This window comes from Eleutherodactylus coqui, chromosome 6 (genome assembly GCF_035609145.1).
Source record: "Eleutherodactylus coqui strain aEleCoq1 chromosome 6, aEleCoq1.hap1, whole genome shotgun sequence".
In the NCBI taxonomy this organism is placed as follows: Eukaryota; Metazoa; Chordata; class Amphibia; order Anura; family Eleutherodactylidae; genus Eleutherodactylus; species Eleutherodactylus coqui.
In genome coordinates, this window is record NC_089842.1 from 95,310,283 (window position 1) to 95,370,044 (window position 59,762).

General features: G+C 43.4%; 1 protein-coding gene across 1 annotated transcript; it reads left to right on the forward strand.

Annotated features, from left to right (window-relative positions):
* The first annotated feature begins 25,450 nt into the window (after positions 1–25,450).
* PRRG2 (proline rich and Gla domain 2) lies at positions 25,451–50,620 on the forward strand. Its single transcript, XM_066607195.1, has 7 exons — positions 25,451–25,469; positions 26,687–26,798; positions 29,155–29,318; positions 39,560–39,608; positions 43,009–43,141; positions 47,070–47,225; positions 48,806–50,620. The coding sequence occupies exons 2-7, from the start codon at positions 26,696–26,698 to the stop codon at positions 48,834–48,836; spliced, it is 636 nt and encodes a 211-aa protein (XP_066463292.1). The 5' UTR covers positions 25,451–25,469; positions 26,687–26,695; the 3' UTR covers positions 48,837–50,620.
* Positions 50,621–59,762: the final 9,142 nt, after the last annotated feature.

The window sequence follows — 59,762 nt, forward strand, 5'->3', positions numbered from 1 at the left end:
TTTTTGTTTTTCGAAGGTGCAATTAATTTGTTGCTGACAAGCTGTACTCCAGCTGTTTTACTTCCAGGGTGTGATTCATCACCGGCCAAAATCCACAAGTGGTAAGTAAAGTACATTTTATGTAGCAGTCAAGCAGATGGTTAAGTATATTGTACTATATTGTTATTGCTACATTTCACTTGTTACAGCAGTACATGGCTAATAAAGTAACACATTTGTTCCCCTTCAACACAACATGCACCCGCCCCATGTAGTAGGATTATTTCAGAAACCACTAATCCTGTAATTGTGCAAAGTCCTTGGAATTTAGTAAGTACTGTATGGGATTTATTTGATGTCGGCTCCTAAAAATGCCAAGTGTGTAGATGTTTATATATCATAATAAACATTATTTTACTGGAAGAGTAGTAGATGCTCGGGGAAAACTTCCGGTGGAAGTGGTTGGAAAGTTATAAGTAAGTGAATTTAAAGGGATTGTGGTATGTTTGCAAGTTAGCCCCTATCCACAAGGCGGTATTCACATGGGCATATGTGATTTGGTCAGTGACAAAACTGCATGCATTTTTTTATCTGCTCTGCACTTCCTGGTTCTTCTTTTTTTTGTGTGTGTGTGATCGCAATAGTACCTGTGTTAAAACCACATTGCACTCACATGAAGATCCCATGGCGTGCCAGTGTGATTTATCCCCCCCCCCCCCCTTTATAGAAAAAAAATGGTCAATTCTTGAAGAACAGGAAAAGCAGTAATTTTTATTTATTTCTTTATTTTTTTTTTTAAAACTCAGTCTGAGAAAAAAATCACTTGTCAGAATTAATCCATTCAAATGAATGGATTCTGCTCCTGCGTCAGTTCTCTTCATATCCGAATCAGAGAAAACTTGCATGGGAAAATCACTCATGTGAACAGAGCCTCACCAGAACCACATGAGTGTATGAACATTTCTGCATGCATTTGCGCTATGCGGTTTTTTTTTTTTTGCGCCTCTGTTTTATTTTTATTTTTTTTTAACTGTAGTATTTGCATGCACAGACATGCAACCACAGCCATTGAAATGCCCAATTAGGGTAATTAGCCCCATATGTTCCATTTCCCTGTGCTAATAGGGAAATAGAACATGCTGCCTAACTTTTTTTTTTTTTTTTCTGCGCAGTGGGACTGCACACGCAACATATGCGTTTGTTGATGAACCCCTTGAAACCTATGGGTTCTACTCGCTGTGCATTATGCACGTGCAAATATGGTCGTATGGATCCAGTTTGTGTGTGAAATGCACAGCTCTTTCATGAAAATGTGGTGACGCCTGCTTTTTGCTCTTTTTTGTACATTCATGGACGCAAAAAGGCCACATTGACTTAATGGGTAAATATGCATGTACCACGTGTATTCACTGCATATTTAGGCGGTCACATTGATTCTAAGGGTATGTTCACACTAGCTGAATTTTTGCTGCAAATTCTGCAGCTCATCAGCATTAAAAAACATGGCAAAATTTGCGCTTCCAAATCACCTGACCAGTGGTTTGGCGGTCACTAGAGGTTGTTTGGTGACGGAGTGCCGTATATTGGGAGGGGGTGAGTGGGAGCACTGCAGCTGGTGAAACTAGTTGCGGATCAGCAGCTGACTCCTGGGCAACATCCACACCGATTTGTTGCAAACTGTGATGCATTTTTTTAGGTGGCAATGCTACATAGTTTGTCGCAGAAATTTCTGCTGTGGAAATTCTGTCGTGTTTCCACTATGTGTGAACTTACCGTTATCACCTATCTTATGATGATTTGGGGCTTTTTTTTTCTCCACACTTGTCAAAAACGCATGTCTGAATACCACAATGCAAATGTTTCTGCTGTTTGTATTACACACGTAATACGGAGCGCAAATACGCCTTTGTAAATGAGTCCTTAATAGAACTCTCATGGCAAAAATAACACTTGAATAGGTTAAAAAAAAAAACTAATGTAAATCTGATGCAAAGCACATTCTTTTATCTAAAAATGTATTGTGCATGCAACTGAAAAACAGTCAGGTTTATCACTGACCTACATCGCAGTCGCCCATCTGAATACAACTTTAGGCTAGGCTCACACGCCTGTATGCGGAATCCTCTGCAGGCCTTCTGCAGCGCATTCCAGCTGTCAGCCTGGCCGTGACCCTTCATGCGGCCGCGTAATATACCGCACGTGACGGCATACTCACTGAGGCGGTCATGCGCAGTACACCTTTTTCCCCCCTGTTTATATTTCCCACGCTGTCACTTAGCGATGATACAGATACCCACAGCCCATACACAATGTAATTGCGTATGGGCTGTCTGTATATCTGCAACCATAGGGAACAATGGGCTTTGTTGTGGATATCCGCAGTAAAGTAGGACATGCTGCATTCTATTTTCCATAAGCGGATTACGCAATTCCGGCCCGCTGATGTGAGTTGATCTATGTAATCCAGTGCATTTGATCAATCCATGTATTACCGCGGATCAAATGCTCATGGAAACCACAATTGCTATACGGTCAAGTGAGACCGGCCTTACAGTTTGCTCACATGTAGCTGACTTGTTGCGGATTTTTGTGGACATCTGCTGCCAATTTTAGGCTTTCAACTGAATTCCAGTTGAAGGGGTAAAATCGGTGACAAATCTGCTACATGTGAATCGCCCTGAGGTTACATTCACACGGACGAGTGTGATATCGGGCTGATATATCATGCTTGCCAACGTATATTTCGCACGCACGTCAGAGAATCGCAAGCGTTCCATCCTCAATGGAAAATCCGCACCATCAATTGAAGGGGTGCAATCTGCCGCTGATCTGCATCAAAAACTGTTTTGATGTGAACTTTCTCCTGCAGGAAACCGGCACCATTTCCACTTTGTGTGAACATATATTTTAGGCTATGTATTTAAATACTGGCGGGCTGTAAAGTGGCTGTGGAATGGACACATTAGTGATGTTCAAACTGGAAGGGACGGATGTTAAAGTACATCCAGCAGCATTTTGGAATTTGTGCGTTCTAAAGTGAGACACGGAAAAACATGCATTTAAGGGCGCGTTCAGACGACCGTATATCGGCTGGGTTTTCACTCCCAGCCGATATACGGCATTTGTCTGCAGGGGGAGGAGGCTGGAAGATCCAGGAGCAGTGCTCTGAGCTCCCACCCCCTCTCTGCCTCCTCTCCACCCCCCTGCACTATTTTCAATGACAGGCGGGAGGGGGGCAGAGCTAATTCCCGGGATTTGGCCCCGCCCTCGTTCCGCCTCCTCTCATTGCAAATAGTGCAGGGGGGGTGGAGAGGGGGCAGGAGCTCAGAGCACTGCTCCCGTCTCTTCCAGCCTCCTCCCCCTGCAGAGAGAGACGCCGTATATCAGCTGGGCGTGAAAACCCAGCCGATATACGGTCGTCTGAATGCGCTCTAAGGCTGTTAACATGGACGAGATGCTCGAGAGACAACCTATTGAGGTACGGAGTCAGGTGAAAAGCTGTGCGTCGGCCTGAGATTCCTATTATTGGCGTGCACTCTACACATTCAGCTGCCTATAATGCTTGCTTGTATTGCCGTTAAAGTCACCCTCTGGGCCAATCCAGTGGTACAACCTCGGTCTCAATAGTGTCCATAAAGATATACGAAATAACGGTCTATCTTGTTGCTTCGTTCCCTTAGAATCCTTGGGTGTATTCCATCTAGGCGATTTTATCATTTTTTTTAAATTTTTTATTTTTTTTTTTAAATTCTCATTAACCGCTCTACTCATCCTCCTGTGTTAGGCATGCAGTATTTAGCGGGTGGTTGTTTTATTCTCCTGCATCTCATGACATTCCTTTTTCATTTGTGAATACACTTAAAACTATTTAATAGATTTGCCTTCCTCCCATCGCTTTCTATGGTTTCTCCTACATTATTTGTTAAAGGGCCAGTGCTCTCAGTGCAAATCCTTTTACTGTTTATATAGTTGAAAAATAATTTAGGGTTATTTTTGCTCTTTGGCACTCAGTCTTTCTGCCTCCTCCTTAGCTATTTTGATCTTTTCTTTACCTGATTTTTTTCCCTATATGATTTTAGCACTTCTTCGCTGCCTTCTTGTTTTAGTTCTTTGAATGCTGTCTTTTTCTTGTTTATTGCCCCCCTTACACTCTCTTGTCAAGCCACATTGGTTTCCTTCTACTTGTAGTTCTTTTATTTTTAAAGCGTATGAGCTGCTCACATGAGGTCATTAGGATGTCCCAATTAATGTTACCAATAGCAGTTCTGAGCTGATCAAACTTCGCTTTACTAAAGTTTAGTTTATTTGTTGCTCCCTGATAAGGTTTCTTATTGAATGACAGCTGGAAATTAATTATATTGTGGTGACTATTTCCCAAGTGTCACTCGACCTGCACCCCCATTTTTCTGTCTGGTTTGTAAGTTCATTATAAGTCCAGAGTGGCCCTCCCTCTAGTTGGCTCCTGCACAAGCTGACCCTTGTGAGATTTGCAGGTTTTGTCTTCCCATATTAAATCCGGATAATTAAAGTCTCCCATGATAATTACTTCATTGGGGTTTGGCACTTCTTCTATTTGCCTTAATAATAAGATTTCAGTTTCTTCTGTTGCTTTTGGTGGCCTATAGAAAACCCCTATTGGGATTTTTTTTTCTCCCTGTGTTTCCTCTTGTTCTGGAGAAGTCTATGGGAAATTCCTGTAAAAATACCAAATCTAGACTATGCTGCTTTGTAAAACTTAAGTGCATTGTAGTGCGTTTCATAATTCCTTATTACCTCCGTCTAACGTCTGGCTGTAGGGGTTTTTGCTGTAAAAGGTGCAGCATTCTTCCTAAACATTCTGTGTATGAAGCCAGCCTTCAAAGGGGTATTCCCATCTCAGACATGTATCCACAAGATATACCATAAAAGACCTGCATCTGTCTCCACAAGTGAACACCCCACTGTGTGGCCCCTCACACAGCGGTTTGTGAGGGCCAGGGGTGGTTGAGATTATGAAAATAGTCAAGCTGTTCCCATAACCCCACAGAAGTGAATTGGAGTTAGGTTGTCTGCACCCGGCAAGTAATCCCCGCGTCTCTGTCCGCAGTCTTCATAATCTATGCTGTGGATGTGCCAACCAGCGCAAATGTGCGGTAAAGATTATGCCGCACCGTCGCTAGGTGATGAGGTGGCTCCTGCAACCTTTCCGCAGTGATGACTACGGAAGGGCCGGGGACCGGCTCCCATTGACTTTAATGGAAGCCATCCAAACGGTTAATGGAAGCCATCCAAATGGAATCTGGCTCAAAATAGAGCATGCTGCGATTTTTAATTTTTAATTTTTTTTTCTTCCCCACCCCTCATCATGGGCGAAAAAAATCAGTTGCTTTCTGCTCGTGGGCAGGAAAAAATGCTTTTCCATAAAATTCTATGGACCGTATTTGCTGCGGAGTCCGGAGACAGATGCCCGCTCCGGATTACGCAATGCAAATCTGTCCGTGTGCAGCCGGCCTTACAGAAACAACAAAATAAGCTATTCTATTTGCACAGCCACCTGGTTACGGAAACCGCGTAGCTCGCTGCACAACACTGTTTCTGCAGCTCCTATTCACTTCTATGGGAGTTACAGAAACGGTGTACAACGCAGACAACGATCGTGGAATCTGCAATTGAAATCCAGTCTTGTGAGACCAGCCTTAATTAGAGATGAGCGAACGTGCTCGGCCACGTCCCTTTTTCGCCCGAATACCGCGAATTCCGAGTACTTCCGTACTCGGGCGAAAAAATTCGGGGGGCGCCGTGGCGGCACGGAGGGTAGCAGTGGGGAGTGGGGGGGAGAGGGAGAGAGAGAGGTCTCCCCCCCCCTGTTCCCCGCTGCTCCCCCCGCACTGCCACGCCTCTCCCACCCCCCGGCGCCCCCCGAATCTTTTCACCCGAGTACTGAAGTACTCGAAAATGGCGGTACTCGGGCGCGTAAGTACTCGAAACGAGTACGTTCGCTCATCTCTAGCCTTAATATAATAGCCAGTGTGATAAATAGAAACATTGCAATTTACGTTATTTACCAAAAGTGAAGTCTTTTGCATAAAAAATCACACCAAAGTGCTGTTGACTAATGATCTCCCTTACCTACTGCTTGTTATCAAGTGATGCCTGTCTGTAGTAACAGAGACAGCAGGAAGTGGGAGGGGGGCTTGGCTGCACAAGCCCGGTTTCACAAGGCCAAGGGTGATATCGGGCCATGAATCGCACCCTGGTATCGCCCTCACAATCCATGCGAAACCCCTAGACGCGAGGCAATTTCACATGGAAACGGCCTCGCATCCCTGCGGGACTGAAGGGGATCCCAGGGGAACAATGGGTGATATCGCAAAAAGATAAAACATGCTGCGACTTTTTTTTCTCTTTTTTTCTTTTTTTTTTTTTTTTTTTTTTTCCCTTCTCTCATTGCAAATGTGTATGACCCTATTCAAAAGTTGTCTCGTAACGCACAAATCTCGCAGAATTTACTCAGCTGTGTGAAACCGGCCTAAGAGAGTTTCGTGTATAAGGGTACTTTAACACTGAACGATTTATCATTTGAATGTGCGAATGATGAGCGAGTTCACCTGGGCAGCCTGTTTATACAAGCAGATACATGGTTGGCTCGTTCAAACAAGAAATCATTCAGGCCGGGCTCACCGGGTGCAGGCTGCGATATATATCCACGCGACATACAGCCAGTAGTCAATGACCTTGTGTACTGGTTGCGTGCCGCCCACAGCCGTGTACTATCTTGACATGTATGCTCATGTAATATGTGCCAAGATAGAACATTCTACGATTTTTCCTGCGCATGTATTTCGCGCAAATCATGTGAGCGACAACATGGTCGCCTACATGGTCATTCTACATGTGGAATGACCTTACAAGTCAGCTGCGCTATGACCTCCAGACAACGAGGGCATTGAAAAGCATGTAAATTCGCTTTTTTTGCTTATGGATATGAATATTGTATTCCGCGAGCAGAGAAAAAAATTGCAGCATGCTCTCTTATGCCTCGAATTCCGCTCAGATTAAGTCAATGGAGGTGTCCAACCCGGGGCCATCCGCATTGTAGTAAACTCAGGCACGCAGGGTCACTGGAATCCGTGCCGCCCGTGTGAGCCCGGCCTTAACATTATGTAGAATAAATTTACTTTGGGATGACCATAAACAAAATATTTCTTTAGTTGGCTTGTTTGCTTTTCTCATAAGGAAGTAAGTATGTGGTTTCGGGCCAAATGCTTTCACTTTTTACTTTAATCCTCCCCCAGCTGAGGGTTGCTGAGGATATATGTGTATGTGACAGTTTTTCTTAGCATTCTCTGTTTAGCACTGCGACAGGTATAAGGCAGCGTCCATGCTGCTATGTAGAATAAAATGCACCTTATTCCCCCAGGTCTTGACAAAGATCCCAGCAGAGATCAAAACGTTGCCATCATAGACCTGCGGGAATAAAGTCTATTTTATTCTACATAGCAGTGTGGCCGCTGCCTTCTTCCTACTTTTACTGAAGCTACGTGGCGAATCTGGGTCCGATCCCGGCTGGGCTGGCGTCGGGAACAAATATGTCTGCTCCACCAGTGGACTGGTTTATATGTGAGTACTGCTAGTTCTATTCTTCTTTGGCTAGCACTGAGAAAGTATTCGTACAGGATAAAGCCACACACAGTCACTATGGGTCCACGGTTTATGCTATTGTGAGTTACTGTGCTATCATATATAATGTGACCACACGTCCCGATTTAGGCAGGACAGTCCCGCTTTGGGACCCTGTGTCCTGCTTTCCGCCGGGACCCCAGCGGGACAGCCATTTGTCCCACTTTCAGGACACGGGTCACTATTATAGTGATTACCCTTCAGGGTGCCACAGCTCCCTGGCTGGTAATAACTCTGCAGCGCTGCGGCCAGATGCGCACACTGATGGAAATTTCCGTCAAATTCTGCATCTAAAAGGACTGTCAAAATCTGTACCATTGGTGTATCTGCAGCTGATTTCATACTATGCGTTGCTCCCCCTCACCGCCTCCCAAGGCTTACCGCTGTCAGCGCTCCTAGGCCGCCTGCAGACGAGCGGAAATCCCGCGGTGGGATTTCCGCCGCTCAAAGCCTGCATAGAATTGCGTTAACAAACGCAATCCTATGCAGACGGCCGCGCGAAATGTCGCGCGGCAAACAAACTGCGGCATGTGCTATTTCTGTGCGGGACTCGCAGAGCTTCGCACAGAAACGTCACTCACGCAGCTGGCGGCTCCGGTCTGCGCATGCGCCAGCTGCCCGGCAGCCGACACATGAAAGAGCCGGGGCCGCCAAGCGCGGGTGAGTACGCGCTTGTCCCTGCAGGCGCTGGGGTCGGGTCCCGCGGCGAGATTTCTCGCTGCCGGATCCGACCCGCCCATCTGCAGGCGGCCTTAGGCTCTCAGTGGCCTGGTCAGGTGCAGCACCACTGGTCGGGTAAGGCCACTGGGAACCGGAAGCGGGGAACACTGACAGTGGGAAGCCTACGGAGGAGGTGAGGGGGAACGCCGCATAGTATGAAATCAGCTACAGATACATGGCTGATTTCCAGTCAAAATACGTAGCAATAGTACAGATTGTGACTGTAAAAGCCACGCCCCCCTGACCACACCCCTTTGTCCCGCTTTGACCCTGGAAAAATCTGGTCACCTTATTATAGAGTAAGCGGAAATATCTGCATGCATGTGACGGAGAATGCCACAATCCGATCTCCTAGGGAATCCGTAAATGAAAACCTATATGTGTCTCTGTATGAAGTCAGAAGTACACGAAGATACCGTACGGGTCAGTAGCAGGTTATTTGCAGAGTGTAAATGGATCTCTGCAATGGGGAGGACTACATTATACATGGTAAATAATGGATGACCTCAATATTGATTTCACTAGACGCCTTGTCGTAGTATATCTTCTATGGAGCGCTACAGTAAATACTGTGGCCAGCTTCTGGGATGGGGATCAACAATGTGAATTACCGTTGCCCTGCACAACTGAAGACAGAAAGTATATAAAATGCTCTAAAATAAAAATAAATAAAATAAAACCGCACTAAATAAAGTAACAAGTGTTTTAGATTTTTAACAAAATCTACCGAAATCTCAACATGGCCCACCTCTCCAACCCATTGGCTTCAGCCCCTGTTTTTGTCCAAGATGGCTGCAGAAATGTTTTAACTACATTCTGTGCATTGCTCTTATTGGCCAGTAGTGATCACATGAGCAGCTCTGGAAAATCTGAGAGCAGGTACAGTGCATTGGTAGTCTAACATTACCAATTCACTTTGTGGATTAGGTAGTCTAGAGCAGTGTTCTCCAACTCCAGTTCTCAGGGACCACCAACAGGTCATGTTTTCAGGATTTCTCAAGTATTGCACAGGTGATGTAATTATCGTCAGTGCCTCAGACATTGCCACAGGTGTTCTTACCATAGGATATCCTGAAAAACATGACCTGTTGGTGGTCCCTAAGGAATGGAGTTGGAGACCCCTAGTCTAGAGATTGCATCAGTCATCTTGGATGGCCAAAAATAGGACTCGAAACTCACGGATCAGAGGGACAACAGGGAATGACTGACCCCTCCGTTTCCAGGTCAGAATTTTGTCCAAAACCCCAAGGGTCATTTTAACTTTTTTCATAGGCAATGGGCACTGCCAGGTGTCTAGAAACTACTTACATGTTTCTTTCAGTAGAGAAAGATGGATAAGCTCAGCCCATCCTCCGACAAGTGCATTTTTTATAGAATTGGACCGAGGGTTTATTCACATGTTGCCGTCACATCACTATTTTTTTTTTTTTTCAAAATAACACAAAAAATATTGTGTTTATGGAGGTCTCAAAAGTATCATAACCAACAGCCCATCCCCTCCTTCCTCCATTACACATGATAGGGCTGGAATATAGAAAAGGGTTGTCCTAGGAGATAAGTTCTATGATAGAAAAGGCCTTTACCATAGGATGTTATTTGTCTGGCATCATGTATCCCGATGTGTTCGCTTTCATACTTTGCATACTGCGAGATTAGTGGTAATTAAACTTTCTGCCCAGCAGCTAGGGCGCGATGCATAAAACCATTTCTTTCCCGCATTCTCAATGAGTGCCTTCCCTCCCCGTAATGCTCCATGTACTGAAACGTGTTATCAGTTATTTATTTGGCTGCTCATTCTTGCAGCTTAATGTGTGTTAAATTGCGCCGTCAGCTTCTGATTGAATACAAAGGATTTATCACTTCACAACTCATTACATAACTTGGTTGATGAAAAAGAGCATCTTGCTTTTATCAAGCTGTTGTAACAGTTAAGCATAAGCGCTCGTCAGCCGTTCAAGTGACTATGAGCGATAGTCATTCAAGTTAATGGTGGCGGAGCAGGACGGGGCATCATTCCTGCCTCCATTCACTGTAAACAGGAGTCACTCAAAGATAGAGTGACTCCTCTTTATACTCATCGAGAAGCCACTCGGCAGTCGTTTCTTTTCAGTGAGCTGGAACTAGTTATTGGACAAGGCAAAAATTGAGTATTAGCCGTGTAGTGCCCCAGAGTTGAGGTCCCCCAGCACTTTGTTAGCAACCGCGTGTGTGTGTGTGTCCATGAATTTGCCTTGTCTGGGCCCCTAAGATTTAATGTCTGGTATCTCTAACTTATGCATGACTTTGCAGTATTCTACCTAACCCACACTGTTACCTGTCAGTCATCCCTAGTTATCCCTGGAATTGGATAGTAGGTTTCTCTCTAGTCCAGGATTGGTTGGTGGGGGAATATAAAAGACAGAACTTGGGTGTGGTGAGAGGTTCTTTTCTGGGTTTCCTCAGTGTGGAGCCTATTCTAGTCTAGCATAGAAGGTAGTTAAGTCGGTCTGGAGGCTGCGGCCTGGAAGCCAGCCAGACGGAATGTGTAGTTGTGGAGGGGAGTACTAAAGGAGAGCCTAGTCTTTTTCATACCTGCTTAAGGAGTCCAACTCCGAGCAAAGCCCGCAAGATCGGGAAGAAAAACAGCCAATTCAATTGAGTTTACCATGTTCCTGTACATTCAGCAGTCAGTGTTTTCTACAGGAGCGCCTGAATTATTCCCTCCATTCCTCCCCCAATTACCTCCCAGTATGGCCACCAGATAACTTATCCTGGCAGCCCCTACCCTTCTTCAGAGGCGAAAATTAAGGAACAATGTCTTTTATGTAAGATCTAGTTGGAAAAGTTATTGATTACTGGAGAAGAGTGTGAACATTGTCATTTATTTGCAATCATTCAGTAAACTGTGTGCCTTCGGATTTACAGCATCCTATTGGAACTCGTCTCTTTATTTCAATAAGCTAGCTCCTTCAAAGGCACTGGCATCACATCAGTCAATACACAAACTACTAATAGCTGTTTCTAAGATCTCAGTTGCAATTTAGCTGCTGCACGAGCCACCATTACAGGCAGAGTAGCCACCACCGTAACAACATTAGAATTGGTGCAACCATTCGGGCTACCTTTCTGTCAACTTATGCTCATTACAGCTGCAACCTGGGAACATATCTAAAAGTACACAACAGCGTATTCGCTTAACTTCTCTGATATATAAACAGCGTATATATATGTGTTTCGTGGCTGCCAAGCCTATTCCTCAGTATCTGCTGGGGGCATATGGCAGTTGTGGGGGACTTTATCTTGACGTCAAGAGGAAGTTAAGTGCTTGAAGTTGTGACAGTCATTGAGGTTAGCTGCACCTACTATATAGGGAAAATGCTTTTTGCTTCCACTAATGGAACCTACACATCCCTACGAAGCATACAGTTCACAGGATCTCATTTTCTTGTTTTGGGTTGCTCCACTTCCTTTCCTGTACTGTCTAGTGAGCTGATACAGAATGACTAGCAACAACTGAGCGAATGGGTTGGTGTACACTACCCTGAGTGGGTGTACACAGACCAACAGTTGCCCATTTAGAAAAACTGAGCTGCGCTGTCAACCTGGGAGCCATCGCTAGTTGTTGTAACCCAGCTACTGTACCTCTCCTGCGGGGGAAGACAGACTGTACATGGAGTCTGGCTTTGCTTTTATTTCCCAGTCATTGTTACAAGGCTTGTATAAAGAGTCTAACTTTGACTTGAAGGAATGCTGCCTTCCAATAGGTGGCACTGTGGAGGTATTATTCCATCTCCCTTATCTGCATACTCAGAGGAGCATTAATGGCCTCTTGAGTCTCCTGACTCACCGTCTAGGTGCTCTCCCTAAGGAGAAAAGATAGCGTTCCTGACTCCCCCAACCCCCCCTTCCCTCTCTACTAATCAACACATGCAGGTTTGTGAGAGTCAACCAACAGCTTATCTTATTGGGCATGGTGAAATTACAGAACCACTCCTTTTTCTTGTACCATTCTGACTATATCTGGCTTCTTTGAAGCTGTACAACAGAAACCTGCATTCCATGTTCATAGTTTTTGAAATCTTCTATTGTTCGTTTTTTGTTTTTTTTTCTCTTCTTTGACATCTAGCACTTGGTATTTTGCTGGATGACTGACTGTCTGGTATCTGACCAAAAGAATTTGGCTTTTCCAACAGAGACAGGCTTTGGGATAGTTTACACAGGGCACTATTGGTGGCTACAAACCGTATGCGGTACACTTCATAATTTCCACGGCTATTTGCTCAGATTCTCCCTGTCAGATTAAGTAAATATAGAGGTTCAAGAATTATTGACTTTTGTGTAGGGGTAAGGAAAAGAAAAATGTTGTTTTCCATTGGGACAAGGATAGAAGTCCTTTATAAAATTATCTCAACCACCACGTTATTCAGGAAGGTGAGGTCATTTGTTTCAAAGAAAGAAATCTTGTCTTTACAATGTGGTCTTATTTGACCAAAATTATGGTTCTCTTCTGAATTCCCAGTATAACCCCTGCTGAAAACCGTGAATTGCCAGGGGCCATCGCCCTATTTTGGAACATACTCTGGTCAAATTGACACAGGGCATCTGTATGACATTTCTCAGGTGGAGCATGTAAAATCACACCAGCACGTATATTATGGGATTATGACTTCCCATTCATACAGCACTATTCTGGTTTTTTGAGTCCTTGCTATATTATGTTTGCAGCTTTACCCAGGACATTTTTGTGGTAATAGGAAAACCACATAACACAACGGCATTTGTGTATTTTTACAAGATGTACTTTTCAATAGGAAAAAGTTCTAGGAGTCTTATTGGAGAAAGAGTGGGCAAAACTGATACCGTAGTATTATACCTAATACAGCGCCAGAGTGGGTGGAGCATGACACGCAGATTGAAAGAACACCAAAGAGAGTTCCTATGCCATGCTTTACCTCTTTAGGGTTTGTACTAGGAATAACTTTTCAAGTTGTCCTGTGGATGAGTTAGCTTGGCTTCATTAGAAAATGTTGACTTCAGTAGAGTTTAATTACTGCTCTTCCCAAGCTTAACACAAACTTCAGTCACAGAACTCTTCCATACATCTAGAGAAAGGTCTGCTTCCTCTGCACATACGAAGTGCTTTCACTCGTTGTGATGGAATGCTAAAGAGTGTGGTTGTCCAACTGCAGGTTCGGACACGTTGATGCAAGACGTTCACAAACATCTGTTGAGTGTTGCCAAATCTACTATGTGGGAGAAGGAGAAAATACAAGCAGTCTTATTACTATTCAATCCGCCCTCCTATTTTCTTGGTTAATGACTTTCTCAGAACGTGTGGTGATTCTATTATTGTTTATTACCAGTATCTTATATCTTCAAAATGCCTTCTCACTCATCTGCTTTGCATATAAATTGGGTGAAAATTTGTTGGATCTATGACCATCGCAACAATCGCAGTAGCAAAAATAATACCAATGTGGCAAGAATGTGAAACATGGCAGTAGTGTTTAAACAAAGACTACGGAGCTGTTAAAGCATGTAATGAAGTGTTGAAAGCCAAAGAAAGTGTCATAAGATGAGATAGACGATGACCATTATTTCCCCCCCCCCCCCTCCCCCCCAGCTGCACCATAAACCTACACAGGTAGAGGAGAATAAGCGGCTCTCTGACTTCTTTGGGTTCTATCTTCCATATGAACAAAGGATCGGGCACTTTAAAATCCAACATGCCAATTATTTCACCCTGAGAAGAGGCGAGAGGCCTTCCATAGATCGGCAAGTTTGGTTAAGTGTTATTTAATAAGATCAGCTGAACTCTGGCCACTTGGATAAGTGTTGGGATTTTTATAGTATCTGTGGCCCTCCAGTATATCCATACACAGCTGACCATTATTATTGGTGTCACTGGAAATTTGCAATACTTTTATCCAGTTGCATGCCATCCTACTTTCTAATTTTCTGGACTTTAATTGGGCCGTGATAGTGGGATCCCCAGGTATGTGCACCAAGCCACATGGATTGAGAGTGCTGCTATGTAACTACTATATGGAGTGATGCCATCCGTTGTCTGCACAGTAGAGACAGTATAATGAGACAGGACCTGATTATGCACTAGCAAGGGTTTTCGGGGAATTCCTATAGTTGTGTTGAGCTTCTAATGGTGGAGACATTAAACTGAAAGTGAACGACGGATTAAGCAGTTGCTTTGTACCCTACTTTTTCATATAACACTTTACATACTAGACTCCTGACTTGGAGAACTAATGTTCATAGCTGAACTCAAACTAGAAAAGAGTGCTTTGATTTAATACGCAGAGTCACTAATTCATAGGCTCAACTTTTAGGTCGTATGTAGAGATGAGCGAGCGTACTCGCTAAGGCAAACTACTTGAGCGAGTAGTGCCTTATGCGAGTACCTGCGCGCTCGTCTCAAGATGCGGGGAGCGGCGAGGAACGGGGGGGGGGGGGATCACTCTTCCCCGCTCAATCCCGCAACTCACTGCTCTCCCCCGCCGGCACCCGAATCTTTTGAGACGAGCGGGCAGGTACTCTCATAAGGCACTACTCGCTTGAGTAGTTTGCCTTAGTGAGTATGCTCGCTCATCTCTAGTCATGAGTTGCCATCTCAGATAAAGGTATTTAAGTGCAGCTATACACATTTCAGTAGGTAATCCCTGTGTCATCCAGAAGTATGAGGAAAAACCAAATGGCACGTGTTTTCTTCATTGAGATGGGGAATCACATGATACCTTTTTATTGCGCTACCATACAATGATATTTTGTGTTACATGATCAGGTGCAGAAATCATAAGTTGAGAGATTGTGTTGACTAAAGGCGTGCACAAGTTTTATAGAATTAGAAGGTTGGTTTCAAATCTGCGATGGAATCTCCAACCGAAGGTTCAATCACAGATCTGGCTCAGAATACTCCAAAAAACTGGGCGGAAAGCAGTTGGACCCCATTTATAGTCAGTGGGGATCGACTAAACTGTTCAGCCACGGGAATTCCCCTTTCCTGCTGCCTGAACGCGCAATGCGATGGCTGTGATTGGTTTTTGAGCACTGCAGCAATGATGAACCAATCAGGGCAATCGCTTGCTGGAGGCGGGGCTTACAGACCCCATTACTAGCAAGCAATCATCTGTTGGCAGCTGTGAACTGCAATGAAGCCTGCCAAAACTGCAGAAACCAGCAGGAGGGACCTGGATGGCGCCTGCTAAATAAGTATGAGAAGACATCTCCCTGAATATATAATTTTTTTTTTATTAGCCATAAAATGGCTGTCCTGATAATTCAAAACAAGATCTGCTGCCCACCTCAACCCCCACTCTGATCCACCTAACAATAAAATCCTCCCTCCATCATAACTGCATCATACCAGTTAGCCCCTGCCTGCCCTGTCATGCTGCACTCCACCAGGCTCTGCTAAATTACATGCTCTCAAAATCTTGCTATGTAAGTAAAGAACCCAAGAGTCTGAGATTGTTCGGATGAAAGGAAATCAAAAGGTGGTAATCTCCCCTTCCCGAGTAAAGCTGATTGGTTGCGTTGTCCAGAGCAAGACCCACTGTTAGCACTTGATGGATTTTAAGAAGAGCATAACCCCTTTAAAGAGAGGTACTATATACAGTACCCTCCAGAAGTTCGGAAACTCCTTATGTTTCAAACAGCAATTCACTAGTCAGAAACCTCTTTGGGAGGTTCTTCACCACAAGTGGAAATGTGTCCCACCTGGGGGAAATGTGTCCCACCTGGGAAAAATGTAAAAAGTTGATTCACCGCATGCTGAGTATGCAGGGCTGTCATACAGACAAAGGGTGAAAGGTTTGAGGAGTCCAAAGTTTGAAGTTATTTCCGGATTCCACTAGCCAGGTGGAAGAATGAACGGCTTTTGTTTTGCTTGTTAACTTTAGTAAACACACGCATCCCAATACATTGATATAATTTCTCCCCAATGTAACATTTTTAAGGAGTGTTTCCAAAGTTCTGGAGGGCACTGTAGCTAGGATGTGGAATCTTGCAGTGATTTCAAATCTATTCTCAAATACTGTGTTAGAGCACTAGTTTAGGAACTGTATCGATTATCTAAAGAAGAGAGCATTTACATGCGCACCGATCTGGAGGACCCATCACATCAGGGAATTCCACAGAAGTGGATTGATTTCCATGAGTGCCATGAAATTAATTTGCGTTGTCACGGCGCTACAGGAGAATTGAACAATTGCTGATGGGTTCCTTTTGCAAATTACAGCTGACTTTTGGGGGCCCCTGTAATGTTTGTGGGGACCCATGTACAGGTCCTTTTACACAAGACGAACCATTGGACGTTTCGGCAGCTAACAGTCAACCCAGCAATAATAGCTTCTGTGCTTTCACACTAGTGAGGATCAGTCGGTGAATAAAGGCGAAGTGGGCCGGAGATCGCTTCCAGCATCCCACCTCCATTCACAGTAAACAGGCAGTCTTTTAATGGATGATCAACTACTCGTCATTTGATTTTTAAGCCAGCAGAAACTGAATGAAGAACAAATATATATATTTTTTGTTTAATACCAAATTCTCCGGCGTATAAGATGACTTTTTAACCCCGGAAAATCTTCTCAAAAGTTGAGGGTCAGCTTATAGGGTGGATGCTGAAATTTCCGAGCCGGAATCTGCGGTTGCCACATACGGTGGGGGGAGCTCAAAAAACGTCTGCGGCCGCATCGACTGTATGAAAGCAGCAAGGACAGCGCTGTGCAAGGGTGGCGCTTAGGCTCAGAGGGGAAGTCTATACTTACCTCCCGTGACGTGTCATCCTCCTGATGGTCTGCGGTGCTGCTGCAGGCTGTCGCTCCCTCCTCCACGCCGACACAGAATTGCTTTCTGGATGTGGAGCTTGAATGCATCAATGAATGGCTGTGATTGGTTAATGTAGCGCCAGCTTTTTATTGGCTGACGCCGGGCTGAGTTAGCCAATCAGAGCATTAGCTTTCTGGAGGCAGAGCATTCAAGCGTCGCCTCCAGAAAGCAATGCTCTGTCAGCGTGGAGGAGGAAGCGACAGCCTGCAGCAGCGCCGCAGATCATCGCAGAATGCCGCTGGAGGTGAGTACCGTTTTTTTTTCTATATTTTAACTGGAAAAGTTGGGGGTCCTCTTATACGCCGGAAAATACGGTAGTTGCTGTCCTGGCATTTAACATTTGAATCCAATATAAGATCCACATACTATTAGGGTGCTCTCACTCAAGCGTATGTCTTCATGTATTACGTGTGCAGTACCAATCTCGTATTGTCTTTCAATTGTGCCTCTCGCACACAGTATGCAAAATGGTCACGCCAAAAATATAGTAGTTTGCGCTATCTTGGTGCGTATCACGTGCGCGTATGCTCCAAGATACTGTATGGGGATTGTCAGCATCTCCCGCGCACTGCAAAGTACGCTTGTGTGAAAGAGCCCTTTCGTGTTCTGCAATGGAGAGGATTAAGGATTTATCTTAAATTCTATGCTGAGTAATAATCCTAACTAAACTATCTGAAGTTTGACAGGGTAGGACTGAGGCACCGCATGCCTCCGTGTAAGTGAAAGTGCACCTACCTGTGTTGAAAGGACAACCTGTTCACACCCTTCCTTATGTATTCATTTCATAATGAATGGAGCAAAATGCCCTCGGGGCACTACAGAAATGTAAACTGCCGTTAATGTCTGTGCAATGCCAATACTGGCTATGTGAAAGCTCTGCATATGTAATGAATGCTGTTATGTTGTATAATATGTTTGGTGGAGTACTGTGTCCATGTATTGTCATTTCTGGTACCCTTCAATACCTGGTATTTCAGTGTAACAGCTTAATTTGCAGATCTGATTCAAGATTATTTTACTGAAGAAGTAATGACTGATTAGAACAAACTTCCAGCAGATGTGTATAGAAAATCAAGATTAAGGGTACAGGCTGACTTTCAGGTAACCACAATGTGGCCAAAACCCCACCCATCCATGACAGCCAATGGTCGTATGGTGTTTCCGGCAAGATCATGCAGCTGTAGGCCACTGCGAGTGGGCGGGATTGTGGTTGTATTGTGGTTACCACAACATCGGTCCGTACCCAACATGAATCTAAACATGCCTGGGATAAGCATATAACTAGCATAAGAGAAAAGTAAAAGGGAAATAATCTAAGGGTAGACTAGATGGACTGGGAGACTTTTTTTCTCCCAGCAATCTTCTGTGTCTCTTTTTTTTAATGGCTTTACATGTTTCCTATATACAGTTGAAAGAAAGTTAGTGAACCCTTTGGAATTCCCTGGATTACTGCATTAATTACTCATAAAATGTGGTCTGAATGTGTTTGTTATTAGTTTAGCTATCAAAGTCAAAATTATAGGCAAACAGTTGTATCGTGCATGTATTTTATTGAGAACCTTCACTAACCATCTGCAGTACAATAAGAAAAACTGAATGTATGTATTAATGATGGGTTCAAGAGCTGATTGGCAAAAGGTGTTTTAATTTAAAGGGGTTTTGTCATTTAAAAAAAAAAAAAAATGCTCCCCTATTTCTCCACAGGCCATCTTCTTGCCGCATCTTCTCCTTGCTGATCTTCTCCAGGCTCCTTGGACACCTCACTGCAAGCTGTCCTCATTATAAGAGCGTTCTTTCTTCTTCCGGCAGGTCAGTGAAGGTTGCGTAAGGTTCACTGCCTAGGAAGGAATGCGGATCTATGGCCGAGACTGCGCATGCATGCTGTCTCACCACGAGAGTTTATATACTATTGCAGAGAGACAGCACACATGTGCAGTCTCTGCAATAGCTCAGCACTCCCTGCTAGGCTATGAACGCTACATCACCAGGGCCGTAGCATACATTGACCTGCAGGAAGGTGCCAGCAGAGAATGCCGGCCGATTCTTCGTCACTGGAAGACAAAGAATCGTCCGGCTGGAGGTGAGGTGACCGGGGCAGGACTGCAGAAGACAGAAGATCGTCGAGGAGAAGATGCAATAGGAAAACTGACGTGGAGGAATAGGTGAGTATAGAATGTTTATTTTCTAATGACAGAACCCTTTTAAGTAGGTGAGATTGGAAATGTGGGTTTCATAGGTGCTTTGCCCGTTATCTAAAGCACACAAAGCCTGGTTACTGAGAAGTATGTTATTTGCAATAATGATTGGATAGTGTGAACCTTGTCTTAATTCAAACAACTTTCAGAAGGCAAGATTGTAAGAACAGCAGTCCATCACCTGAAATTGAAGAAATGTTGGTGAGGCAACAAGACAATGATCCAAAACGCGCAAGTAAATTTAAGTAAGGATTGGTTGAAAAAGATGATGGTTTGTGTTTTGGGATGGGTAAGTTAGTTTGGACCTTAACCTTATTGAGATGCTGTGGCATGACTGTAGAGGGCTGTACATTCAGGGCATCGCAGAAATATTGATTAACAAAAACACATTTGCAGGGAGGAAAGGATCAAAATTCATGGAAGCATTTCCTGCTAAGGGTTATGTCTACTAGTTATTACATCCAAGGGTTGACTTGCTTTTTCTTCATGCATTATGGATGTTTACACAATGTGCCAAATAAAGGCTCATTTACACGCAAAGACAATCTTTCAAATGATTGAAAGATTGACAGTTCTAGCCATCATTTTGCATAAAGTGCTAATGGACACTAATGCCCATTAGCACTTGATTAGCTCAATTTGCATGTAAATGAGCCTCTGAGAGCTGCTTGCAGGAACACAGCAGGTGGTCTGAGCTCTGCAATCAGTTCTCAAATGGACTGTCAGCTGAATATAATGTAATCGGCTGTTCCCGTGCAGAACACAGAGTGCAGTCCATGTTATCTACTCTCTGTCTGAACAATGGATTTTAAGTTCACCTTCTAGATAATGGTCATCGATCATATGCCATCGTTGTCCAGAATTTATTGCTTTCCACCTGTTTCAAATCAGCTAAAATGTAATTTTTAGAATTGTGAGTCAAAGGGGTATTCCAGCTTTTTTCAACAAATGGCTTGCCCTTTGGAAAGGATATTGTTATTGCTCAGAGAAGTGGTTGACGCGGATGAGCAACTACTATTTACTTTTACACGGAATGATGATTGTTTATTAGTTTGCCAAGATATTGTTCATAGAGGGGATCTCCATGCAAGTTGTTGAAATACAAACAACTGTGACACTTCATCAGATGACTTTTGATCAATGACTATTTATTTTTTCGATGAGCGATAAGTCACTAGTCATTTCAGCTTGTCACCCTGTCAGAGGCCATGTTTACACTGAGCAACTATCGCTTGAATTTTCACCTTCGAGCAATTATTCGGCCAATAGTCATCTGTGCGCTGCTTCATCTTCGGCCCCCAGTCTTCAGACCTTTTTGGTGGTCTCTCTCTCAACGACTTCAGCCACTGTGTTGGATCATCAGTGTTTGCTGAGCTGGTCTCTCCTTGCAGCTCCCCAGCATGGGGACACTGCCTGCTGTGCCTGGATCTCACTGCTGCTGTTCTCCACCCCCAGCTGCAGCAGCTTGTAGTGCTGTGGCGATAAATCCCACCAAGAGCCGTAACTTGAAGCTCCTGGGTCCCAATGCAAAACCTGTAACAGGGCCTCCAAGTATAATGCTTTATTCATAGTACTCGGTTTCCTATATGGAGAGGAGAGGCCTTATGGCCCCCCTAAGGCTTCTGGGCCCAGGTGCAACGCCACCCCCTATAGTTACGACAGTAGCTCCGCCCCCTCCAAGTATAATGCTTTATTCATAGTACTGGGCTCCCTATACGGAGAGTAGAGGCCTTATGGCCCCCCTAAGGCTTCTGGGCCCAGGTGCAATGCCACCCCCTATAGTTACGGCAGTAGCCCTGCCCCTTCCAGCTCATGACCTGGCCAGGAGGGAAAATAGGACTGTAAGGCTAGTTTCACATGGCTGAGTGCAATATCGCGCTGAAAGCCGCGCAGGAGGATCGGCAGTGTTTCCCATTATTTTCAATGGGAAATCTCGCGTGCACATCGTACACTGTGAGATGTGTTTTCCAGCTGAGTTGAAGACAATGAGCAATGCTTTCCAAGGGAACACCCAAAGATCGAGCATGCCATGATTTTATATGTATAAGACCCCGATAGAATGGGGTTTATCTTTGTGCATCTCGCAAAGCACAAATCTCCCATGATTTTCACGGCCATGTGAAAGCAGTCTAAGGCACCTTCAGCAGGTGAAGGAAGTGCCCCCAGCACTGTGGATAAAACCCCCATCCACCTGCCGGTATAGTAGGCTGGGAAGTGGTTAACATGGACACTTTGAGAGTTGGTATGAGGAAGTCCCAGTCCTCCATGATGTCCCTGCCGTAGCGACAGTCCCTATGCAAAGGCGATAGTAAGCATACGGATTAGCACCAACTAGGCCCTGCCCACCTTCTAGAAATTTCAGTAATATTCTCAGGCTCCTGCCATATAAGAGAAGGAGCAACAGCAGCCCAGACAGGAGAAGGCAGCAGCAGTGAGAGGCCAGCACAGTAGGGCATTTAAAAGTCATGGAGGCCTACTCCAGGGCAGTGAAGCAGGCAGTGTCCCCATGCTAGGGAGCTGCTAGGGGCGACCAGACCAGCAAGCCTCGATGATCCAGGGCAGCGGCTGAAGTCACTGGGAGAAAGACCATCAAAGGGCCCTGAAGACCTGGGGGCCGAAGATGAAATCTGATGACACCCATGTGCATGCGGCCTTAGTGTGATGCCATATTGTGTTAGCTTAAAGGGAACCTATCGTCAGATTTAAGCCTCATAAACTACTCAAACATGATGGAACAAGGAGCCAATGTAACATTGTTTTATACCCACCAGGTCCCCCGTTTGTGTGCTGTGTCCTGTGTAACTCTTTTCGGCCAGCTGTGTGCACCCTCCTCTCCCGCGTCCTGTTCGGTACTAGTGATGGGCTGTATCCACCCAGTGCACGCCCACAAGCTGCTGATTGGCTCCCTGGAGCAAGGTTTTAGTAATGTGGGGAATCTGTTTTGCCTTGGATGTAGGGTTAGGGTTAGTTTCAGTGTTAGGTTTACATTATTAGCTGTAAATGCTTCCATTTGAAAGCAGGGCCGCATTACCATGGAAGCATTTACACCTAGCGGAGAAGGGAGACCGGGGTGGTGAGTGGCAGGACCCGAGAGGCGAGGACTGGAGCGAGCCATGCAGCCAATCAGGGACTGTGGGTGTTCCCTGGCTGCACCCTTGTCTCCACCCATACTTGTGGTGGAGACAGGATACAATAGTGCCGTCCCATTCATCTCTATGGCAGAACATGCACACAAAGCTGGCTAGGAAGAGTCAACTTTGCGAGGACACAGCGCAAGGACAGGGGACTCGGCGAGTATGAAACACTCCCCATTTCCTTATGTTTGAGTCCCATAACATAGTTTATGGGGCTCAAACGTGATGACGAGTTGCTTTTTAAAGCTTTCTATTTTACCCTACATGCAATGCTTTTATCGGAGAATACCTGCGTAATGTGGAATCCCTTGGAATATGGTTAAAAAAATCCTCTTTATGCCTCTGTGTGATCCTGTGGTCCCATTGCAGTCTATGGATATAGTCTTACAGAGCTATACAACACAAATCTGCAATATAGCTATAATTGCAAAAACATAGTGAATGGTGAGAAAAGAGACTTTGGCATCACTTGTCTCCAGCACTCCAAATCTTCCTAGAGTCTCACTTGCCACTGAAACTTTATCTGCCCCCAATAAAGACAGAGCTGGAATAGATAAGCTGCGTGGGCTGTGCTGCCAGCCCAGGACAATACCTCACTTTGTCATGAACATGCTTCTTGCCTGATAAGAACTGTCCTGACATTGTATTCTTCTTATTGAATGTTTGTAACTCATTGTCCCTGGCTGTTGACTCTGACATTTAATATGAGCAGCTAATTCTCACATACTGTGCTAGTATCTTATAAACTCTCAGTAATTAAAGGCCATGACCACCTATTATTGGTCCAATGCACTTGAAATTTAAAAAAAAAATGAAGCCCCCTTTGTGAATAATCTTGATTTTTATTTATTTTTTTTATTTTTAATCCTCTAATGTACAGTGCCTACAGTTCTTATGCAGGCCCATGCATCGCCATGGTAACAGACTACAAACTTTGTAGTCTTATCATGGATTCATGTTTTTTTTCCATCTGTCCCCTACCTTTTGCTACCCTAGTTGAATGTATTAATGCCTTTCTTTTCTTAAAAATGTGCCTCTTGCTCATGTAACTGTGTATACACCTATTTCTTTGCCAAAACAAGGATTTAAAAGGGAAGAAGGAAAATGGAGGTGACGGACATCACTAAGGTTGGGAGAAGTGATCCTGTAGGGATGAAAAAATGAGAACATAGGATCCTCGTTCTCAGAATTGGTAGGGGATCTTCGGGTGAGACTGCCATGATCAGTCTTTTATCACCTATCCTATGGATAGATGATAAAAGTGTATCTTAAGGGCCATTTAGACACAACGATTATCGCTCCAAGGCAATCTTTTGAGCGATAATCATTGTGTGCATTTACGTACTCTGAGACCTACTGTTCTCGGAGCGCTAAGATGGTATCCAGCTGAGCACTCCGAGTGGGGTAAACAGAACACAGCTGGAGTGCTGTCTTCTGCATACTCTTACTGTGTTCACGGAGCACTCAGCTGATATACAGTTGAGCACTCCGAGCGGGGTATACAGAACACAGCTGGAGCGCTGTCTTCTGCATACACCTGCTGTGTTCACGGAGCGCTTAGCTGTTATACAACTGAGCGCTCCGAGCTGGGTATACAGAAGACAGCTGGGGTGCTGTCTTCATACTCCTGCTGTGTTCTCAGAGCAGGATACCAACTGAAACAATAGTATCAGCGGTATCCCGCTGAGAAATCAGCGTGCGGCTAGCTGAAAGTTAATGATGAGCGAATCGTGCACGAACAGTCCACTTGCAAATCTCGTCCACTTTACTGGCTAATCCCAGGATTAAAGCCGCAGGCGGAATGTCCATGCAGAAAGTCCGCACAGATATTTCGTGGCAATTACGCCCTGTGTGAACCCAGCCTTAGTGTCTGCTGCTTATTGGGCACAATCTTGATGGTGAGATTTTTTTGGTTTCACACTAATCTCATGATGCATTCGCTAGATTTCTTCCTGCTGGTGAACCATTTAATTATTACTTTTAACATTTTCTAAATAAGCTACAAACCATAAGTATACAGTCAGGAGGATGAGCTGTGATCTCCCCTATCATAACTGTGTGATAGGAGCTGTGTGATCATCAACAGTAACTGTGATAGGAGTGACTGTGGTAAGGTCCATGTAATAGCATCACACAGTCTGAGAAATTGACTAGAAACTCAACACCCAAACCCAAGTAAATCTGAACTGGTCAGAGTGAGATTGCATGAGGAGAAACAGTGGCCACTAGTTTCAGATACAAATGAATAAGTAACCAAGGTAACAATTATATATAGCTCGCTTATATATACTGATGGAATAGCTACATAATGAATGGGGGAAAAATTCAATGGAGTGGCCCTTTAATCCTAATTTATCTGTGCAGAGCAATGAGTTACACTGGTATACTAAGAGTTAAAGGGACAATCCTAACATGACTAATACAAACATTATGAAGGAGTGTTCCTGTCTGTCTGCCAGTGACATGTATGCGGTACATTCACCTTATGGGTTAGGAGATAGTTCATTTCTTCAGCGCTAGAAAGTTTTTATGAATTTGACTTACTTTGCTTTCCGTGAGCCTGCATTTTAATGGATCCATGCTCAAGGAACCTCGAAAATCACACAAGGAATGTTTTTGAGTAGGATGACTGTGTGTGTGTGTGTGTGTGTGTGTGTTTGGAGTTCAGAGCTTAACACAAAGTTATCGTCTTGTATTTCATGAAAGTCAGGGGCCAGTAAAGAGGACTGGGGACCCAAAGCACTGATAAAATTTAGGCCCTGCTTTACTTCACCTCATTCCTAGCCATCAGTGACAGACAGTCCCGAAGACCCATCCAATTTTCTTATTCCATGTACATTTTCCACTTTGTTGTGCGCAGCACTTGGGAGTCAACATAGTGTGCAGGTTCACACCGCCTATTTAAATAGGGCTGAACAATCTGGAAGTGTATTAAAAGGGCACTACGCTAGCTGCATGGTCGGTATGTATGGCCTTGGTTGGGGCTGTAACTAGTTCGAAATAGCTGTTGTAGTACAGTATAATGTGAGGCTTTCCCAGACCTTGCAAACATTTGGTCTTCTCTTGAGTATGAATGCTGGGAATTTGATTTAAAATGTTTCGTTTTTGTGAAAAATGTTCTGCAACTTTGTAATGTACAGCTCAAATGTGTAGCCATTTTTAGTAACCACCTGCTTGCTCTCAATGAATGGAAATGCTTCATTTAGAGGCTAAATCTGTGCCCTCCAAGTGAGATGGGTGCAGGGCACAATTATTCTTAAAGATTATGTATACCATTGCATTTTTTTTTTATTTTAATCAGTGTTTTTTGAAACCTAAAGTTTTTGTCTTGGTTTTCATTACTGTTTTCATGACTGCTTGATTTCTTTATTTCTATGCTTGTATCGTCTTCCAAGGCACTGCAGACTGGAGGACTGCAATTCTGTGGGAGTAAACTGGTTGACTCCCCAGCCTTGCAAATCTGATTCCTGTTGTGAATCTGTATTCATTGCCTTTCCACTGAGCTATTCCAGAGGGCTGTATGAATGTGCCAGGGGATGGTGGGGGAGATTGGTGGCACACAAAGCAGAAAAAGCTACTGTTACAGAGGGCTGTATTTCACTGCAGCAAAATCTTCTGCTCTTATATGCAGTGAGGGAGAATGGGCCAGCAGCTACTCATAGATGAGATAGAAGGAGAAATAACTGTAGTATTGAGTAGAGATGGCTATGCTGTACAACCTCAAAAAAGAGAGGGGAAGGCTGAGCTTGTGCACCTCCATGACAGACGAGCTGATCAGTGCTGGGAACACCCATGAACCAGCAACTTGAATATAGGAAAGCAAGCAAACCAAGTATGAGGCGTTCTTAATGCATGAGAAGGAAATTGCCATGCAAAAAAACACAAACGGATAGGTGTGGGGTTTTTGTTTGTGTTTTTTTTGTTTGGTTTTTTTTCTCTGTAGGAACTTTGTAACATGTTATTTTTCATGCACAAAGGTTTACATAGTCTTTAAAAAGCTATGAAGCTGTGTCACTTGATCAGCTGATTGGTGTAATCCTAGTTTACATTTACTAACAGCAAACAGTGATTTTAAAAAAACCTGAAAATGAGTAGTACAATTTGCTGAAAAGTAGTAAAATATTGAATTTAACTTTTATTGTGGTGACCTATTTTGTAATTGCTGCTCTTCTTTGACAGGGCTGCACCATGTTGTGGGAAGGATGCCTCTTGCTAATTCAGGTATTTGTTGTCACCACTGGCACTGCTACTGATCCCCAGGTGCTGTTTGATCCAAAGTCAGGCAGAGCAGGTGAGCACTTCTTAAATCTGATCAGTATCCAGTGTCATGCCTTTTAATTCCCAAATGTACAGGGATTTACTTGATGTATAAGCCATGCAAACAATTCTGCTAATGTTCAACCTTTTTAGAAAAAAAGATTTTTTTTTTCTTTCTTCCAAAAACAGTGCTCAGTGTCCATGGATTGTGTCTAGTATTGCGGTTCAGCCGCTTCCACTTCAATGGAGCTGAGCAGGAATACCAGACACAACCCATAGACAGGTGTACTGCTGTTTCTTAAAGAATGCCAACCTTTTTTTTTTTTTTTTTTTTTTTTTAAGCCTGTAAATCTGTTTGGACCTTATTTACTGATTATGTCTAAGGCCTCCCTCACAGAGACGTTTTTGTACAGCGTTTAGCGCTGCCTTCTCAGCACTGCACTGTACATTGCTCCCTTTCATTTCAATGGTGTTGCTCACACAAGCGTCAAAACACAATATTTTCAACGCTGCGCTTTGACAGTGATGTGTGTTCTGTCTTTGCCGTTTTCAGCCCTGTGTTGCCCATTGAAATGAATGAGAACGTTGGTACCACGTTTACAGCAGCGCTAAATGCAAGCACTAGCTGCACTACCTTTGAAGAAAAAAAAAGGAATACTCAGCTAGCTGGCGCCGTCGGGTTCTCCGGAGCTCCGGGCAGGCTGCCGGCACGTGATGAGCCAACAAAACATTTATTGCTTGTGGTGAGGATTGAAATCCCCCGCCTCGCATCAAGAGATTGCTCTGACTGGTTCAGCAGCTCCAGCTCCACCAATCACAGCCATTCAATGAATGGCTGCGATTGGCTGAGCCTGCTGATACTCAGCGGGCTAAGCCAATCAGAGCAATCTCTTGCTGGAGGCACGGTCTTCAAACCCCATCACTAGCAAAAGATCCTCTGTTGGTGATGACAAATGCCGGGAGCTCTGGAGAGCAGGACAGGGACCAGGACAGCGCCAGCTAGGTGAGTATTGATTCTTTTTTTTTTTTTTTCAGCATCTTTAACTGCGTTTTCCAAAACGTTGTCAAAAAATGAATGAAAACGCTGCTGAAACTGTAGTAAACGTAGCATTGAAAACTGCTGCATTTCTGCAAATGCCTGTGTGAGGGAGGCCTAGTAGACAGTCCAGATTTAGTCTTAAAGGGGTTGTCCAGTTGTAAACTATTGATAGCCTATCCCTAGGTTAAGAGACTAGTAGTGATTTGGCAGGGTATCACTGCCCAGGAGCCCAACTGATCAGCTGTTCTCTGCGCATTGAGGTGATTTCTGCAGGAAGCACACAGCTCCGTTTCCACCACAGTGGCCTGGCTTGGTATTACAGTCAGTGTAATTTCCATTTAGGTGAATGTGAAGTTTGCCTATAATACCAAGCCTGGCCACTGCAGTGGGAATGGAGCTGTGTGCTTCCTGCAGAAATCTACTTAATGCATAAGCATACAGGTCTGGCAAACAGCTTATTAGAGCGGGTCCCAGGCAGAAGATCTCTACCGATCTACTATTGGTGACCTATTCTAAGAATAAGCCATCAATAGTTTACAACTGGAAAACACCCTTTTAAAATGCACCAGATTTATTACAGTGACTTTAACGTACATGATAAATATCTTACATTTTAAAAACATCCAGTCTTTTGTATCACCTTTTAATTGGCTTAGTTTCCAACAAAAAAGCACCATTTTTGGTTAATTTCTTAGCTCACTTTTTGGTGCAGTGTTATATTTGGGACACAGCGTTCTACTGCGTTTTTGACAGCATTAAAAAACTCTCCCCATTTATTTTAGTGGGCGATGCATCGCGTTTAAAAAGGACTGACGGTGCTCGAGAAACACGGCGTTGGAACCGTACGAGCTCGTCTGAGAAACCCCATTGACATGAATAGAGGCGCTTTACAGTGTTTAATGCGGTGCTTGAAACGCTGCTCTTTACACTGTAAAGCACGGCCTGTGTGAGAGTGGCCTTAGTTGTGTGCGGGGTGTGAAATCTGCCTTGTCCTGACCAGGAGTTCAAGATTGCTAGTGAAGCATATGTCCTAATGGTCTGTAAAGAAGTAAACATGCATGTTGCTGCAATAACTTCTATTCGACTGGGGAAACGTGAAGAAAGGGGAGATTAACGACATTAGACTCTAATGGAATGAAGGCTTTCACTGTTCCAGAATGCATTTTTTTATGTGTGGTGTTTAATATATAAATTTGTGTGTAAGTCTGGCACCCGCACTGTGCCAACACTTCCACCACTAAAATTATGTGGTTATTGGCCACTGCAGGTGGGTGTGCTTTTAGCTACACGGGGCTGCTGCAATCTGGGGGCCCAGCCTAAGACTGCCCTGAATTCTTCCAACTTCTTTTAGTGTTCTTGGAGGATGAAGATGCAAATTCCTTCATTACCCGCAAGCTACGGTACAACAGTTGGGATTTTGAGATGTTCACGCAGGGTAATCTGGAGCGGGAATGTTACGAGGAGGTGTGTAACTACGAGGAGGCTCGGGAGTGCTTTGAAGACGATCAGAAAACTGTGAGTGCACTTTCTTTCATTGCATTTGCATTCTCCTGAATGATGAACTAAATGCCAGGGATGGTGAACTAGTGAACCAAATGCTCCACATAGGCTGTGGTCCTTATATCCCGCAAGATAATGTCACTGTGACCAACAGTGAAGTAGTTATTGTATATTGTTTAATTGGGAAGTTTTTATTCTTCACCGGATCACAACTATGCCTCTTGTCAACCCTGCTGCCACTTCTTTCTCTACAGCAAATCATTAGGGCACCCGTTTACATCAAACAATGCAACAGCCAATTGAACGGTGATTTTCGGGTTCACATGAAAGATCCAATCAGCAATAATCTTAATGATTTTATCACTAATTGTTCATTCGCTGCACACATTATACCCAACATTTATCATGCAAATCGCTCATCTAACGATTATTTGCGCTTACTTGTAAACCTTTTGCTTTAAGCAAAGCACTTTTTGTTTTAACTTTGAATACTTTAGAGGATTTGCCCTCTGTGTTGCCGACCGTTTTGTGTTTTTTTGTTATTAGGGAAAGTCCATTCTACCAATAGGACTCATGAGGTTAATTCTAGAAGTAAAGGGGATGTATTTTCCGGGGATTTATTGAATTCAATATGAACCCTTTGTTTCAAAATATTTATATTGGACATGGATTACTCTCCCTCTTTCAAGGGCGTTTTAGTCTAAGACAATTCCGTTTCCACAGATGTTTCTATTCAGTCATTCTCCTCCCTGGCTTGATAAATAAATGAAAAACCTTACCTTCAAACAGATCAACAACATTTTGTGCAGAAACAAATAAAGACAGATTGAAATCATCTAATTTTACTGTTCCCTGAGGGAGAGTTTTCTGTCCCAAATTTTGAGCATTACTTCATTGCCTCCCAGCCTCAGCATCTCGTTCTACAATGTCCCTCTCCTTATTTGTGTAATACCGCTAAGCTTTTTTCATATGAGAATTTTTGTTGAAGACCTGAAATCAAGGAACCTAAAACAATCAAAATATAAGCATTCTTCTTTCGCTGCTTTTAGGTTTAAGGGGGTTTTTTTTGGACTGGAAAATGCTATTTTGCCGTCCAAAAGAATGGAAATCTAACGGAATGGAACCAGAATGAAGCCCTTCCATTTGCTTTCTGTATTTTTTTTTTTTTTGTTGTTTGTTTTTTTGTTTTTTTTTTCAAACCCATTGAAATAAACGGGGGAAAAAATGTATCCTTTTTTTCCCATTTGAGGCTAAGTAGATACAGGCAAGTGTGATATCTGGCTGTAAAACTCAGCCTGATATCTCACTCCCCAATGTGTGATCTTCCCGCGAATGCGAGGCGTTTTTGTGTTAAGACCACTGTGCATCACTTTGTCCTCCGACACGGCTGCCGGCCGCAGCGGGGGATCGTGGAGTGTTTTTTTTAATTGTTTTCAATGGGAAACTTTGCAACGCACTCACATGCATCTAGCACTTGCTGCAATGCTTCGCCGGCTCCATCGAAAACAATGTGCAATGCAATTCGAGGGCACGCTCAAAGATAGAATGTACCGCATCGTGATGAGATTCGGGAATAAATAGCTCATGTGTATGACCCTTTTAAAAAGAATGGGGTTCCTATTCGTGAGAGATTTGTGTGAAACTGGCCTGATTCCCACTTCCAAGTACTAAGCAGAGAGACGTAAACCCTGAACTAAGCCCTAACGCAGGGGAGCGATTATTCAGCAATAGTCGTTGTGTTCTTTACAGCGCAAAGTGATCGCTCAAACGTCGAGCAATCACCTTGCACTCCGAGTGGGGGATACAGAAGACAAGCTCCTTTCAGGTGACCTTTTTTCAGAATTTAACTGTCATGTGAACGTGATGAGCAGCACTATATCTGGCTATTGCGTAACTTGCATTTCTGCTGGCTCAATTTCTGATTTTTAGTCTTCATCCATCAGCTCACAAAGCACTATCTGCTATGATGTCTCCCATACACTGTGTACTCAGAGGAGATCCTGCTCCTCTCACTCACTGTAGCACACATTCAGAATTAGCAGCAGCATGAAGGACATTATACAGCTGTACTGAGCAATATAGCTGTGAATACAGCATAGGGTGAGCCATCGACATCTTTTGTGTGCTATCTCACTCTGCAATAGCTCCCATCCTCCATTGATTCCCATGGGCAGCATGTAAGGCTTCTTTCACATTGCATTCTCTGTGTATGTTTTTCTTATGCACTGGGAACTGATCCACCTAGAGATGGACTTTTAGGCACAGTAACTGATTAGTGAGAAGATAATGTGGTGGTTCTTCAGTGAATGTGGATCAGTGGTTAGCACTGTTGCCATGTGATGCTTGGGTCCTAGGTTCAAATCTCACAAAGGACAACATCTGCATGAACTTTGAAAAACTCCAGACAGATGTTGCCCTTGGTCAGATTTGTACCTAGAACTCTAGCATTGCAAGGCAGCAGTGCTAATGAGCCACCATGCTTGTTCTTCCTTCCCTGGAAAAGGAGAAGAAGAAAAAGAATATACAAACTCCGTGCAGATGTTATCCTTGGTGAGAATTTGGGCCCCCAGCGCTGCAAGGCAACAGTAATAACCACTGAGTTACAGAATTCCACCCTCCCTCCAACCTCTTGTGGTATTCAGGAAACCGAACTGGAAATTTTAAAGTGGATTGCTTTCCTTTTTACATCGGTCTCCCATTGACTACAATGCAAGAAAAACCTGATCTCTTTTTGTAACTATAAACAGTGCAACAGTCTGCGTTTTTGTTCCAGTGTGGAAAATGAAATGGAGGCAAAAATACAGAAATGGATTAAAGCTGAAGGTCTCCATTTTCAGTACATTTAAATGGGCTGCAAAGCTGAAACAATATCCCACAATGAGACAAAATAATGGAAATGAATTGCTGGCGTGGAAAAGCCTTTATAAGTGGAGGAAGAGGCATTTTTTCTAAAAGGATATACAAAGTTTCTCATTTGCTTGAACTATTGATTTATGCAAAGTTTGTTGAAATGACAGGGTATATTTGAATGGAGGAGACAATGGGAACATGATTTGAAGACCGTATCTGCTTGAAGAAATTGGAGCCTGGTTTAGACACGATTATCACTCAAAAATGTTTTTCAGCGATAATCGTTGTGTCCCCGCTTGTCTTCTACATCTAACTGTTCTCTGCTCAGTGCGCACGGCTGTTTTACAGCTGAGCGCTCCGTGCGGGGTATGGAGAACACAGCTGGACCGCTCTGTTCTTCATACCCAGCCTGTCATCAGGGAACGGGATACAACTGAAACAATAGTATCAGCTGTATTCTGCGTAAATCATTGTGTCTACAAGGGCCTTTACACTCTATCCAACTTTTTAACCTCGTTTTGATCACTAAATGTAACCATTTATTCTGTTAGTCTTTAGGCATATTCATCATTGTACTCAGAGTGCTGAAAACATGCAGAAAATTCCATGCAGGAAAAAGTGTCATCCACGCTTCCTTGCAGAATAAAATGTATAATCTTCCTTTATTTAAATATATTTAAAATTTGCCAGGTATACACATCTCTGGACCAGACGCGTATCGGCTGCACAGAGCCTTCGTCAGTGGTACCCGGCTGCTGAAAACATGCTCAGCCTATTCAATACCTCAGGACGAAGAGAGGGAGATAAGGGGTGAAGCAAGCCTAGTGCAGTTAAGGCCGCCTGCACACGAGCGGGTCGGATTCCGCATGCGGAATCCAACCTTGTGCCCAGCCGGAGCCCCCCGTGTACCTGTCCGGCGTCTTCTATTCTGTGGATCAGCCGGCGCACGTGCGCAGTCAGAATAAGCCACACCATTACTAGGCGACGACACTGTTCCCGCAAACTTTCTGCTATGATGATTGCAGAAGGGCTGTGGGACGGATGGCTTCCATTAACTTCAATGGAAGCCGTCCATTCGCAGGTTGAACAAAATCGCGGTATGCTGCAATTTCTCCTCCGCAAGAGATGTCCAGGACTCAGAAACCTTAAAAGGAGCTGAAGAATAATTTGAATATGTGTGGCCCAAATTACACTAGGAGGCGCTGCCAACCAGATGGATCCACCAATGGTGGTGATGTGGAATGAGTGAAGCATAATTTAGCCCACTTTTCTTATGACATTTATTGGAAAGCAGTGCCTAAATACCATTTTTCCCCCCCCCCCAACTTCTTTCATTAAATCAATTTAAAACCAGCAGATGTGCGTTGAGGGGTTGGCTTTTCGATCAGTCCAGCTGGGTAGAACATCACTCTTGGGGCTGGCGGATATGGACCCAAAAGTGCTGATGGTACTAGGTGTGGGATGCCAGGACTTTTGCGTCCATATCCGCCAGCCCCGAGAGTGATAATCTACCCAGCAGCACTGATGAAGAAGCTAACCCCTAATTGATTTAATAAAAGAGAAGTTAGATAATTTATCCCACTGTCTTAGGACATTCATTGGGGAGCAGCACCTAAATCCCAATATTTTTTCCTTCACTCGCTCATTACCTCAAGCATCTCTGGAGCACATGCCTGGAGCATTCATCATTACGGGAGTACTCGCAGCCAAGCATGTTTGGAGTGCTTTTGTTGTACTCCATTCAAAATTGATGTTCAAAAAGCAGATCACAAATATGGCAGCGCCCAATGCAGAAGCTATGGTCCAGTTTTATCCTCAACAGACAGTTTTATACCGTTTTGAAATGGATGCAGAAACTGCAAAGATGTACCAGTCAAGGAAAAAAAGCAATTTCTCAGTCTGCTGATTTAGAAGCATGTAGAAGTTGGGATAAGCTTCGGTAATGCATTCGATGTGTTTGGTTCACTTAACATTGAACTAGATATGTGTATTATCATTCTATTACATTTAAATTTGTCCCATGTTGCTGAAGTGTATATTCAGTATGTGTGTTCTATGCTCAATGCGTTCACCATTGCATCTACTGGAGCACTCTGCACTCCCGCAGGTCACATGATTCACTCAGCTTACGTCACGGGTTACTCTGACATAAGCTTTTCACGATTATCCTTCTTTTTCGTGTAAAATTGGGTTTCAGCAAACCTATTGTTGTCCAAGATCTAATATTTCAGACGACTCCCTACAAAGGACATGGCGTTCTTCTAGAATTAGGAACTTTAGAATAGTAGTTCTAGCAGCGTATGAACTTTAAAGAGGCTGACCACCTTCCGACTAATGTTCACCAATGTGTGTATAAGGAAAACGCATGACACTTACTAATGCATTTTTTCCCCTTAAACTTCATTTTCTATATACATTTAGTCCCGTCCCCTTAGTCAGCAACCCTTACCTTCCTGTCCAGAAAGTGATTCCACCCGTAAGATGGAGGGGCCTACTCCACAGTAACACACTGCACAGAGATTACTAGTATAGGTGTAGCGGGGAAGGCTGAGTGAATTGTATGGTCACATATTCCCTTCATGGTAGACGTGGACTGAATCGCCTTGTGAATGGGAAGGGAAGGCTTGCTGACCAAGGAGAGTGGCTTCACAGATGTAGCAAAGGTCACTCTACTAACCGACCTCATCTTAACATCTCCATCTCAGTGTGTGGTCCCACCATAACTCGCAGACAGCATGCCCGCTGCCTTGGGGTCTTATTTCGACGCCAATCTCTCCTTTACCCCCTACATCCAATCTCTGGCCCGAACATGTCAGCTGCACCTCAAGAACATCGCAAGAATCTGCTCTTTTCTCACCGTGGACACACTAAAAACGCTTATTGTTGCCCTCATCCACTCTCCGCTTCATTATTGCAACTCGTTGCTGATCAGCCTCCCCTGCACCAGACTCTACCCTCTCCAGTCCATCCTGAATGCAGCAGCCAGGCTCATCTTCCTGTCCAGCCGCTACTGACGCCTCTGCCTTGTGGCAGTCACAGAATACAGTTCAAACTCACTATCTTCATCCATAAAGCCCTACACATCGCAGCGCCACCATACATTGCCTCCCTTATCTCAATCTATCACCCAGCCCGCACCCTCCGCTCTGCTAACGAAACCAGACTGAGCGCCCCTTTAATTCAAACCTCTCATTCCTGCCTCTAAGACTTCTCCAGAGCAGTACCAGTCCTCTGGAACGCGCTACTAAAGGCTACCCGGGCAATCCAGGACTCACAAAACTTCAGGCGTGCTCTAAAAACGTACCTCTTCACCTACCATATCTCCTAAACCAAACCCCTCTGTACTCCCCTGATAACATGCTCCCTGACCTACTAACTTCAATCCCTGCTAGCCACCATCAACTGCCCCTGCACTCACACAGTTTCTGCCGTCACACGGCTAAATGTCAGACCATTGTCTGACACCTCGCCACACCATGCACATCTCCAGCCCCTTTACCTTCTGTATCACCCCACTATTTGTAGTATGTAAGCTCGTTGGAGCAGGACCCGCACCCCTATTGTTTCCATCAAATGATTACTATGTAACCATGGTTCTGTAACTTTTGTGCTTTTGTCTTTCTGTATCCCCCATGTCTATGTAAGCGCTGCGGAATATGTTGGCGCTATACAAATAATTATTATTTATTATTATTAATTAGAAAATGAATTAAAGGGTGTCGTATATTTATCCTAGACACATTGGTTAACATTAGCTGTAAGGAGGGCAACCCCTTTAAAGGTGACCATTGCTCAAAACATGATTTATCTCAAAAACAGTGGTTTTTGCCAATCAATGACAGACTGGAAAGAAGTTGGTCGTATTTGAAATTTTTGTACGATAATCACTAGTAGTTCAGTATATTGTAAATGGTGCGATCAGCCGGTACACGAATTACTGTTCTGAGATCATTGTGAAAGGTCATTCATTCTTGAAGCAGTCTCATTGAAAACCTGAACACTTAAATGGCCAATATGGGCTAAAAATGTGTGGCAGCTGTGTTTGCATAATCCACAGGATAGCAGGTGGGTCCATATTGGTGTGGGTCTGACTGCTGGGACCCCGCACAATAAGAATGGCGGTCCAGTGTCCATCCGTATGAATGGAGTGGCATGCGAGCCGCCACTCGCCTCATCTGTATGGGACTGCTGGAGATGGCTGATAGCTATATTTGGTTTCCAGTTGGCAGTCCTGATCGTCTGAATATCCTCAGGATGTCATCAATGGTTAATTGCCAGCGGCCCGCCCCTTGGGATCCCTGGCAATGAGCTGATCACCCGTCCTGCTGTCAGTGCAAGCGGGCCCAGGATGTATGTGGCGGGGTGGCAGCTAAAGTGCCCTAGTGGCCTTCCCTCCCAGTGAAAGCAATGGGAACTGAAGTCTGCTATTACACTTCCAGCACTTCCTCCCCAAAATATGGAAATTTACTAGTCTCTTCAGCTCCCATTGATTTCAATGGGCGTGAAGCCAGCTAGGGCACTTCTGCTGCCGTCTGTTATAACCCACGGCCAGTCCCGCTACACTGACAGGCAGCCGGTTAACCCTTTCCAATCCACTGTATGATGTCTGAAGACATTATGATTTAAGGCTGTACAGCTCCGATGTTGGAAGACGTCCGTCGGGGTTCTCTTGCTGTATATTGCCAGCCTCTCTGCTGTCGGAGCCTATCCAACGTGTCACCTCATGCAGTACTGGCTTTAGCCAGCATATAGCGCCGTTGTATAACGGCAGAAAGAGAGTAAACCCCCTAGGAAAACCAGGATACAAATTGGATTGGAAAGGGTTAACCAGCTCATCTCTGGGGATCACAAGCATCGGGTCTCCAGCAATTACCTATTGATGACCTATCCTTAGCATAGGTCATTAATAGTATTGGCCCAGAAAACCCTTTTAAGCATAATGCAGACACTATAAAGACACAACCCCAGGATATGATAATAGAATTTTGTAAGTGTGTGAAAAATAACAGGTAGATTGGGGATAACTGGGGACCATATTTAATTAAAAAACAAATCTGGATCTCTGATTAGCATTTGTGCCCAGCAATTGTTTTCACAATGGCTGCAAATACACCTTAAAAAAAAATCTTAATTCTCTGTATGATCTCCTTAATTTCCTTCAAATACTGACACATCTTCCATACGTTTCAGTTTTGAATTCACCTATCGGCCATTGAATGCAATGGAAGAATCAAGCTCCTGTGTAGTCACGTAATCCAGTCCCATAAATGATGGAGATCCGTGTGATTGACAGGTCTGGTAGTGCGGTTGCCATGGACACCCGAGAGCTGATTGAACTGTGCCTGCAGTGATTTGCTGACAGGCTGCCAGATGGCTATTACTACCAAAACCCCTTTTGCAGAGCTCTATAAAGGGAGAGGCATTGCTTGCATGGGGTATAATTATGATGCAATGGAGAACAAGCGTTTTGTATGATGTTTATCCAGCCAAGAAATAAATATTAAAAGAAAATTGAAGAATTCTAGTGAAATAAATACAATTTGGGGTTTTTGTCTTTTTCTCCATTGCATCACCCACTTACTGCTGTGCATCAAAGCGGGTTAGAATTTCAGTAGAAAGCATTTTAACTTCATTTATTTCCTGTTGTTGATGCAATATTAAAATAGTTTTTTGTTGCATCTAATACAAGATAAAGAGCTGCGACAGATAACGAGACCGTAGTTATAGCATGGCCAAGCTGCAACATCTTTGACATATATTGGCTGTTTGGGGGAGAAGGTCACAAAATTTTGTGACAGTCTTCCATTTCTTTGAGGTTATTTGGCTGATACAGGTTTGCCTCCTATGTGTATTGTATGTGATGGCAAGGCTGTATGCTGATGTTGGCATCTATTCTTCACTGTGCCCTGTTTAATGTCCTTCATGAATGGAATGCATTTGACTTTATATTGGCTGCTTTATGACTTGGGAATTGATATCAGTTGCTTCTTTGCTACAGTTGCGATTTGGTTGCTGACTGTGAGGGTGGTGTTATGTCTCCCTTCACTGCACCAGTAAAAAAAAATTTAAAAAAAATCTCATAAATCTGTATATTTTTTTTCTAATTGTTTTGATGCATGCTAAAAAGTCACACTGGAATTTCCTGATCAGGTTTAATAGAAAAAAAAACAAAATTCTGATTTATTGAAGGGAAAATTAGCTTTTTATGTGACCTTTACAATATAAAGAACACGCCAGTTTTTGTTCTGTGGAAAAACAATGTGTGCCCTCTAGTGGTGATTCATCAGAATGCACTGCAAGCCAATGGCTGATATGGTTTGCAAACGGAAATTTACATTTTATTTAAGTACCTGTGATTCTACAACTTTGTAATATATGCACTAGTATCACTGAGGGAAGCTGCATCTGGTTATATACCCCTTTTTAGGAGAAATTTTATATTGGCCACATCCATGCAAATAAATTACCAAGCGTGCAATACATGGGTAGGTATGCTGCCTTAGGAGGAATTACTCATAGATGGGAACGGGTCTCTCTTCTATGATGGCCATGTACTCCTATAAGGTATATGGACAGGGGCTGTCTTTTCAGACAGACATTAGCTCTTGGGAAATCGCCTCTCCAGCAACGGCAGCATACTGATCCACAGGTTGGATCTGGTATTGCATTTTGGCTCCATTAGACTGAAAGGAGCTGATCTGCAAAACCATACGCAACCAATGTACAGGTGTGGCGTTCTCTTCGAAAGAAAACGGCCATGTTTTACTAATCCTGTATAGCCTCTTTAATATTTATATTCACATGTCCAGCCTACTAGACATTAGAGTAACCACTTAATAACCGCTAATACGTCATATTATGGCAGTGCTATGGGACCTTATGTGACAGCACCATGTGGAATGACATCCGAGCTGAGATCAGAGGAACTGTTAATCTTGACTGTTTAGTTCCCTAGATGCTGCAGTCAATAGGGACCGCAGCAACCAATTAGTTTTCACCCTGCATGCACCCATGATGGCAGCTGGAGGGAGGGTGAGGTAGAGGGCTAATTAATGCAGGGCCTCATAGGATGCCTTCAGTTTTATAAAGGTGATCAAATGATCGCATGGTTAAGTCAACATGATGAAGAAAAAAGTTTATAGTAAAAAAAAAATATACAAAATCCCATGTTAAGAAAAAACCTTTTCTCTTGCAAAATGTTCCATTATGGGGAAAAATACAGAATCGCTGAGTTCAGCCTGCCTTTATTAAAAAAATAAAGAAGAATAGAAAACAATTAAACAAATCCTATCTATCCTAGTATAGTACCAATGAAAACGGGTTGGTCACTAGGAGTTATGGTCACATGACTACAATATTTGTATTTATGAAATTAGTAATGTGTATTGTATGTCTTTGTGTTTCAGAAAGACTTTTGGAAAACCTATGTACACAACGGGCAAGGAGGTAGTGGAGGTAAGTGGTCAAAATGTTACAATAATCCATTATGGGACTTTACTGAATGTTAGTAGCTTTAAATGGCCCGTTTTGGTGAGGGAGCTGTGCACTGCCAAAGGATTCTTTTTTTTGCACATCCTATTGCTTTCAATGGGGCCAGGGGCAAAAAACAATAGGAGACACTTCGCGATCCTCTGCCACAGCTGTCAGCCGCGGTGGAGGATCACTACTTCCCCGAAGCGATGTGAAATGGTTTTGTTACAAAAACGCCTCAAATCCGTGGCAAAATTGCATGTTGGGGAGCGGGAAATTGGGCCGTGCTTCATGGCCCAATATCGCACTTGCCCGTGTGAAATTGGCCTTGGTCACTTTTTTTTTGCTCTTCACTAGATAGCTATGAAAGGTGCTTAAAGGAGATGTCCCGCGCCGAAACGGGTTTTTTTTTTTTTTTTAAACCCCCCCCCCGTTCGGCGCGAGACAACCCCGATGCAGGGGTTAAAAAAACCACCCGCACAGCGCTTACCTGAATCCCGGCGGTCCGGCGTCTTCATACTCACCTGCTGAAGATGGCCGCCGGGATCCTCTGTCTTCATGGACCGCAGGGCTTCTGTGCGGTCCATTGCCGATTCCAGCCTCCTGATTGGCTGGAATCGGCACGTGACGGGGCGGAGCTACACGGAGCTACACGGAGCCCCATAGAGAAGAGGAGAAGACCCGGACTGCGCAAGCGCGGCTAATTTGGCCATCGGAGGGCGAAAATTAGTCGGCACCATGGAGACGAGGACGCCAGCAACGGAGCAGGTAAGTATAAAACTTTTTATAACTTCTGTATGGCTCATAATTAATGCACAATGTACATTACAAAGTGCATTATTATGGCCATACAGAAGTGTATAGACCCACTTGCTGCCTCGGGACATCTCCTTTAAAGGGGGTGCAGGTAAAAGGAGTCTTAAGATGTGCCAGATTTTATTAATGACCTTTTATATAAATATTGCTATCAAGTAAATCAACCACGATGCAGCATAAGCAAAAGTGTCTAATATGCTTGGAAAGATGCAACAGATTTATCTCGGTGTGCGGCACGCGGCGTTAAACTTGGCACAGCTTCTGCCTGCCTGCTCTGGTTTTAAGCTGGGTAAATTTCAGACAGTTTTAATAAATCTTCCTCAGTTTATCCGTTTTGCTCAGAATGTTCATTCAGTCACTACAAACCACTGCTGAATCAACAGCTTTACTCTAGCTTCTGCTTAGGAATCAAGGTAATGAACCTACATATGCTCCTAAAGGTACAGTAGAGCAGCTGTATGTGCTCCAGAGCGGCTCTTCCTATTGTAGTTCTTAGGTAGCCATTCTACAAGCTTTGAAGCACGGTCTATGTGGTCTCTGTAGACTCCTGTTTATATAGAATAATGTCCTGGCTAATTTGCTGCTTTTTTAGTTCCACCTTGTCCCTTTGCATATTTGGCAGTCCTTGTGTATTTTGCTCCAATAGAGGACCTTTCACATGGGCCGGTATTAGACTGCAGGACACACCCAAATCTGCAGCTGCTTAATTCCACACCAAAATCCGCAAGTCTAACTCTGGATTTTGATGTGGAATTGCGGGCAGGTTTTAACCTATTTCCAGTTCCGAATCAAAATCCGCAAGTAGCCTGTGGATTACAATGCGTAATATACTGAGGCTTGTGGTGCATCCTGTGGTCCAATTTCGGCCCGTGTGAAAGGCCCCTAAGTCAATCGCTGTGCCTAGCTACTTTATTACACCATGGGAATGTGCTTCTAGAATAAAGAAAGGGTACACACGTGGCTGATACCAATGCAAACTGCTCTTCTTCATTTCAATGGGAGGAGCGGTCAGGCCAACGCTAGTGGAGGCTCGGACAGACCCACAGGAGAGCAGATGAATCTCTGGTGGGACCTAAGCCAGCAATGAGCCTACAACTCCCCACATCTTGTGTGAGCGAGTCATGCACTAGCTGCACTGCATACAGATAAGCAGCATCTCCACCAGACTATGTCTATATAATCAACTGGTCAGTTTATCTACAGTGCACTCAGAGAGTCTTCAGACCCTTTCACTTTTTGTACATTTTGTTATATTGCGGCCTTGCGCAAATTTAAAAAAAATCAAGTTTTTCCTCACCATTTTGCACTCAGTACCCAATAATAACTCATATTGCCAATAGCGTGCATTTCCCATCATATGGTGCCGACGCTGACTTGGTTACCACTCTCTTAAAGACAGTCAGTGTGCTCATAAATAGTGACAAAGGGGGCTGTCCGCGCAATCCCTCCCAGCTGTCATTTGTCCCTTTTTCAGTTAATACTTTGGGTTGCCCGCCTCTTGGTTTAGGCATGGCCCGTCTCTCTCCTCTAGCTTGTGATCACGTAACTCACAGTTGATCTGGCGACTTGGGTTTTAGCGGAAATGTCACAAATTAATAGTCCACTAAGGTGACAGCCAACAATGATACCATGTGTAAACTCCATAAATTGCTTGGAATGAGGCATGTTAAACCAAACAAACCTCCAAGGGTCAGCATTTCATGGTTTAGGACAAGTGACATACTAATAAGACACCATGCATTCTACTGCTAAGGGCAGGGGCGTAACTATAGAGGATGCAGGGGATGCGGTTGCACCCGGGCCCAAGAGCCTTGGGGGGCCCATAAGGCCTCTCTTCTCCATATAGGGAGCCCAGTACTATGAATAAAGCATTATAGTTGGGGGCCCTGTTACAGGTTTTGTATTGGGGCCCAGGAGCTTCAAGTTACGCCTCTGGCTAGGGGTGTCTAAATACATTAGGTAGGGTAGTATATGTCAGCAAAGGAGGCCTATATGGTATAAGTGGTGCATACTTGTAAAGTTTTCTGGCCCTCTAGTGGGACAGAGTCTACACTCTGAGCCTCTAGGGTTACTGGGAAGTTAGAAACCAGAGAACCTCCTGTTGCAGACAGTATGTCATCGAAACATTTGGCACACAACATTTTAGGGCATTAGGTTAAAGCACTTGGTATAGCTTGTACAACGCTGCCAGGACCCTTAAGTGATCAAGTGCACAAGTCATATCTAATTAAGTGTTAATTTGTTTGACCTCAATAGATCATCCAACTGATGTAAATGACTAAATTATGTAAGATCTGTCATTTATTGCTTATATATGGCTAATGCATTCTGCAGTGCTGTACAATGGTTGTCATCACTCATATCTGCTCTATCTTGGAATGTGCTTCTTCATGGTTTCTAGATCATACACTCCATGCTAACATGTGTTTGTCTCTTATACATTGCTAAGAAGTCGGTCTTTATGGTTTCCTCCATAACTTGTGTGATGTATACTTTGTATAGGATGTGGGTGTTGGTTGATTTGCATGGCCTAATTTCTGCCACATTTTATTCATTTCTGTACTTGCAGGAAACTCCCCCGCTGTGGATGTTGCCGGCCTGGTTGCAGGACTGGTGGGAGGGCTTGTATTGCTAGTAATGATAGTGGTTCTTATTGTGTACTGTGTGCGATACAAAGCCAAGGAGCGGACAAGACGCGGGAGGTAGGTGTGCGCTATGAAGTGCTCGTATGCCTAATTAATATAGTATATTGATCTAATAGAGTACCCCCCCCCCCCCCCCAACACTACCATCAAAATGTTGGCCTACTTGTAACGGGGGCTGTCTTGTGGAATGACGCACACCATTGTGGTTCAACAATTAACTTTTCCTTCTAAGAGTGGTGTGATAATTTTCTGGGTGGTCCTTTTAAGAGACTGGGGACCTACGATATGATGGTCAGGTTTTGCCCATCCAACAGTGCCTCTATGGGAGGTAACTTCCTGCCCCGCCTGAGCATTTCATGTGGGATTGCAACAGTCAATGAGAAAAGGTACTACGGTAGTACACCGAACTGTTGGGCACATAAGCACCCCACAGCCGTCGTATGGACTACTACCCGATGATCAGTCCTGTGCTTTAGGCCTCGTTCACATGGGTGTATGAATACAACGCTGTGAGTCTCCCAATGTTGTACTCATCCATTCCCGTTCGCTCTGCCCTCAGATCACATATGCAGCTTTCAAGGGCTGGGGAATAGAGCATACTGCGATTTTTCTTCTGCATTTTATACGCGGTGTCCCATCGCGGTTCCAACGCAGGTGTGAATGGAAGAATGAAAGTCCATAGACTTTTATTGCCTCTATTCACCACGTATTACACACAGGAAATACACGTGTAATATGAGGTAGCAATACGCCCGTGTGAATAAGCCCTTACACAGGAGCGATAAACATTCTCTGAATGTAGGCAGAGCAGGCTGGAGATCGTTGTGCCTCCATCCACAATAAATGGACAATCATTGATCGACCGCCTGCTTACATAGTTTGATGGTCGCTCTGTTTTTAGTTCTGCTAAAAGCCAAGCAACTTTGGCAAGTCAGTGATTTCTTGCTGTTGGCGGCTGCGTGTACACAGAAGTTAATCGCATGAATTAGCTTTTTCCAGCCATAACCATGCCGTGTAAAGTTACCTTTTAGGTTGCCACTTTGCACCTCCGTGGAATCTTGTGACCACTACCATGTATTGCCCGATATCGCGCTTGCCAACGTGCGGTTTTCACACCGATGTGAGGGGATGTTTATTAAACACCTCACATCGTTTCTGTGAAATTGTGATCTTCGGACGTGTGTTTCACGCACCTCATAGGATCATGTTTCCCATTGATTTCAATGGGAAACCTCAAATCACACTCACATGCACATCATTCGTCTTTCAAGGCCAAAATTAAAAACCATGGGCGAGTCATTCTGATTGAACGCCAAAAGATAGGTCATGCTGTGGCTTTTATTCGTGCAGCATCGAGGGGGAGAAAATCGGTCATGGAAATAACGCCATGCAAAAGAATGGAGTTCGTATTCATGTGAGTCTTGCAATGCACAAAACTCACACAAGATTCTCATCCGTGTAAATGTAGCCTAAGGAGAAGGGACATTCAAAAAATGTTTTACATCAGTTTCTGGTGTTCTAAAAGGCACACATTTTTCCGCAAGCAGGTAAGTGCACAAACATGGGCAACATTTCTTCTTTTCACACTGACTCTTCTTTGCAAGGGGAGTGGGGCTTGTCGGGAGGGGTCGTGGCTGCCCGGACTAACAGATTTATGTATAATTTACGCCAAACACTAGCAGACATTATACCAGAAATGTTTGCCAGGTCACACCTTTCTTTGAAGGCACACAAAGGAATCAGGGATATGATGAATACATGAGGAGGCATGTGCTTCATCATGTAGTAAGTGCATGGCGCACCGCAAAAAACTCTACTAACCCTGGCATTGGAAATGCCAGGCTTACTGAATTTGCCCCTTTTGTCTTTATTTCACTTATATTGTATATAGTAGACCATCAGAGTAATGAGATTTAGCAGTGACTGGAAAATACAAAAAGCTGGTGGTCGTGTATATTTGTCTTGTACTGCTTTAGTAGTCTTTTTTTAATTATTTGTTCTACTGCTGTGCTAACATCTGGCCAGCAGCTGTGCTGCGTGTTGTATAGGATTAGACTTACCATATAGCATGTGTGGGGACGCTGAGAGTCTATGGGAAACACAAGGAGAGCGGCACAGCAGGAGCCGTCCTGGGCAAAAAAAGCTGAAGTATTGGTGCATAGACACAAAGTCAAATCTAAAGACTCTTGATAATACTATAAACTGGAAAGTGGCCGCACTCGAGCCATTAACCCGTGCCTGGTCCATTTCTACTGTTGGAATTAAGTACTGTCACTTTTTTACTTTTTTTTTTTCCCCCTGCAGAAAAAATAAATAAAACCATAGACTGCCATGAAAAATGTAACAATTTTTGGTTGCATAGCGAATAGTATTTTTTTTTCTTTTTAAACCCGCAATCGTACGTTTGACCATGGTGATAAATTTTAGGTTCTTCTAATCTCATCCATGACCTTTAAGACCCAGACACTGCTGAGAAGGAAAAGGCTCCAAGTGCCGGTTTAGTGCTATGTCCCCTTTAAAGATTTCCCTGTTCAGTGCTGCTCCTGGCCACCAGCTGTGCAGGAAACTGCAGCACATCTTCATTCGAGGTAATGACTGTGCAGGTAAAAGCCGTGCAGCACTAAACCAGCCCTGCGGCTCCTTGACGGGTTTTCAGTGCACAGCTGTGCTGCTAACCGCCTGCAGAACATGGACCTCGAGCATGGCACCAGTAACTTCAGTACAGCTGTTCTGGGTGATCTTGCACAGTAGATGGAGCGGTAAACCACCATTGTCCCAACTTCTATTCTCATGGTCTTCGGGGTAACAGAGCCAGACCTCCATCAATCACAGGCGATGGTATGTCCTAGTGATATGTCATCACTTTGGGATGGAATACTTTTTGAAGCAATGGTAACTAATGAAGTATTGTCATGTATCATAGGAGCGATTGCATGGCAAAGTCCCATAGAGGGACTAAAATGCCAGAAGTTGTTGATTTTACTGAAAGAGTAGTAGATGATTGGAACAAAGTGCCAGCAGATGTGGCTGGACAATCAACAGTAAGTGAATATAAGCATGCCTGGGATAATATCTAATGCTTGATAGAAAAGTAAATAAGAAAAGGATAGATTAGACGGACTATGTGGACTTTTCCTCTGTAAATCGTCTGTGTTTCTGTAAAAAAAAAAAATAGTAAAAAAACATCAATAAATTTTATAGGTAGAAAAAAATCACCAAAAAGTAAAAACATGATTTTTTTTTTTTATTTTGGAAGAAAAACCCACATTTTTGGTAGTGCCACACGTATAATGAGCTGAACTATGAAAATGATCATTTTTATCCCACACCATAAAAATGCCAGAATTGCTGTTTTTGTTTCTTACCTACAAAATAAAAAATAAAAAAAACAGAATAAAATGTGATTTAAAAAAAAAGCTGGATGTTCCTACAATGGGGCAATGAAAACTGCAACCTGTGCTGCAAAAAAAACTCTCAGTGACAATGGGGAAATAAAAATGCTATGGCTCTTGTAATATGTGATTGTTCTCAGTAAGAAACAATCACAGCCGGCGCTCGATAAACCAATCACAACCATTCAGCGATGTCATCCACTGAATGGCTGTGAATGATCGAGCACCGGCTGTGATTGGCTAGCGCTCGATCCAATCGCAGTGTTTACCTACACAGCGCTGACTGCAGGAGAATTCAAAGCTGAGCAGGGAGATGACAGTGGGGAGAATTCTCAAGCAGCTTGCCGCACCACCGGGGATACCATCGCGTCGGGGACACGTAGCTTCCGAGTCAAAGAGGCGGACTGAGCCGGTGTGATCTATGTTAATGCTAACATTTAACAAACCCCCCCCCCCCCCTTTTTTTTTTTCATCAATAATGTGTAAATGAAAAAAGATGGCTGTGTCATTAAGTAGAACACTATGCCCCATCACATCATTCTTGTTAAGCTCGTTTATTGTCAATCCTTTTTTAATTCCACTTTTGCTTCCAGGGCTCCTGTGCACCTCACTAGTAATACACCACTTCCTGAAGCTCTCCCGCTGAACCAGCAGCCAATAGCTGAACCCACAGCCCCAGGGTTACCATCATATGAAGAGGCATTGGAGGCATCGGGCACATATGACGCACCCCCTCCACCTTATCACAGGTATTAAAGCGTACGATAAACCTCCATCTGCATGTTTGGCAACTGCAAGGCGCTGTACTAACAGGTTTTGTAAAGAACTTGGTGCTTTTAGTGTCTGTTTTAAACAGTTTTATTATCGAGAGACGACCTATCCTCAAATGCCATGTTTTGTGTGCTACCACAAGAAGACCTGTTAACTCGTCAGCAGTGTTTTAATGAATTTCTGTAAAGGCAGAGTAGCAGTGAATACGGTTGGTGTTGATGTTTTACTCAGATTCATGAATCTTGTAAAAATTAGATTTTATTTTAGGGATACGTATTAACATAACACATCCGATACTTGCCTTAGGTCTGGGTCACAATCACATGTGAAATTTGGCTAGTAATATGGATCTGGATTGCACATCATAGTTCAGTTAGTACGGGTGCATTAATATATTAGCAGAAGCCCTGAAAACATTGGGGAGAATTCATAAAAGCATTTCGACAGAATTCTGCTGGTAAAAAGTCGCAAATTTTTGTGCAAATCCAATTTGTTCAAAAATTTGTGGTTTTTCTTTTTTTTCTTTTTTTTTTTTTTTTTGCACTACTCTTGTAAAAAAAAAACAAAAAACAGCGGGGCTGGCCACAGGCTATCACATTTTACTCTAATTTATATCAGAAACTGGGTATCTCACAGCACAAATCTACAGCACGTTTTACCTTTCGTAGATTTCAGAAAGTGGCCAATTGCCAGCCCAAGATGCGCTAAATATCATAAGAAGTTTGCGCCTCTTATTACATTTGGTGCATCTTGTGCAGACGTAACCTATTTAAGATCGGCTTGTAAAACGCCAGTTTTAGATAAATGTGCCTCATTGTGTAATACAACCTTTTTGGGTAGACCTTGCTGTATATAAAATGCCCAGTGTGAATGGGAGACCTCCATGTAGACCACTGGATGTATGAACATTAGAGATGAGCGAGCATACTCGCTAAGGCAAACTACTCGAGCGAGTAGTGCCTTATGTGAGTGCCTGCCCGCTCGTCTCTAAAGATTCGAGTGAGTTGCGGGCGTGAGCAGGGGGAAAAAAGTGAGAGAGAGATCTCCCCCTTTCCTCCACGCTCTCCCCCACCGGCACCCAAATCTTTAGAGACGAGGGGGAGGGACTCGCATAAGGCACTACTCGCTCGAGTAGTTTACCTTAGCGGGTACACTCACTCATCTCTAATGAACATTCCTACAGAATAATATTGACGCTTTATTGTGTATTTCCTCCATATAGACAAAGGGAGATACCGGTAACTTGGAGCTCCTAGGGCCCAGTGCAGAATCGGTAACAGGGCTGCACATTATATATGTAATTTATAATACTGGTGTCCTACTATGTGACAGATGGAACCTTAGGCCCCTTTTAAGCTGATGCAACCACTATCTCAGAGTCCCCTATAGCAGTTTTCTGCTATATTCGTCCTGATAATAGAATCTAATTAGTTGATCCTGCTACAATGACAACACATTTATTCAGTGATGCAATATCCATTACTATTCATTTAGAATATCTAGTTAGTTGTTTAAAATCCATCAACAACACATTAATTTTGCTTTTTTTTTGGCACAGAGGTTCTGCAAGATCAAACCAACCGAGCTGAAGTTGCCGAGTCAACATGATGCATGATTTTTTTTCTGTATGATTGATGAGTGATTCGAGAGGATGAATATTTTCTTTGGAGCAAAATACATTGTCTATGGGTTTTAATAATACTACTGAGATATACCATTACCAAAGAGAAGACCACTGAACCGGCATGGTGGATTTTATTAATGTTTACGCTCTACTGGAAGAGACGGCTTTGTCCAGACCCTGGGACACAGCCTCGGTAGCTGAAGTTGTAATTAAATATGAGCTTGTAATCCATTGCACAGACATAGTACTACCGGAAGACATGAATTTAGTATGATTCTCCCCCTCTCTGTGTGGCTTGGACTATTCTGTGTAATGTGTGAAAATTAAAATTTCAGGGATATTCGATGAGGGAAGACTCTTCAATAACACTGAAAAAAAACTAAAAAAAATTTCAAATGTTCCAGCTGGAATCAGAACCAGAAGGGGATTCTTTACCCAATTCTTGCTTACTTAGAACTGTTTAGTTCAGCTCCGCTGAATATTTTAAAATGTAATTGCTTCGACTACACAACAATTTCCAACAGTGCTATTCCCGAGGAAATTCCATTACATCTGTGACAATGTGACTTTACAAACCGTTCCTCGTGTCTGGAAGCCAGTGGTTCTCTCCTCTAGGGCCTCACAGTTTACACTCAAGGTAGCACAACGTCGGCCATGTCACAATGAAGAGGGAATTAAGACTTTTAATGAAACGTTAAAACAATACATGCTGTGCATATCGAATGACCGGTGGTATGTGTACATGAACACACCATTCTCTTGGTCCTTTTAAATATATAACGGAGCGGTCGACAAAGAAGAATCTTCAGATTACAAGGAGCGACTACTTTGCTTGGTGATGTGCAATGATATTTTTCTTAATGTTACTCCATTCATGTAAGAAATAAGAAGATTGGTTGACTTGTTTTAATGGGGAAGCTATTTTGGTGAATGAAACCATAGCCATAAAGCAGATTGTACACACAATGGCTGCCTCCACAGAGGTGTACTACAGGGGTTGTCCATCTTAGGAAACACCTTTTCATCTACTCGGTTAAGGAATTCGGCATTAATAGAGGATGTTCCCAAGTTCAAGACCTTCATTTCTTGGCCGGAGTGGTTACTAAGAACAACTCTCTCTGGAGAACCAGTCTTTCATTACACACCCAACCTATTCATTTAGGTGTAATGCTTACTTTTTCCTGTGGTGGCACTGCAGGGAAACTGAACACTTACTGCCAGGTTTCCACCAGATCACCGTTGATTGTTGGGGGTTTCCGCAGGGGGAACAGCTTATGATCTGTAGATTGAACTCTTCTCGCATGTGGGGATTGTGCAGAATGGAGTACCCCTTTAAGTCATAGGTCATTGTGTCATAAAATGTCTGCCACCACAGAGATCTGTTTAGTCATAGACCACTGTGTCTTGTGATGCTAAGATTGTTTTATTGCCAGTGGTATACACAGGATTTCCTCATGAAGCAGGGCATGGACCCACAGTTTATAAAGCCTATGTCATATGTTGTCACTAGATCGGCAGTATCATGTGACATAGACTTTGTGGGCGTTATTGGCCTATGGATCTTGCTTCCATATGCACCTGAGTATTGTGCCTTTCTTGAGTGAGTGCATGTGGAGGGGAGTCTGTTGGAAAGCAAGAATATGAACTGAACAGTTAATTCTCTTTCCTTTTTGTATTGCAAACACATTTCACGGACAAGTTGCCTTTAATTAAATTTGTATTTTTAAATAAAGAAAATTTGTTAAAAAGGTTTTATCTTTGTGAACTGTTTTCTTAAACCTCTTTATTACAGAATCTCTTTTGTACCGTGTTTTTTTTTTTTTTGTTTTGTTTTTTTTTAAAATTGCGATGGTTATGCAGTATATTTTAGCGTTGCCCATAGCAATCAGTTGGATTGCTACTTTCATTTTTGGACCTGTTCTGTGCAAACGAAGGTGGAATCTGGTTGCTTTGGACAGCTATAACACATTTTGCTTCATTTGCTCAAGCTCTCGTCTATTTCTGATTGTCCCATTGAATTGAATGGAACTGTGATGCCCATGCGCGACCACCTCTACCATTATTGTGGGATACTCTGGACCCCCGTTCTCTGTCCCAGTGGTTGAACACCCACCAATCAGCAATTATCTCTTATCCTATGGATAAGAGATAAGTCATTAAAGGGGTTGTCCTACAAGAAGACTGCTACATAAATAAAGGGGTTTTCTGGATGGTGAAACGTCTACCATTATTCAACAAGCTATCCTTCCTTTTTGCAATACTAATTAGCTTATCTCCTTTCCAGGTCCCAACCTGACCACTCTTCTGAAAATGGTTCTTAGCGGAGTTCTCTTGATATTGGGCAATACCACTGCAGCCAACTTGTTACAACCAGAAAATACCATCAAAAGATTTTTTGAGAAAACCTTCTACAATTCTCTCTTACCTGCTGGTTAAAATAAGTAATTTTTAGGCCTAGAGCCTAATTTTTAAGAATTACTTCACACTCCTTGTAAAGTAGCCTTTTGGCCAACCCTAATTCTTTTCATCACCCAGAATGAGACTTTATGTTCCACAGAAGAAAATACCTTTGTCAGTCAATTCTGAGATCTGTGCAGGAGATCTTTCCCTAAAGCATTCTATGTGCTACATCCTGATATGTTGTTCTGCTGTAAGGGATGTAAGGCAAGTGCTAGTTTTAGAACTTAGACCTGTTTTCTTTTAGTCTTGTCCGCTCTGTTCATACAATGTCTTTAGTCAACACAGGAAATAAAGAAATGCACTTATTAATTAAGTGAAAACTGTGCATCTATTATGGGTTCTGTCATTAAAAAAAAAAATCAATACTTGCCTAGTTCTCTCGAGACCATCTTCTTGCCACATCTTCTCCTCACTGATCGTCTTTTGGCTCCTCCAGGCTTGTTGGTTGTATAGCACCAACTTATTCTGCAGAGCTTTCAGGTACTCCTTTTACCGACCTCGGAAAGATGGAGGGCTGAGTCAACCTTGAGCAGACTTTCCTGAACTTCCAACCTTCCGGTCATGAGCAAGAGCTTAGGACTGCATTTCTGCTGCCTTAACACTCTGCACCACACGAGGCTCAGTCCCCCAGGTCACATCACTGCAGACTTCATGCATAATTGCATGTCCCATTTTAAATGGGTAGTTAATATGCTGGCATTAGACTGTTATTTCCATGTCTTACCAAGTTGAACGGTATTCTTGACTAGAAACAATGTTTCTAGGGGACAACCCAGTGCCATACAGCCACCATACGGTGGCACATAGTACTACTTGTTCTGTAATATCGAACCACAGGGACTCTATGTGCCACTTCATAGCCCCTGTGCACACAGCTTTACCATGTATATTAGGCCTACAAAAGCCACACATTCACTGGGGCAGAGGAATCAAATAGAATTCAAAAGGCCTTCTGCAGAGTAGATTCCTAAAACTGAACTTTTATAATTACATCGCTAAAAGATAGAAGGGCTCGAAAACAAAAACAATGGGTGAATATATATGTAACCACCACCCGTGTCTGAATACAAACAAGTGTACTGAAGAACCGTATGGTTTCCCATAGAATCTTCAGACAGAACCTACACTCTAACATGTGTGCTGTCTGATAGAATGACTCAAACTCTATCCGAGGGGAAGAAGGAAGGGAGCTTGTAGTCCTATAGAATACCAATGTAGAAGGACTTAAGGATACCAAATCCCTGCGGTTCTAAACCCCTGATGGTGATCTATACAACACTAGAGGAGAACTTCAGTATGTAAACGTGTTACGGTACCTAACTATAAAATAAGAACATAACGCAAAAACTTAGAAACTAAGACTATTTGCTATACCTTTGTGTTATGTCCTTATCTAATGCATTTCTGTGACCAAAACTGGCGCAGATTGTGCATTTGGCACACATTGCAGTACAATGTTCTTCACAGATATATGAGAAGCTAAGGTCTGTGTCTTGGAGCACACTTAATAAACAATGAAATGTCTCAGAATACCTATGAATAGTCTGAGCTGGGGTAAGTAGTTCTGTGTAGTAAATGACATATGGCTTGTGTCAATTGTGACCTCTGCAATTCTATGTGAATTTCCTTTTCCGACTCCCCAAATGCAACCCCAATGCAGGTGCAAAATGACCCTAATGCAAGAAGTGTTGCAGAAATTTTTGATCTAGTACAAGGGTGTGCACCTTAAACACAAGACAGAACTGTGATTAATGACTCCATGGCGTGTGCGGGGAGCGCTCCATACCAGATCAGCTTCTTTCCCTTGATAATGACTACACTATTGAAATTCAGACTAACAAATAGCACATACAATCTCAATTTATAATGAAATGATTAGCGCTTGTTTAGGTTGGATTTAATGACATGCATGATAAGTAAAGAAGAATATGTAATTGCTGATTAGTTAATCAGTTCATCAACCATCTTCCGCAAAGATCAAGTCAGGGACCATCTATGCTACAATGTGTTTATTTCGAGCGCACTCCAGACAGGGAAAGAGCTATTTTCTTCAGCTTGTATGTTCTGTCTATGCAGCTTTCTTGGATGTGCACATAGTAACACATACATTTGCTGCCTTATGAGTTTTGGACAGGTCCAGCAGATGGGCAGCATGGTTACAGCCTATGGGATGCTTCAGGCAGTTTAGAATATAGATGGGCATGATAGGGAGATATATGCAGCAGCTATCTGGAGTCTAGATATATCTTATCCTATATTAGAAGATGGATATTCTGATTCTTTTTTTTTTTTCTGATCAGCCCAAGATTGTTCCATAACTTGTTCAAAAATAGTAAAATAAAGTATTCTGCTCAGCTATTTGATCTCGCGCTACTCCAGCACCGTCACTCTGGTGGTCCCCGGGCTACAGCAGTACATACATGACCAGCGCAGCCAATCTTTGGCATGTCACTGCTGTAACATATAAACAAGGGGGGGGGGGGGGGGTGGGCAACATGCGTTTTTCCCACAGATGCAAGGCATCTTTATCTCAAAATAGTCTCATCACTTCAGGGAAGTTTATCCCATTGTTTTTAATGGCAATTGGATAGCGCCTTGAGGTAACTTATTGCATATATAATAAATGCACATACTGGTGAGGGACGAGTTACCACTATGCTAATTAGCATTATAGGTTTATTAACTCAAAAATAGAATTCCTTATAGCAACGCGTTTCGGCACAAGGACGTATATGACCCCATTTAACAGAATGGGATTCATATTTGTGCGTCTCGCAGCGCACAAATCTCGCATGATTTTCTCGACACCGTGAAAACTGCTTAAGGGTGGTTTTACATCTCTCCTGTGGGACCACTACTATGACTACTTCAGCTAAGATAGAGGAGAAACAGCCAGTGAATCATCCACAGTCGTCTTCAGGAGATTTGGGCATCAATCCACAGTGAGAGTCCTAGAAATGAACAAGGGTCCAACGATGGCTCTGGTCATGTATTATAGCAGAAGGAAGCCACTGCAAGTATGTTTTCCTTACTTCAGCCATAGCAGTGGTCCCATGGAAAGCAGATTTCTGCTTCTCACGTGTTACTCTTAAACTTTGCAGTTAGGTTTTACCCTCTTATCTCTTACGGGGGCCACAACACAAAATGTAAAATCCACATTCTGTGGCCCCCAGGGGCTCGTGTGTGGTACCATTTGTGTAGTACATCCATGCCTCCCTAACACTATTGTTTCAATATAGCACACCAGTATCATGATATAGCGCTGGATCAGGCTTTTTGACTACAACAGGTACATAGGTGGATTGTAATGTTTATCACAGGTATCACAGGTATCACAGTCTAGTAGTTCAAATTGCCTGTTTTATGGTTCTTTAATCCAAAAAAACCTGGAAGGTGTAGCAGCGATAAACTAGTGCGGCACCCCAGAAATTGGACTTTTACCAATCACAAAGCAATAGAATATTCTAGCAATGTCCATCATTTTATGAGCCAGGAATACCCTTTTACGGTATGCTTATACGTACTGGAAAATGGAGCAGGTTGTCCACAGCAGACAATCCAAACCAAATTCCTCATTAAGACCACGGTGAAACCCCATCAAAATCCACTGCACTAGTGCGGATATTGATGCGGATCTGCAGCGGATTTCGCCCTTTCAACTGAAAGGGGCAAATCTGCTGTGAATCCACATCAAAGCCGTGTCAGGGAACGGCACCAATGGTGAGGATTTTGATGTATTCATCTCCGTGGCTTTGAGGATTTTTGTGCGGATTGTCCACTGCCAATAACCGAACCATTTTCCGGTGCGTGTCAACATATCCTCAATATTTATTTATCTAAGGATCCACTTTTTCATGTATTCGATGTTCATGCTCAGTCTTTTATTTACAAGTTACTGTACTACAGAAAACCTGAGTTTATGAATATATATGTCCCGCATAGCAAAAAGGAATAAAGCTGAAGATATGTGGTAGAATCTGACTGCTGTATATCGGTGATTTCCAAAATGGGGAACTTCAGAGCAAACAATTTAGTATAGAATATAAAAAAGTTATATTTCTGGTTTTGGGCACAACTCATCTACTGAAATTCGGGAACGCGTATGTTCAATGCACCTAACAAACGATCGTTCATGATCTGTCAGGTTGTCAATTATATGCCATAACTGAGATTAATCATCAGCCTTTCAGGTTTGTCTTGTAGGAGTAGAGATGAACTAGACCATACGCACAGAAATGCAGGAGTGCAAAGCAAGCCAAATGCACAGCAGCCTAATCGAAGGCAGAACGTCTGCTAGTAACAGAACATGTTTCCTATTCATTAGGCTTGGGCCCTATCACTATAGGACCCAACTAGTACTAGAGCCCAAGCCTATAGTCTTATGTTCTCATGAACCCATCAAATATATGGAATGAGCCACAAGGGTGCATAATCATATTAATCTGTTTCCATTCACTATAGGGGACCTCATTATGTTGGTGCTGTATAATCACTTTACTCCACTTCCTCTTCGATGTCCACCAAATATACACAATGCGGGAAACTGAGTCGCGGGGAATTGGATGGGACTCAGGGTCTCTGCACGATGTTATAATATTCACTTTCGTTACAGATGTTCAAAGATATGAAATCGAATTGATAGGTAGAGCATCTCTGCAGAATATCTGGTGAGGAGGTAAGACCTGCTGGAACCCCTTTATGATGGGGATAGGGCATGCTCTTGATGTCATTCCAGGTTTTGCAGAAGTCTACATTAGTAAAGAGTAAAATGAAGACAGATAATTTTGTATACTTTGTCTCCTTGCACATTACTTGGTATTTGCTGAATTTTGCATCCATTACAGTGATTTTTACATCAATCTACAATTAAAGGTGATATTATATTTATGCTTATGTGTTACTTCCATGAGATTTGCATATATAATGTGCACATGCACAATCAGGTTTTTCCTTTTAATCATGTATTTGGTTGTCATTTGCATCCGTCTGTCTTTTTTTTTTGCAAACGGTTATTATGGCACAAACCCAACATGAGAGCTAGTGAGATCTAAATCCCACTTAGAGCAAAACATGGAGAGGGAAATTTAGCTATGACAAAAGTATATAGTCCCATTACATTCGTAGAGCTAATGAAAAAAGTTTGGTACCGTGTTAGCCAGTGGAACAAAAGTGATTATTCCCAGCAAGAGAAACCAAGTAATCTTGTAGATATGATACCTTTTAATGGCTAACAAAAATACATGATGATATAGCGAGCTTGCAAACCTCTCAGGGGCCTTCCTCAGACATAATTAAAGAGATCCGAAATAGATCCATATGCATGCCTCTTCGGATCTGCTGTCTGGCCTGGTGAACTTTCTCTCTACCTCAGGGGGCCCCTGGAACGGTGCCCCTCGCTTTATATATCAGGCGCCTTTGGCGTGAAAACCTCCCACGCTTAGTGCTGGAGAGGAGGTGGGACCTAGGCCACCACTATGCCCTAACTGAGGAGCTGAATCTTCAGGCGGTGACGCGCTCTCCATGTCACCACTGGGGGCGGAACCCCTTACTGAAGCCTTAAACAGGCCACTCAAAAATCATTGCGCCCACTGGCTGCAACATGGCACGGTGTGCACCTACTTTCCCCAGCCATATCACTTGCCAAGCAGAGGAGGAACGCTGTTCGCTGACTGGTGCTGGCAAGCGCTATCTGCTGTTTTTTCCTGCTCCTTCAGTCCGGTGCAAGAACGGAGTGGACAGGACTCAAACTTGCAAATGGCAGCTTCACTCACACAGTGGCCGCCTGCTGCATCTGTGTATGGGAGGGTGCAGGGCAATGCAAGCAAAAATGCTACAGCATAGACGATATTATAACACGGTTGTCACGTAATTAATGCTTTATGATTAAAATATGCAGTAAATAGGTCCCCTTTAATCTGCATAGCAATTTCCAGATAAATATGTTGCATCGTGTGTTTTTCAGCATAATGGGGAAAAACGTGTCAGTTAAAAATGACCAGTTTAGAGGATTTCTTTTTTTCACCAATGAGTGGAGCAAAGAGTAGTTCCTATGACTTGGGAGCACTATAGACACTTGGGTCCTCACTTCTGTGCTCAGTATTTGTTTTTGTCCTATACAGCCCAGTACTGATAGATCTGCTTCTAAGCACAGCCAGCAAGTAGAAGTGTAGAAGACATTAGAAGCACCCCATTAGCCAGCACATCCCTTCACATCATTATCATTACTCAGATGAATTCTATACACATCCCTTTCATGTCATGTCTGCTCAGTTTCTGTAGCTGGGAAGACTGATGTCCTGTGTGCTTTCCCAAGTGTACCTGTAGGCTGATGCTGGCACCAGGTAGGGGGGAACAAAGTTCTACCTTTGTTAAGCCAAATGGCAAGTAGACAGTTGATTCAGTGTGATGCTGTCACCCAACTTTTAAAAGGGTTATAGCAAAAATCACAACCCCTCCCAGTATGCGGGGTCCAGGTGAGAAACTAATTGGCCCGCTACACCCCCCCCAAATCAGCTGATTTCCTATGCCCCAATACAGCATATGAGAAGAGGTTCTGCTCTTGGCACAACCATTTCTTAAACTTTGTGGTAGGTTCTAAAGTAGAACTTTGGGAAAATGCTTGACCTACTTAGCGTGAACCTAATGCCTGGAGGATATTAAAGGCATTTCCATAAGGGCGGTTTTCAGTTACAAGCATCAGAAATCATGCTAATTACACCAACTGCAATAGCAAGATTTTATTTTGCTACATTAAATTGTGCATTGCTTCTGTAATTTCTACTATAATGACCAGGGGAGACCAATGTCAAGATAATGGGATTTTCCAGGCAATTTTTGATGATAGGTCATCAACAGTTGATCGGCTGGGGTCCATTGCTTGCTCAGCTATTCACTCTCCCATTGTCAGCACAACACAGTGTATGGAGCAGTAGCAGATCGCTCCGACCTCTGTGTAATGGTTGGCGCAGGTAACTGCAGGCACAGCCAGCTCTGTATGCTTTGTTGTGCTGATAGCGGGTGCCGAAACAACTGATTGGCCAGGGTCCTAAGCTGCAGACCCCAGCCGATCAACTATTGGTGACCTATCCTGAGGATGGTCATCCATAGAAATCTTCCAGAAAACCCTTTTAATATCATTCCCCCTGGTTTAATTAGGTTGAGACCAACCATACTTTAATTGAAATCAAAATGGGAAACAATGTATAAAACTCAGCCTACAAGGAGGCCACACAAATACCTTGCTGCAAAAATAATATTTTTGTACATGTAAACCCAGAGACACTTCCTCAGGCACATGTTATTTGGGGAATTTTGCAGTATTTCTTTGGAAGCACTTCGGGCTCCTGCACATTGTCGAGGGCGATATCGGGCCGTGATTCACAAGAAAACAGACTCGCATCCCTGCAGGGTTCCCTTCATCTCTGCAGCGGCTGTCACAGCCACGGCAGGAGATCACGATCCTCTCCCATTGTTTTTAATGGTGCCAGTGCTGCTGCTGTCGCCAAGCCCATTGAGAACATTTGGCAATCCCTGGATGTGAGGCATTTTTCATAAGAAAACAGCCTCGCCTTCCCTATGGGGTTCCCTTTATCTCCACTGCGGTTGTCACAGCCGTGGCACGAGATGGCGATGTTCTCCCATTGCTTTCAATGGGGCTGCCGCCGGCCCCATTGAAGGAAACGGGTGATATCGCAAAACGAATGGACACCCTGCAATGTGTTTCCTGCATTGCATCGCAACGGGGTGCCATTCAGGGAAACATCGCAAATGTGAATGAACCCATTCAAAGGAATGGGTTCCATATTTGTGCGTTTTGCAACGCACAAATCTCGCACAGTTTTCTCGCCAGTGTGAGGGAGCCCTTAAAGTGCACCATATTATGTTCACATGGCATTACAACTAGACTGCTCCAGGGTGTTAATCCAGTGGATTCCTTTCAGTGTTTCATTTCTTCTTTTTAAATATAGTTTTATATGTAAATGAGGTCAATCACGCAGTGACTCCACAACCAGTATGTGTACAGAAGGAACTTCCTATAAAACATGACACATAGGGAACAAATATAACAAATGGGGAAATCTAGTTAGTGAGAAAGTACTCACCCTGATTTCACTGAATAGCAATAGAAGAGGCTAACTACCCATGCATATACTGTATATCTATGGATGTTGTTGCTGCATTATATATATACTCTTCTAGAACCTAGGACTATTTGTTGTATTTTAATATCAATAAACTCTGCAGCTACATGTTATGTATAAGTCAGATATCAGTATGGGGTAACAGGACAGTACACCAGGAGGTGTCAGGGCTCTCTCACATGAGTGCGCACAGTTTTTACAAACGTAATACGCAGTACTGATCTCACATTGACTTTCAATTGTACCTCTCACACATGGCGCACGAAATGCACGCACAAAAAAGATTGCGG

Bases quoted from the DNA above. Each gene is read 5' to 3' on its own strand.
- PRRG2 (XM_066607195.1), top strand. From the start codon at position 26,696: ATGTTGTGGGAAGGATGCCTCTTGCTAATTCAGGTATTTGTTGTCACC. The intron at 29,319-39,559 runs GTGAGTGCACTT...TTTGTGTTTCAG, and splicing joins TTGAAGACGATCAGAAAACT to AAAGACTTTTGGAAAACCTA. The intron at 47,226-48,805 runs GTATTAAAGCGT...TTTTTGGCACAG, and splicing joins CCCCCTCCACCTTATCACAG to AGGTTCTGCAAGATCAAACC.